Consider the following 63,076-nt stretch of genomic DNA (forward strand, 5'->3'; position numbering starts at 1 on the left):
CAAATCAGATTACCAGTTAATAAACAACCTAAGGATTCTGATGACTTGATTTTTTAATCACTACCATTTTTATTCCCATTTAGTTATCCCTTCATATTTTATGAAAATGTACTAAATTAAAAATTTGTTTTCACTAGTGCTGCTTCGTATCTGGATTTGACAAAAGATACCAACCTGAGGTAAGAGCTGACTCCTTCACAAAAGTCCAGTTCTCAAACTCCCATGCTGGAAATGTCTTTATCTTCACTTACGTCCATTCTTGGTATAACCAACCATACTAAGATATTATATTATAAAAATATACCATATATTGGACACTCACGTCAGTACATGGCAGAAAATGTGTCTATTTACTGTGTAAAGTTTATTAACATTTGAATGAAACACTCTTATTTACACAGTTAAATCTGGGGTGCTCAGGACAGCAAAGTGGCATGGGAACCACCTTCAGGAATTTGGAAATGTGCAAGGGTCCCTGGCATTCTGTCTCGGAGCCAAACCGTCCCAGGAGGACCCGGCAGCACTGGGTAAGGTGAGCCAGAGTTTACACAGTTTGACTGGCTTGCGTTTCTGTCCTCATTCTTCTTCACTTTCATTTTCAGGATCCAAATCAGAATCTCCATTTAATTCTTTTTCACTTGCCACCTCTCTGTCCTCACCATTTTCCTCATCTTTTTCCTCAGCATCCTCATCTTCCTCTTCATTATCTTCATCAACATCCTCATCTTTTTCACTTTCTTTCTCTTCCTCATCTTCATCCCAATTATCCTGGTAGAATATTAAGCAAGGAAAGCATCCATGAAGGCCTTGGTCTTACACAGCACAAGGATATAAAAACAGATTTATGCACCAGGAAACAAATTTCTCAGTTACTCACATCAGAATCCTTATCTGCTATTTCATCATCAGACTCCTCTTCAGAAGATTCTGTAAGGGGAGAAAACACCCAGCCTTAATTTTGTGATCAATTCAGAGGCACAGCCCTGAAAACTAAATGGAACCAGATTGCTGAACCTACGGGGAGAAAACACCCAGCCTTAATTTTGTGATCAATTCAGAGGCACAGCCCTGAAAACTAAATGGAACCAGATTGCTGAACCTACTTTTAGAAATATTATATTCAGCTATCATACAAGAAGAAACATTCAATTAGTATTCTTATCTGCATAAAAGCATATCTATTATTCCATCAAGATCACACTAAGCAAAACAAAGCACCAAAACCCTAACAAAATCTCAACAAAACCCAATTCTAAAAGACTAAGCCAAGGACATGGAGAAAAGGGAACCCTTGTGCACTGTTGGTGGGAATGTACTGGTTCAGCCACTATGGACAGCATGGAGACTCCTCAAGAAATTAAAAATAGAACTACCATATGATCCTCAAATTCCTCTTCCTTTATATACCAAAGAAAAACGAAATCAGGATCTTGAAGAGATACCTGCACCCCCAGGTTCACTATAGCATTATTTACATCAGCAAAGACATGGAAACAACCCAAGTGTTCACTGACAGATGAATGGATAAAGAAAATGTAACACATACACACGGAATATTATTCAGCTATTTAAAAAAAAAAAAGGAAATCCTGCCATTTGCAACAATATGGATGGACCTTGAGGGCACTGTGCTACATGCAATAAGTCAAACACAGAAAGATAAATAGTGCATGACCTCATTTATGTATGTAATCCTTAAAAAAAAGGAACTCATAGATACAGAGAACAGATTGGTGGTTGCCTGGTCGCCAGAAGTGGTGGACAGGGGGTGGGGAAAATGGGTGGCCAAAAGGTACAAACTTCCAACTGTAAAGTAAGTCCATCCTAGAGATATAAAGTACAGTATGGTGACCACAGTTAACAATGCTATACTTGAACCTGAAAGCTGCTATGAGAATAAATCCTCAAAGTTCTCACCACAAGAAAAAAACCTGCAATTATGTATGGTGATGGATTTTTAACTAAACATATTGTCGCAATCATTTTGCAAATATATATACATAAAAATCATTATATTGCACACCTAAAATGAATACAATGTTACAGATCAATTATATCTCAATAAAACCAGGGAGGGGGGACTCCACCAAAAATCTAATCAATTCAGGTAGGCTGTTATGTCCTTCAGTTATGTTTTATAACTTTCTCTTTAAGGTTTTATTTTTTTAGATGTATACCTAGGAACTTCATGGTTTTGATTGCTGCTGTGATTGACATCTTTTTCCCTTAATATATTTTCTGACTGGACGTACATCCGTGGACTATAATGCATTATCCGTGGACTAGACGACATAATGCTGCCGATTCCTTCTGCTGGCCTTGGTTTCCAGTGAACCTAATTTGCATATCTAATTAAAAATGGTATGACTTGATTCTGCTGTGTCTTCTGAGTGGGGAAGGATAACTGCCAAGTCCAATGTTCCAGAATTCATTTACTTCCTACAGTATCAGACAGGTATCAAGAAACAATAAAAAGTACAGTATTGTCCTGTTCCTTACTTTATGGGAATGCTTCTAAACTTTGTTTGATATAGATTAAGGAAATTTACTTAAATTCCTAGGTTGCTCAGATTATCAAATAATGAGATGCATGAGGACTGAATCTTAACAAATTTTTTATATATATATTAAAGTAATATATAATGTTCCCCATTAATCTGTTAATGTGATAACCATGTTAACATAATTCTTGATGCTCAATCGCCTTATAATCTTTAAATAAATTCTACTTGGAAATGATATACTATTTTACTTAAGCATTTCTATAATCAGTTTGCTAGCTAGGATATCTGAAGATAGTCTAAAATCTTTTTTTATTGGCTATCCCTGTCTAGTTTTGATGCATAAAATGAGTCAAAATTTTATATATGACAAAAATGACTTATTCTTTGAAAGAATGATAAAACTCACCTATAAGCCTGTGTCTGGCACCTTGGAAGAAATGTTTTAAGTCAATTTTAAAGTCACTAACTTATTCAAAGTTTCTATTTTTCAGCCAGTTTTGGTTATTGTTCTTTCCTTAAATATACCTGTATCATCTGGGTTTTTAAATGTGCTGGCGTATAGCTTATTCATAGCATTCTTCTATTTAAATCTCTTCTCTACCTGTCCCCTTTGTCTACCTGTCCCCTTTGTTACTGTATTATATTTGTGCCTTTCTTATTTTATCATATTTTTGCCTTTTTTGCCACAGGTTTGACATTTTATTAGATAAGGTGTGCCAAAGCATGATCTTACTTACACTGATGTTTTCACAGAAAAAAGTTAACACAACTGAGTCAAGGTGAAAAACTAAACATTTCCAATTTCAGACTCTCCCCTACCCCAAGCTTTACCTTCTTCATACACCAATTTCGCCTCCTGTGCAGGACAAGCCATTCCCTTTGTTTTTTCTGATGCTGTAACCTGAATAATAAAGTGCTATTATGAAGCAGGATATAGATTTATCTCCAGTATCAAAACCACAACTAAACCCAACCTTCCCTAACCATAGACTTGTCCTCAACCACTACAATGGACACTGTGACCTTAACATGATGTAGACTAAATACAGGGCAAACACATTCATCAAATACAGTAAGGAAAAATTACTCTGTAAAAGTTCAGAAACCTTTTAAGGTGATCAGAATTTTCTCTGTGCCCAAATTTGGATTTTTTAAATACCCTATAACTTGTCCACAGTAGCACAACCATCTTAACTGCAGTAACAATTGAAATATTATGGCGAGAACCTTTCAGTAAAAGTTGAAATGGGCAAAACTGTACTTACTTACTATCAAATACGTAAGATTTCGAAGTTAAATACTGTACCCTGACTTACCAATTGCTTCTGAAATAGGGAGCTGTCAGTGTTCAGGTGAATGATCCCTATCCCTCTCTGCATTTCTACCAGATCCATAAGTTTAGCACAAAACAATCTGATTTACTCACTTGTGTGATTAGAAGGATAAGCTTCCCATGAAGGTGGGAGAGTTTCTGAAACGTTTTTACTCTGCTTTCCATTAACTGGTAGAGTGTCCCCAGCTGAGGTACCAGGTCAGGCAACTAGAAAGAAAAACAATGATGTCTGACACTATGGTAACATCACACACAGAACGGACACATCACACTTAGATGCACCAGTGCTTGGTCACTGCACCACAACCATATGCATGGCATGCACTTCCACTGACAGTGGCTGTTTGTGACACAGACTAGAAACATCTTAAACTTTCAGAGGCTTCCAATGTCCTAACAGCAAAAGAAATACATTTTTAAACAAGATACGAGGTCAGGAGGAGAAAGTGCAGGTAGGACAAACTGCGGGGTTAGACTTCTTTGTACTGATCACATTTTTTCGAGAAGATCAATATCACGGAGACACTAAGTAAAAAATAGCCCCACCACAGATTTGTGACTTTCCTCTGAAACTTACTCCCTGGTATCATATAATCTACCTTTATCATAAAGCCCCTGCAGGCTACAGGGCACTCTCCACAGCTTCCAGAGACCAGCAGGAAACAGTTACAGAGTAAAAAGCTCACCATATAGTATTTCAAACATACTGTCTGTTAATGAATCCTCTGAACCATGCTGAAAATTAAAGCAGAAACTTTTCGTTTGTCCCTACATAAAAAGGGACACACACTTAACCCTTTAATTAGCCTTTACTTGCCCTCCTAGCTCTGACACTTGGGTATAAATGTTTCAATCAAATGTTAAACAGTAAATAGACACAAAAATGAATGAAACAAAATTCACTGTGATCGAATTTCAATTACCATCATCTCCCTTTTATTTGTCCCTATTCAGACTATAAGCTCCAGGAAGATGGGGACTACAGTGTCCTGTACATCACATCAAAGCTCCATGCTTAGCATAGTGTTTGGCTGAGAGAAGACATTTAAGATATCTGACCAGGAAGGAAAAAATAAAGGAAAGTTGGCAGGAAAAGCACTGTCTCCTGGGAGAGAGAACCATTATGGGTTGTGCAATCTTCCCTATACTATACTTCTTTGTTTTGCCATGGCCTTGAATGATACACAACTACTCCTCCAGTTGTTATATCTTAGGAGTTGACTCCAGAAGGGACCTCACTACAAGGCCACCTAGGGCTCTTCCTGTGGCCACCACCATGCCGCTCAGCCCCTCCACTCACCACTGCCAATTCATGTTCAAGTGGGAAACCCAATATTCATTCTTACTGTCTGTCTCTTCCCCAATTCTAACATACTGGCAGGGTTCTCCACAGATTTACAAAGAACTGTTGACCTCAAAACAGGTTATCCAATGGTCTTCCCTATTTCCAACTACTGAAGGCAAAAAGAGCTTGAGACAGAGAGCAAGGGACAGTGAACAGGCAGGAGCTGGTTAAACTGTGTTAAGAAAGGAAGAGCTATATAGCTTAAAGAGCAGTTAAGAATTTTCTTCAACTACCCACTGTAACCTTTTAAGAAAACCTACTGTTAAGGTGCTAAATAATCAACGAAAGAATTGTATAATTTTATTTCTAGATTAAAATGTAACTGATTTGATGATGTGGCAAAGAACCCAACTCATATGGTGACATTTGAAATTTTTTTTTCTGGTGTTGCTTCAAGATCTGATCTTATGCTCCTCTCCCTTCCCTGTGCACAGATCATCAGGAGCTGACAGGCAGCCCCAGCAAAATGTCAACTATTACTTATCTAATTTATTTAATTATTATCACAAGCTACCTTTTCTCCTCTTGGGACAAGGTAGACAGACATGTTAGCATAAATACAAACTTTAAAAATTTGCTAAGTTTTTAAAAGGGAAAGAGAGAAACACACAATGTAAAGATAATTTTGCTGAACAGGTTGTGTGTATAGAAAAACATCTGCTGGCTAATATGTCAATATATAACTTTTCTCCTTCCTGTATTTTTCAAAGTTCTCTATAGAATATCACTTTTAAAATCCAGGGCAAAAAAGAGACCAATTTGTATAAGACAACAACGGTGACATGACACTGCACCTGGGAAAAACAAAATCTTTTAAAAGAAGCAACTGATAGTTGAAGGGCAGATAGAGAAAGAATGGTTTTGTTAAGCCATCAACTTAAAACTTTCATGAAAGTCAAACTACTTAACTACAGTTGAAAAGACTTACTGTGGATAGGTAGGATGCATGAACTGTTAACACACATTTTAGCCACTGAACCATTAAAACGGCACTGAAAAAAAGAAAAAAAAACCTCAGTAAATTAATATTTACAAATTCAAAATTAAATACAACCGAGTTATAAAACTAGAAAAATCAAGAGAGGCAAACAAGGATCTATAACCTGTGCCCTATGAAAATGACTAGAATAAACCACTGTGACTTCTTGTACCAAGTCTGAAGTCTGAGATCTGTATAATATAGTTATCTCTTGGAGGAGGTGGGTAGGATGGACTGAAAAACAGGACAAATCTCTTCCTCTACAACAGTTCAAGAATAAAACCCATGCTTCACTTCATAATTAACTGATACAAAGCAGTAAACTAGTCTCAACTGACTTTGCATTTTAGTTCATGTTATTTGAGCCCATTATCTACTCAGTGTCAGGTGCAAACAGCAAAAGAATTCCATGCCAACATTAAAAGACAAATATAGACCAAAAATGTGTAAGCCAGGCCTGACTAACAAATTCTTTTAGCTTTCCTTCGTGGGCTCTGAAGGCTGATGGAGCCTCTCAGGAAAAAAAACTTAGGAAAACTGTATATTCTAGACATTGATAATACTAAACTACAAGCTTAGGATCGTTGACATATCAACTTCCTATTTAAATATTTAATCATAAACTTATTAACAGAAAGACCTACAAAATTTAGTCATATCAAATATTTCCTTAAAGCATCTTAGTAACTATCAGAGGTTGCACAAATTTTACAAATGACAATTTTACATATCATGATTAGGACTAAATTATAAACCAAGTCTAATTCATTAAATAACCTGATAATAAAGCTGAAAAACCTAGAGAGGAATTTTCTAAAAGAAAGAAAAAAATTCTAATAAGAACCATTCAACCTAACCTAAGTGGAGAGCAGTACATGACATCTGAAGAGTTTTATTAGAATTTGGGGCTATCTACTATGTAATGCTGTGCTGTTAGACATTGTTGTTTTTAATAAGCACCTCTAAAATATTTATGAACTCATAGCATTTTACACTGCCTGTAAGTCTCACCTATTAGGATGTCCTTGCAATCTCTTCGTAAGCTGAAGGGAAGAAAAACAGTATTAGCAAGAATGCTTCAGAGGCAGTCAATCTCCGTCAGTTCCTCACAATATATACACTCATAAGAACAAAGGAAAATAATTATAGTAGGAAATCAGCATTCCTAAATGATTCTTAAATTTCCTAATTCCTAAATGTTCAACTATGAATAATTCCATAGTAAGAGTAATTACCTGACTAAAATCTAGGCTATTCATACATAAATGAATGTCCACAATAGGCAAATCCAGAGACAGGAAATAGATGAGTGGTTGCCAGAAACTGGATGTAAGGAAGAATGAGGAGAAAAGAATCAGTATGGGATTTATTTATTCTGGCGTGACAACTGCACAACCTGTGAATATACTAAAGAACACTAAACTGTACACTTCAAAAGGCTGACTTCTATGGTATGTGAATTATATGTAAAAAAAAAAAAAAACCTAGGTTAGGTAAATTTGGTTTGAGTAGACCTATCTATCACCTATTATCCACACTAAATACCCTGCTTGCTTACATACTGCAAACACATTTCTCTAAATGCTGGATTGTCTCTTTGAAAAAATAGCATTAGGACCTTAAATGGAAGGAGAACCCATTTACCTCTTGCAACAATGGAATAACAGCATGCAGGGGCATCCTTAACACAGTCCTCTTTATTAGGTTTAAATTCCTAGTCTGCAGCACTTTCTGTGAGAAAATACAAGGAATATAAGGATAAGCAAATTCAGAAGCTAAGGACATGACCAGAAATTGTCAGTAAAAATTATTTAAAAAAACAAGCAATAAACTACAAACTGAATTTCAACAAATAAAGGTTGGAAGGACTGAATGGAGAATGTCACGTCTTATGGCTATCGGACAAGAACAGTCTTCAGGTGTTGGGACATTTACTTCAGTAAACAGGTTTCTTCTCTACAAATTCTAAACCTTTATAAACTGTTTTATATAAAACAGAAAACACCTCTAGACATTTAAAGATACATACCACTTGAGAAATTCCCAAACCTTCATTTTATGAAATTAGAGATGTAGCCACACAAGATTTAGCAAAACATTATTAAAATCACATTCAGCAATAAACCCAAAAGTTAAGTGTCAACTTTTGGATAAAATTTTGAGCCAATGAAAAGATCACATATGCTTGTGTGAAAACCCTTCAAGGGTGCATTAAGGCGAGAAGCCCAGTCCCTACTCTAGGGTAGAAAGGAGATATAGTAGATTAGGCCTAATCCTTGACAGGCCTTTCAACTTCTTCAAACTCCAGATGTGTTACCAATCGGAGAGAGTGGGAAATGAGAGTCCATTCAGATCTCAAAATTCTGATTCCTCCATGCTCTTGAATACTTTAAAATATTTTTTTCAAAAGGTTTTACTCCTACAGGAACTTCCCTGATAAAAGGACTAAACATTCGAAATACATATACATTGTGAAATTCTCTACTGCTCTACATATAAAGTGGTCATAAAATTTGTTGTCCAAAGTGAGACAGTTTTGAGAATGAAAGGAGTCACTATTAGTAATTATATCAAGGTAAGCAGTATAAACCAGAATAGTCACAGGCAGGTAAGATTATGTATGGCCTAGCTATTTAGAAGTTATTGCAAACTGCAGGGCAGATGAGTAATTTTAACCAACTCTCAGATAATTCTTATCCCCACTAAAGACAGAGGCTCTATGATAACAATTTTCAAATTTAAAATAAGCAAGTAAGTTATCCCAAACCAATTGAAATGGTAATACACAGAGAAGTCAGCATTAATAACTTATGCTGAGAATGTATTTAAAGCAACAACCCTACAAACCACAGCTACAACTGTTAAGAAGATGCTGCTGAAGATGGGATTTTTCTTTTACAGCTCTATTGCATTCTAACTGAAGCATAATAAATGGTACACATTTAAAGTATAGGTTTGATCAGTCTGATATAAACATTTACCCATGAAACAATACAATAAACATTCTGTCACTCTCAAGTCTCCTTGGGTCCCTTTACGCTCTCTCTATTCCTCCTCCCACCCCCATCCCTGAGCAGCCACTGAACTATATATATGGGTCTGCATTTTCTAGAACTTTCATATAAATGGTATATAGTATATATTCTTTTTTGTTGGGCTTCTTTCTCATAGCGTTAAGTTTGAGATTCATCCATGTTATTGATGTATCAATAATACATGCCTTATATTGCTAGATAAACAATTTGTTTACCCATTCGTATGCTGGGGGTCACATAGGTTCTTCCCAATTTTTGGCTATTACAAATAAAGTGGCTATGACCATTCATGTACAAGTCTTCATATGAAACATACATTTTTTATTCTAAGTAAATACCTAGGAACAGATTGGCTGGGTCTTATGGTAGGTATCTTAACTTTTAAGAAACTGCCAGACTGTTTTCCAAAGTACTTATAACCATTTTACATTCCACCAGGAAAACATGAGAGCTCGAGCTGTTATACATCCTCACCAATAGATGGTATTGTCTTTTAAACTTTAATCATGTAGTGTTATCTCATGACTTTCACTCGAATTTGTGAAGATTAATGATGTATATACCTTTACATGCACTTATTGGTCACCTGAATATTTTGTGAAGTATCTGTTCACAACTTTACTGTGTTTTGTCTGAGTTGAGTCTCATTATTGAGCTAAGAGTTCTATATATAATTCTGGATATAAATCCTTTGTCTGATGTATGAGTCGTGAATATTTTTCCCAGTCTTCAGTTTGCTTTTTCACTTCCTAAACAGGGTCATTTCAAAAGCTAAAGTTTTTAATTTTCATTAAGTCCAAATGACCAATTTCTCCTTTAGTGTTTCATGCTTTCTGTGATGCACCAAGGCTTTTCCACTGAAGTTTGCCTAGATTTTCTCCTAATTTGTTCTAGAAGCTTTGTAGGTTTGGTTTTACATTTATGTCTATCATCTACTTTGTGTTGACTTTTGTGTAAGGTGCGAGGTAAGAGTTGAAATTTTTTTTCAGTTGGTTCAGCACCAATTGTTGAAAAGGCTTTACTTTCCCCACTGACTTGACCTCATACCTTTACTGAAAACCAACTATGTGTGGTCTATTTATGGATTCTGTATTTTGGCTCCTTAATCTATATATTTTTTTGCACTAATATCAAACTTGTCTTGATTGCTATGCTTTTATCTAGAAACCAGGCAGGGTAAGTCCTCTAATTTTGCTCTTTATTTTATTAAAATAACTGTGGCTATTTCACATCCTTTGAGTTTCTAAAAGATGGCTGCTAGAATTTAGTAGGGAATGCATTGAATATATAGATTAATTTGGGCAGAATTCCTCATTTTGACAATACTAAGTCTTCCTATGAACATGGTTTGGATCTCCATTAACTCAGATATTTGTTAATTTCTCTCTAATTTTGATGCAGAGGTAGAGGCATCTTTTGTAGATTTATCTAGGTATTTTTTGGTACTACTCTAAATGTAAATTTTTTTAAATATTTAATTTAATAACTACACTTCAAATCCAGTGTTACATCCCTGCCATTGCTTACTCTCCTTTCATTCCAATTTTTAATGTCCTCCTACTATATTTCATGTATACTCACTCATAAGGTTCCTTTGGAGAATGAGGAAGATTTTTTAAGGTGAAAAATACTTGATTTTTCATATTTGACTCGTTTCCAATTACTTCTAATTAAGTAATACAACAAATCACCTCAAAATCCTTAACAATGAAAGGTCTTACCTGTACAATCCATTACAATTTAAGAAATGCTTTCATAAACATTATTTCCTTTGTCCTCCCAACAAGTCTATGACGCCTGATAAAAGTACACACAGTCACCTTTGAAGTGACAAAGATTCTATTCTGAATCTCTTCAAGCTTCTAAGATCCAACTACCAGCTTACAGAAAATATGATGAACAGATGCATATGTTAAATATAGCATTTACTGGGTTAAGTAAACCAATAAAATGGATTTCGCAGAAGGCACAGTCTAGAACTTGAGAACCTCTACTGGGCAAATAACCTAGCTTCTCCAAAAAATAAACCGCAAAGGACAGAGGAGGCATATAAACCACATACAATATGGACTTGTTGGGATCCTCTGAAAAAGGCAAAAACTAAACTTAAGAAGTTTACAAGACAATCAGGGAAATACAAACACTAAATGGATATTTGATGGTTTTTAAGGAATTACTGTTTACTTTTTTAGTTTTGATAATGGATTGTGGTTATGTTTTTAAAAGGAGTTGTTACTGTCAGAGTTGAACAGGAATGTATTTATAGATGAACGGATATATCTGAGATTTGCTTCACAGCAACCTGAGGAGGCATGTGGGCAGATAAATGAAACAATGATAGGTAGACTGGCTAGTACTAATATTCTGAAACTGAGTGATAGGTTCATAATGGCCCACTGTACTATTTTTAAATGTTTGGAAATGTTTCTTTAAAAATTTTTTTAAACCCAAGAAATTGGTAATTGATTCATTTGTACTACTGAAGGTTTCAAAGCATAGTAAGTAGGAAACAATGGCAGATATATTACATTTTAAAACCATTGCCAATTGTTTTCTATAGCTTATTTTTCATCAAATCCTCACTGAAGTTGCTATGCTATGTTCAACTAAAATCCACCTTCCAGATTACATACACTCTCAATCTATTTTAAAAGTAACTTTAGATTTTTAAATATGCTGGTTTCCCCTCTCATTTTGTAAAATCACCTTAAGACACAAATATAAGATATTCCCACTTAGATCAAAATATAAATCAGACACTATTCACAGGTTACATATTAAAGTCACCTCTATACTAAGTGGCATCATAATATCATGAGTCACTAAGAATAAATGCATCTAGTGTATGTAAATTGCTTTAATGTGATCAGGCAATGTTTAAATTCAAATTTTTAGACTTAAATTTTCTCTACAGACCCCTGTCAAATTCTAGAATTTAAGAGGACCAAATTAAGTAACTTCGTACAAGCAGTCACCAACTTACAAATACAGAAATCATAAATGACTTCCTTTATACAAAGTTTTACCTCTAAATACTTCACAACATAACCCCCAACCCTCTTGAACTTTTTGCCCAAACCTCCTACCCATTGCCAAGGTTCCACCTCACTGCCCCCTCTCACGGCCAGGGGAAAATAAGTTTCTGGAATCCAGAGTAAAAACTCAGGAACGCATTTTCCTACAGAAAAAAATATAAATCGTGATCTAGAATGCTGAGTATTATAATTCAGCTATACTATGTTTATAAAGGCTTTTGTGAACTAAAGCCTAAGAACCTAATAATAACTCAAAAACAGTATTTCTATGAGAAAATGCATTCCAGGTTCAAAATAATTCAATGCAATCCCTTTGTAGGTTGGTGACTGTCTGTATAGTGCCACCAAGTAATATATATTTGACAAAGTCACAAATATTAAATTGAAACTGGGTACATAACATGACTGTTCACTCTGCAAATGTAGTTAATTACTTTCTAAGAAAAATTAACTATCTTAACTCATTTAAAAACTGCTATAATACTTACATTTAGCATTTCAAAATCATTGCTTTCTAAGCCCTGTGCAAGAAGAACTGGAAAGCTATTTGTCTGTGGAAGGTCCTCCTTTTCCCTTTTTGTATGTATATCCAGTGCTCCCAGGCGTTCTTCAATGCTAACCTACAGAACAGAAAAGATCTGTTAATGCTAAACCAGAAGACCATAGTAGCTTGGTCAAATTACCTTGTGCATCAGGAGACAAAAAGCACTAACTGATTCACACCTCAACCCTGGAAACCACTATTCTCTTTCTCATTCCAACAGAATCTCATTACCATAAAGCCAACGTTAGAAACAAGTGTAATGACTGCAACCCACGCTTCCTGAGTCTAGTGAAAAAAACTGTCCAAGAGGCCATGATCTGAAATGTAATTCATACAAACTGCTCTATAGGATTCATAACAGGCAAGGATCTGGCATCTGGTCACAAAAGCACAAAAAAAGACCTATTAGCACAGAGGCTTCTGGAAAGAGCACAGAAATGAATAAAATTTTACTATATTGATATCAAAACTGTAATCCCACAATATTTAAGATGATAAAGAGAATATTAAGCATCTTGCCTTCATCCAAGTCTGCAGGAAACAAATATTATCTGAACAGCATAAAGTTACATTCCCAAAGCAATTTATTAAATGTGTCCCTACTTTTCTCTTTTAAGACATGCCACACTACAACCAACTTCCTTGATAAAATATCTGAAATTCAAGTGTAAACAAACATGATGCAATCTGCTGTACAAAAACTCAACTGTAGAGAACTGATGCCTTATTAAAGCAACTCTAACAACCACGTTCTGCTATCCCCTTGGTAAGTAAATCAAAATACACATGTTCTATGACACCAAAGCAAACAAATACGTGTTGATAAAGCCTCCTGTCTCAGTTAACTTAAGAAAAACGTAAAACAGGCATGAGGAAATTAAAGGGTTGGATCTATCTAGGACAAGCTAAAGAAGGGGGACACATTATTTTTAAATGTAGATATCCTGTTACTGAAGAATTTTTAATGAAAAGCAATGTTAACTCCAACCCCTTACCCAATAAAGGAAGACATTCAGGTAAAGAAACATCATGGTCTTTCTCTAATGACAAAACAGTTAAAATTCTAGGTTACTGAGGAGTGCACATGTGAATGGAAGGTGAAAGAGGACTCTGCATAGAAAATACAGGAACCAGAGGAGGGTCTGGGGGAGTTGGGACGGCACTCTAAGAGGTTATTAAAATGATGATTGCTTTCAAAGACCAACTAGCACTAACCCAGCCAGGACTGCTCAGACAGCCAAGAGAAGAGGTACCACTGGAACTCAGCAACATGCAAAACCCAATGGAAATCATCACAGAAGTCCTAGCTTCACTTATGTTGTCCTGGTATTCAATTATTTTATCCAGTTAACTGAACAAATGGCCAAAACGGCACCCTTTTTAGTGAGTGTGAGTTCTGTCTTCTCTATTAACAGTGGCAAAAAAAGACTTACAAAGCTCACAGTGGAATTTCAGAACCTACACTGCTTGGGAGGAGAGAGAGTAACAGTAGCAACCTCTGAAAGTTTCTGATGTTTCAGCTTCGGCTCTATCCAACATTTTGGTTAGAATCTTCCAAGTAATCTTTAACTTCGGACTCAAAAATAGTCAGAATGGTTGTATTACCTCCTTTTCCCCTAACTTCCTCTTGCTTTCTACTTCCTCGGCAGAAGGAGGGGGAGGCTTGATGGCTGCACGATGACCAGGTATCCCAGGAACCAGAACCTTTGCCTCAGAATTCATCACTGGTGTTCTCACCTGTTCCCGGGAAACAGCAAGGATGTACCAAAGGAAATTATGCCTTAGTCCTTGCCAGATTATCCCCAATGAGAAAACGAATGGCTTTTAAAAAGTTTTTCTACTGGAAAACTTAATATAAGTTTTATGACATGAATTAAAGACAGATTCTCAAAGTTCAGTTTTAAAACTTCCAATTCACTTAAGAGTAAAAACCAGGAAAACAAAATCTACAGATTACACACAAAAACACTGACTTAGGAATGTTAAAGATGAAGCTGTACATGTTACGACCACCTCCAGTAACTAGTTGATCTTTGCCAGAAATGCTCAGACAGCCAAGAGAAAGGTGTCATCTCTGAAACTCAGCCAGAAGCGAAACCATATGTATGTCATCATAGCATGTCTTGGCTTTTCTTTTCTCATTAAACTGTTAAACACATGATATCACATATAGGTATGTTATATTCAAAATAAGGCATCACGATTATGCCGTTATGTATTCGTATTAAATTTCAGCCCCATTATAGTTTTAGGTTTTATTTTACCCTGAAATTACAGCATTCCTCCCAACAAAGTTTAAGTATTTACTAAGTTTAATAAATAATAAATTTATTTATTGATGAATTTGATATTGATATTCATTCAATAATGAGGTATGAGGGTCAGGAAGAACAAAATCCAAGGTCTTTAACTTCTAGTCAAGACTCATTGCACAAGTCAAGAGCACAGAAATGAATAAAATTTTACTATATTGATATCAAAACTGCAATCCAAGAATATTTAAGATGATAAAGAGAATATTAAGCATCTGAACATATTACATAACAGTTCAATTCACTCAAATCTCTTTTTTCTCAACTTCTGATAGATCATGTTGCACTCACCTTTTTTACAGCTGTTTCTACTTTGGGGGCCCAGCAGTTTGGAACATCTCTCACTAAACACATATGAGGTTCTTTGGAACTTAAAGCCTGGGAATACAATTTTAAAGGGCGCAGGGTGAGGAGGGGGGAAAAAGTGTCAAACAAGGCAACTGGGAGTAAGAATAAAATGAAAAACAAATACTTAACTTGCGAATTTTTATAAATATACAAAGTGTGGAAAGCTTCCACACAAAACTATTTGCCACTCAGACTGCTCACCACGGCAGCTGAGGAAACCAGCAAATGAAGCTACTGTAAGGCAGGTTCACTTTCCTCAGTTTTGAACTGCTCCCATTTTTTCACATATACAGTTTTAAAAGATCAATTATCGTTTAAATATAACAGATCTTAAAGAAACCATACTGGTTCATCACCCTTATACATGTAAAAAAAAAAAGGAACAATCGTACCCTAAAAATTTCCTACTGCTATCCTCCAACAAGCAGGTCAAAGTCAAAACTGCTGATTAACAAAATGTTCCAAGAAGGAAATAGTGGCTCCGTCTGGAGAGGGGGATTGGGGGCCCCCTTATGGGACTTAAGGGTCCACAAGGAGTCTTACATTTATAGTAATACTTTTCTCCTCTTTTTATTAAACCATATCTGCACATTAAACTTTAAAAAAGTAAGTGTTTTTAAATAAATTCAGTAAGAGCTTGCTTGGGCATGTAATATTCCACCCAGTCTCCCTGAAGATCTTACTGAAAACAGTATTATAAATGAAACCTTAAGAAATTTCCTAACATGATCTTAATAACTCAACAAGTCTCCCAAGAAACTTCTGTAATCAGAAAGTGAAATCATTGCACCGCCCACTACATTCCCACTTAGAAAATTTAATGGATGCTATTACTAAAGGTTCTTTTATCAAGATTCACCTTTTGGGTAGCTGGACAAAATTCACTCATCCCTGTGCTGACCAAAACGATAGCCACTAGGAATGAGTGGCTACTGAGGACTTGAAATGCAGCTCATCCAAACTGAGAGGTATTTGTAATAGAAAAATAAACACCAGATTTCAAACATACCAAATAAAGGAGAAGGGGGAATAAAGGAATAAAGTATCTAAATAATGTCTTTAACTTGATTAAACATTAAAATATCTTGGATATACTAGATTAAGTAAACTTTATATAGAGAGTTCTCATAAATTAAACCAACCAGTAAAATGTCCTTCAGTTAAGGGAAAATATACGACTTCTTTTTAAATATTCTCATAAGCAGATCATGTATCATTTAAAAATCATTCTTTTCCATGGACATGTTAATGCTATACTGCTTTACTCCAGACGGGCATCTACGTACCACTCGCTCAATGGTGGGCTGAAACCAATTGCCATATACAAGCAACAATGACATTTTGTCTGAGCAAAAACCAGCTGCTAGAATAGGGATGGGTTTTGGTGTTGATTTCTTGCCTTTCCCAGATGTGGCTATCTGAATTGTGCAGTTTGAAGTCAACGGCTTTTTGCAATATCTAGAAAAGGAAAAAAAAAAATCAGATTAGAAATTTTGAAATAACATACTAATTAAGCTGGCCATCAAGTCATGAAATGTGACCCTCCTCTGGCCTCCACACTACCACCCAGAATGTCCTGTCAAGACTTCATCTATTCCCACCCTGCCAACATTCAAGACCTCACCACAAAACTCTGCCTTGAGACCCATATGCCTCTCCATCCCACCTTGTCAGCCACTGCTGGAGGCACCAAGCTCTCGTTGCACTCTCCCCACCCTGAGCTTAAGCCCAGATGGCTCTGTACATGCCCTATTCTAATCAGCCCTGTCTCTGCTTCCAGCCCCCGAAGACCCACCATGCCTTGTGCAAAACAGTTCCAGGAGTAAAATTATCAGCAAAATATAATCAACAAAATTAAACCCTCAATTTCTTCCCCAAGGACTCTATTTATCTCCCAAGTTGTAGCTGTTTTCTCTCCAACACACTTTGTGCTGGGGGCCGTGGACATGATGTGCTCCTTGTTCTCCAGTAACACTTCAAGACATGTAGTCTCTCCTTCCTTCAATTCTAAAACCTTTGAAACTGTTGTCACCAGATCCCAGCTATTTCCCCATCCTGCCATCACCCAGTGACCTCTGGTCACTCCTCCACGTTTCTTAAAGATTTTAGTGGCTCATGCCATTCTAGCCAACACCAGTCCTGAGGAACTCCTCTCTTGGTGGCTTCCATGCCCAGCCCGACACCCTGTCCTCTCAGTTTCTCACCCTTCCTATTCCCAGCAACCCAGCCCTTCCCGCTACCTCGGCCACTCACTCCTCCTTGCCGGCCATCTCACCACCAAGCACACGCCCTCCATCCTCTCAGCTGTAAGCACCCACTCTCCCTACCCCTTACTCACTCCTGCTAGTATGACTTCACAGCCACATCTACTCCAGGCTTTTGGCCTCTGCGTTAGCCTTCATTCCTCTGTGAGTATTTCCAACACATCAGACAGAATGACCTAAAATTTAAGTCAAACTTCACCCATCCTCTGCTTAGAATCCTTCAATGGCTTTACTATTACCCAGGGGAAAATGTCCAAGTCCCCACCGTGGCCCAGTACTTCAGGGCCCTCAATTATACATTCCACATACACATATGACTATGTAAATAGAGGCCACAAGTGTTATACACTAAACTGCTAAAAGTTACCTCTAAGGAGCAAAACTCAATGAGACTTGGGTTTTATAAGCAACTGTCTATGCATCATCCTGAATGCTTTAAAATGAGTGCATACTGCTTTCATAATTAACTTACATTTAAATTAATTTCTGTACTAGGATTGTAAAAGGAAGGCAACTGACAATAAAAGTTGAAACCATTTTAAAGTTTAGCATTAACTACACACGACTGAGTCGCACACCATGTTTATAGTGTACGGCTAAGGTTGGTAAAGGGCCAGAGAGTAAATATTTTAGTTTTTTGGGGCCATGTATGATCTCTACTGGATTTGGCCTGCAGGCTATAACATTCTGACCCCTGGTCTATGTCACTGCCCTCTGCCCACCAAAATATATTGCCAGGCGTCACTGACCCATAGTGCACCAAGGGGAGGCACCGCCAAAGGCAGAAATGCAGGCTTCACCAAAGTTCATAGAAACTATTGGTTGAACTTCCTTTTAAAATTTATCATTAGAATTTCCAACATTTACTAAGCAAACATCATAAAAAGTCACTCTCCTAGCCACAATTATGAAGAACGGGGTCCACAACTCCAAAGACCTGAGTTCTCAATGAGAATGTATATAATCATAAGGGTAAAGAATTAAGAATGCTTTTAGAACAATCTGACAAGTAATACAATGGAAAGAATACCCAGGTGTTAATATATAGAAATAACAAGTCAGAAGAAAACAAATTTCTGACTTGGAAACTTCTTACTTACCCATTTAATATGTGTTCAAAAAGATGAACTTGACCATCACTGCATACAACAGCTAACTTGACAGGCTAAAAGAAAAATGTAACTGGTTACTCTAATGGGTAGCATTCTTTAGTCTACTCTAATAGATAATTACTTCTGCAATACATTTAGGAAAATTCAACTCTCCTTCCCACCCCTTTAAATAACCAGAGAAAACAGCAAGAATGCACAACTCTTGCATTTAAAAATAATCAGTGCCATCAAAATAGTAATTTGAGTTTTATTGTCAAGCTTGTAAATAGAAGTTTAGGTAGGCCAAGAAGATAACACAGTCAAGGAGAGAGTGGCGTGGAAGTTAGAGGAACAAAGTCACTACCAAGGGCAGGGGCGACAAGGCCCTGTAGGTCACAGCACTCAGGGTTGCTGAGAATGCCACCATGCACTGTCCCTTCCCTCCTAAGAGCACACCACCGTGGTCTATCTAATGGTTACTTCCAACAGTTTAAGATTTTCACTCTATTTCGTTCTTCCTCCCTCACGTACCCGCTTTCCCAAATCAATAAATCATCAAAGCCTTGATTTTAAAAATAGCTGTGAATCAAAATCAAGTTCTCAACAATCGAGCTATTTACCTCTTCTTTGTTTTCTGACAAAGTCAAGTCAATATAGACAGGTTCATCTGTAACTGTAAAAGACATCACTGCATTCTTTTCTTTGTTTTCTGATCGGACCTGCCTAGATAACAACAACACCAATGATTAGGTGGTAAGACAGACTGAAAAAAAAAAAAGACAAACACCTAAAGGGATCACAGATTTAGATTCCCAATAGCTTTTTCATCTTTTGAAAGGTAAATAAGGTGACTAAAAATCAAAATAAGGAAAGCATTCACGTCACTTAACATGGTTACACAGAAAAAGAAAAAACATTAATGCATTTCTGGCAGTTTAAGCAATGAGTAACACTCTCTATTCTTCTTCATTCATCTATTTGTCTATCTTGATGCCACTATCTTGATTACTGTGGCTTGACAAGTCTTGAAATCAGACAAATTGAGTCCTCCAACTTTTTTCCGTCTTTCTCAAAGTCACTTTGGCTATTGCATTGCACTGCATTTGGATTTTAAAATCAGACTGTCAGAAGAGTCTGCCGGTATTTGATGGGTTTGCATTGAATGTACAGATTAACTGGAGAAGAATTAGTATCATAGAAACACTGAGAAAAGATCTAGAAATATATATATGAGGATCATTATTCATTGATTCCTTATTTGAGAATTTGCCTAATTGCTAAAATTCATCTGGAAAGCTGCAAATCATTGTTTGTAGTGCTTTCTTGGTCTTTAACAGATACGCACAAAACAGAAGAAAATATGAGGTGCCTCAATACAGACGAGGTTAAACAAGGCCATGTTCTGCTTCCTTAACTCAGTTCTCATAATACAAGTATTCTCTGCACGGTCTATTTAGTGCCACATTTTTAGCTTCTGTGCTTCTTGTTAGTTATTTCCCTGTTTAAAATGACCCTTAAATGTAGTGCTGAAGTGCTATCTTGTGTTCCTAAAAGCAAAAAAGCTGTGCTATGCCTTTTGGAGAAATATCTGTGCTACATAAACTCTGCTCTAAGAGTCAATCAACTCTCTCTCTCTATAAAAAAAGGAAAACAAACATAAAACAAGGTTATGTATTGATTAGATGATGAAAATTGTGACCAGAGAGGCTTGTATTTCCCCAAGGAGTGATAATTCAGTATCTGATAAATCAGCACTTTATACAATGTAGGACTTTATACAATGTAACTACTTTGAATAATGAGAATTGGCTGTATATGTATATACATTTATACATGCAAAACCAGTTCACTGAAGAGAGTCTTTTCAACAGATGGTACTAGGAGCATTAGATATCCATAATGCAAAATATAAACTCCAATCCATTCCTCACACCATATACACAAATCAACTCAAAATAGATCACAGAACCAAATGTAAGATGTAAAGCTAAAACTCCTAGGCAAAACCTTTGTAACCTTAATTAAGCAAAGATTTCCAAACATGATCTAGACTTACCAAATTAAAAACTTCTCTTCAAAAAAAGAAAGTACAGACCAGGAGAAAAATATTTGCAAAACATATACTGAGAATGGATTTATTATAGTCAGAATATACAAAGAACTCTCAAAACTCAGTAAGAAAACAACCCAGTAAAAAACAGGCCACAATATTTGAATAGATATTTTCAGAGAACATATCCAGATAGCAAATATACATATGAAAGACTGTCAACATCAACAGCCACTAGGGAAATGTAGATTAAAACCACACTGAGATACCACTACACACCTATTAAAATGGCTAAAATTAAATGACATATCAAGTATTGGTGAGGATGTGAAGGAATTAGCACCTTTATACACAGCTGGCAGGAATGTAAAATGGTACAATCACTCTGAAAAAATGTTTTCTTTAAAAATTAAATATATACCTATCATATGATTCCGCCATTGCACTCCAAGTTATTTACCCAAGAGAAATGAATCATATGTTCATACAAAAGACAAATGTCCATAAGAACTTTTATTTGTAATGCCCCAAATGTGTCAAAAAGCAGGGAGACTGGGGAGGGGAGGGTATTACAAAGGGATATGAGCAAATTCTTGGGAGCAATACACATGGTTACTGTCTTGACTGTGGTAAGGACTTCACATATATACATATGTCAGCACTTAAATCAATCTGTAAAACTTAAATATGTACAGTTTATTATGTGTCAATTATACCTCAAAAAAGCTGTTTAAAAATATTTAGGCACAAATTTAAAAAAATAAAGACTGAATAAAAAAGTAACAAACATGATTTACAAATAGGATTCAAAAACAGTCTCTTTTCAACTTATGAGACTTTATACATTTACCAGTAAACAATCTTTCAACATTTTTATGTCTAGAAGAAAACTGAGAGCTGATTTGATAAATTCTAAATAGTTCATGCACAATACATTCTTAGTGAAACAAGATTCATTCTAACATGAGGTCATTTATATAAAGGAAACTGCTATCTTAGCCCATCAATAGTAAAGTTATCTCCTTAAAGTAATATAAAAGGCATTTTAAAAAATACTCATCCAGTGACAAGAGATATTCAAATGTTATTTCCTTACAGAAATGTGTCTTCCAAAGGTAATTATCAGGAAACCTTTAGCTTACTCTACCTACCAAAACACAGTTTTTATAAATGGCCTTTTGGGGCAGCCTTTCAATATGGGTTTTTAACTTAATTGTCTTTTAAGTTTACTCCTCTGCTACAAGGAAGCCCCCAGGTATTCCTTACTATTTTTACAACCTTAAGACAACCTTAAGGAATTTAATGTCCTCAGTTAACCATCAGTAAACAAGACATTACACTACCAAAGACAACAGAAATGAACTTCTCTATTACAGAAGAAATTCTATAGCTGAAGAAGCCTAGATATGGGGAGGCAAAGAGGTAAAAAAAACATTTGAAGTCCAAACACCTCAAGTAATATTCAAGAGATTTGGGTGGTAGATTTTTAATTCTGGGCCTTACTAATGTTTTATGTAAGTGTTAAACCTTTGACAACTAAAATTATCCCAACAGGTGCTCTTCAAAAATCAGACAAGGACAGAAAACCAGTGCAGTTTGATGAATAGGAGGCATAATTAGGGACTACAGTTTAGCTAATGGCTTGAAGGTGAAGAGAGGTTCACATTAGGCCTCATGAACCTTCCTCCACAACTGCTTTAAGGAATACCTATTTGGTAAGTCCTATACTTCTGAACAGTATTTCGTATAAATTTATAACCTTTCATGATCAAGAGCATGCTCAGCTAAATGATTACTAGGATGAGAAACTACTCCCATTTTTAAAAATCTCTACTTATTTTGTCCATGACCAGTAGATAATGTAATAAAATCCAATAAATTTTTTGTATTTCTTAAATTTAAAAACTTTTTTTTGGTATTAAAAAGTTAAAACCAAATAAACTTTTACTTTTAAAAGTAGTTTCAAAGGGAATTAGTAACAAGTACTACTACAAAAAGAGGCTGCTGGGAATTCTGACACAGCTAAGGAATTAACTGTCCTCAGTTAACCATCAGTAAACAAGACATTACACTACCAAAGCAGTCATCTACTTAATAAAATCAGAGACTTTCCTAAAAATTTTGCCCAGTCAAAAAAATATTCAGCCCACAGCACCTCTAAACAAGATGGTGGAGGTTCTATTATGTAATGCTTTTAAATCCTTCTCATAAAGATTTGTTTTTTAGGCAGGTGCAATTCTTCATTACAAGTTCAATGTAAAATATAACATTAATTACAATAAAACAAGCCTCATACTCATCATTTATATTAACCATATAAGCGGAGACAGTTTCTTTCAAGGCAATGTTCCCTCCCAAATCCAAAAGACTACATACCAGACATTAAGTAACCGGTCATGTACTGCTCCAGATAAGAAATAAAGACCTGTAATTCCATCAAAGGGTTGGCTTTCATTAGGAGGTCTGATAGTAGTGAACGTAAGTGATGAAACCGGCGTCGAATGTCCCGTGAAGTGCTAGAGAAAGTTAAATCTCATTTAAGAGAGGATGGATACAAAGCAGCAAACATAAATTAAAGAGTCCCTATGTATCATAAATAATATATATGATACATTAACTGATCAGAGCTCCAGACTAACAGTTACAGTTACATTTAATTCTAAACACTGTGCTTACTTGTGCTATATTCCTCTCCCTTTTAAAAACTCCATCTGAAAAAACTGAACATTAAGATAACCCTTCTAACTCCCATGACCCTACCCCACAATCATTATTTCTTCCATTTTTGAATTGAAGATTCACTTAATTCTATCCACTTCTGAAGGGGTGTTTGGGTGCTCAGACACAGCCAAGGAATTGTAGGTCCTCATTTTACTCTCAGCGAGTCGAAACCACAATTTTAAGGCATCATCACAGCACCAAAAGTTAACCCCTGAGCACACTCAAAATGTAATACTAAATCTCCAGTCCACTACTATTAAGTGTACCAAATGCTGGAAATCAAAATTATAATCATTGCATAGTAGAGTAAGAGATCCAAATTCCACTTCCTTGTTCTATCCATTCTTCCAATGCATGTACAGGGGACATGTCTAGCCTATTTAAGATCAACAAACCAGATCTGGAGGCTAATCCTTGTCTACTAATTCTACTGTATTTTGATAAGCTTGAAAATAACCACTGTGCATTCTTAAAACAATATACTAGAACTCAAGACTTCTGCCTTCCTCCTTGGGTGACTGTTATGCTTACAACTGATTTGATTTACTCACTCTGTAGACTTCTTTGGTCTCCAAAACCCATAGTTTGATTGTTCGACCAGCTGAAAGCAACATCTTTCCATCTGGACTGATACACAGGGAACTGACACTGCTATTGTCACCTTTCCATTTGCTGTATTAGGAACAGAAACAAAAACTTCTCAATGAATGGGGAAAAACTTTACTCAGGGCAAAAAGAAGACAAAATACACATCTGGCATTAAAAATACCACTTAAGGTTCAATTATGCCAAACTGAATTCCCTAAAAGTTTGTGTCAGTTAAGTAACCTTCAACATATCACTATGATAAAGCCTCCCCAAAATGACAGAGATTCTCACAAGGCACCAGGAAATGGTAAGAGGTATAAGAATGTAACGGGTAGCTGTGTATCCTGTGATCCATGATTTAGCTAATGCCAAGGAAACTACCATGCTGGCGGTAGTTTCACAAGTCTAGCCTATCCCAACCATGATTCCTGCATTCTCTGGCAGGTTGGCCTTTAATTTACTTAGCAATATAATGATTTCTTAAGAGACAGTCCAAAAAGGTTATTTCTACACCAAATCCACAAAGATGCACTCCCCACTTTAGGGTAAAATAAGATACAGATGATCCCTTTAAAATATTTCAAATATGATCATTAGCATTGAAGGGCCCCCACCCATAAGACGGCGAACTTCCTGCTTCTCTTCCGGGTCCTCGGTTCCTGCTGGCGCCACCTGAAGCCCAATCACCCCTCACCCCCGCTAATCCCAGCACCTAGCCAATAGCCACCAGCCCTGTAGAAGTGACACCTCAATCAGCTCATGCCCCTTCCTATATAACCCAACACCTTTCCCTAATAAAGTGGAATTCTCCGGTGAATTGCTGCTGTGTGTCACTCCTTTCCTTTCATTGGTGCCGAAACCCGGGAGACGGGACACCCCAACTGGGCCCCGTCTTCCCCCGACACCAGCAGCAGCTTGCCCTCGTCCTCTTTTTCCAGCACTGGCTCATCACACTCACCACTCCTCTCTGGCCTTTAGGTAAGTTTTCCCCCAGAGTGGGCCGCTCTTCCCCGAGCTATCGCAGCGCCATTGACCGTGATCGTCCAGCAAGGCCCTGACACTCGGGGACGAGGAGGGAACTCTCCCCGCCTCAGGCCTTCACGGCTGCGGGGGACCCTCAGGCCCCCCTCCAACAGCCATAAACGAGGTGACTCCTTTGCGGATGAGAACGCTCCCTTCCCCCCCCCCTTACGTTCCTTCCGCCGAAAATTCCTAGTGCTAGGCACCTCGGACTCCGGCACTCTGCCTTCTTAGAGAAGTCTGGGTGACGACCCGCACTTCCTAAGAAACCGACTCGTATACGAGTTTCCGCAGACCCCCAAGGATCATCGGGGACGCCCTTTGTCTCCTTGCGGTCTGCTCCCAGTCCGGGGGTCCCCTTTCGTCTTCCCCTGTTTGTCTCCTTCTCTGTCCTTCAGCCATGGGAGCCTCCTCATCCCTCCCTGGAAGCTCACCTCTTGAATGCCTGCTCAAGCATCTAGCCACCCTCTCCCTGACGCCTGATATAAAACCAAAACTTCTCTGCAAATACTGCTCCCAAGATTGGCCGACATGCCCCCTAGACAATCACAACCAACGGCCCGCAGGGGGAGCTCTTGATCCTAACATCACTCGCGATCTTTTAACTACTGCCAGCACCTGAAAAAATGGAAGGAGATTCCCTATATCGAAGCTTTTCGCCTCCTAGCTCAAAATCCCAGCCTCTGCACCACCTGTTCCCCGCCCCAAGTTCTCCTAGCCTGCAAACCGTCTCCCTCCCCTCCACACACTCCCAGTCCCTCCTCGATTACCTTTGACCCAGCCAACTAACCTCCGCCATACAGGCTTCCCCCTTCAGCCCCTCCCCCTCCTACAACCCCTCCGCCCTCTTCCGCAGTAGCCACAGCCTCCACCCCCTCCCCCGCAGAAGCCGACCACCCACTTCCTTCCCCCCTCTCTCCTACAACAGCCCCTCCCCCTTCCTCCACCACCATCTCCTCCCCCACCTCACCCCCTCCGCCTTCATCCCCCTCACCATCCCCCCCACCCCAGCAGATCGAGCCTGAGCCTTTCAGCTCCCCTCTAACTAAGTCCCAGGAGCCTCCTCCGTCTTTGCCCCCATCACCTGTTTCTCCCCCACAGACTGAGCCAGAACCCTTCAGTCCCCCTCAGACTCGGTCCCAAGGGCCTCCCAAAATTATCGACCCCCCTCCGGGAGGTAGCAGGATCCAAAGGCATCGTGTGCGTTCACATCCCTTTCTCCTTAGGAGATTTAGCCCAACTTGAGAAACGCCTAGGTTCCTTTTCCACTGATCCCACAACATATATCAGGGAGTTTCAATGGACCCTCCAGTCATACAGCCTCACACATCATGACATTTTCATGCTCCTGGCTAATACCCTCCTTCCTGAAGAGCGTAGGTGAGTTTGGGACTTCGCCCAAACGCACGCCACCGAAACCCACAGGACTGACCCCACCTATCCCCCTGGCCCCACCGCTGTTCCCGAACAAGACCCACACTGGGATTATAACACCGCCGTGGGTCTCCGCTCTCGAGATATCTTCGCCTGCTGCTTAATAGCACGTCTGAAAAAGGCAGCTCGTAAAGTAGTCAATTTTCAAAAGCTCCAAGACGTAATTCAAAGGAGGGAGGAAACTCCCTCCGAGTTCTTAGACTCACTCAAGCCCTATTACAGTTATCAGCCTAGACCCAGAAACGCCTGACAGAAGACATGTCCTTATGACATACTTCCTAGCTCAAAGCTACCCCGACATTAAAGCTAAACTCAAAAAGTTAGAACACGGCCCTGCTACCCCACAGACTGAGATCCTAACAGTGGCCTTTGAAGTCTTCCATAACCGGGAGGAGAAGAAAGAACGCCGTAAACAAAAGGCTGATCAGGCCAATTTCCAAATGTTGGCCCAGCTGATAAAGCCACAACCTGGGCGCCCCTCTACAAACAAGCCCCCCCCCCCCCAGGAGCTTGTTTCAAGTGCGGAAAAGAAGGACATTGGTCAAGGGCGTGCCCCTCCCCCAGATCTCCTACCACCCCATGCCCCAGATGCCACAAAAAGGGCCACTGGGGGTCTGATTGCCCAACCACCAGAAGGGGAGGCTGGACGAACAACCACCATCCTAAGCCCTCCGTAGTGGGGCTGGCAGAAGAAGACTGACAGGGCCCGGGGGCTTCTCACCCAACCATTTCCATCACCAAACAGGAGCCCAGGGTTACTCTAATAGTAGACGGTCGCCCCATCTCCTTCCTCCTAGATACAGGAGCCACCTTCTCAGTCTTGCTAGAATACCGGGGCCCTACCATGCCTGCCATTACTCCTATAGTCGGGGTAGGAGGTAAACAGATTTTCCCATTAAACCCCCCCCTTTTATGCACAATCCAGGACAATCCCATACCTTTCTCCCACTCCTTCCTGGTTATGCCCCAGTGTCCCATCCCTTTACTAGGACAGGACATCCTTTCTCTCCTCCATGTTTCCATAACTATATCCACTCCCACAGCCCCCAGTACTCCCTTTCTGATGGCCCTCATAGCCGACGACCCCCCTCTAGCCAATGAAAGCTCCAGTTCCGCCCTCATACACCCTGTAAATCCCAAAGTTTGGGACATTACAAGCCCCTCCGTGGCTCTATGTCCTCCTGCCTCTATCAAATTACGTGACCCCTCTCAGTATATCTGTCAGGCCCAATACCCCCTAACCACTTCAGCCCTCATAGGCCTCCGACCCATCATTCAAGATCTTCTAAACAAAAATTACCTCAGACCCACTCACTGCCCGTTTAATACCCCCATATTAGCTGTTAAGAAAACCAACAGATCTTTCCGCCTAGTCCAAGATCTCCGCCTCATTAACATGGCCATTGTCCCTATCCATCCCTTAGTCCCAAATCCATACACCCTTTTATCGCAGATCCCTGCCTCGGCCTCCCACTTCTCAGTCCTAGATCTCAAGGACGCATTTTTTTCTATCCCTCTGGACCCCTCCTCCCAAGATTTTTCACCTTCACCTGGATGGACCCATACACAAGATATTCTGAACAACTCACTTGGACAGTTTTGCCACAAGGCTTCTGAGATAGTCCCCATATTTTTGGACAGGTCCTAGCTCAGGACCTCAAACAGTTTCATCATGATCACTCCAAGTCCACCTTATTACAATACGTGGACGATCTTCTACTCTGCAGTCCCTCGTGGGAACAGTCTCAACTTGACACTGCCTCCCTACTTAACCTTCTAGCTTCCAGAGGTTACTGGGTATCCCCCGTCAAGGCTCAAATCTCTTCCCCTTCTGTCACTTACCTCGGATTCCTTCTATCTCAACAAAGAAAGTCCATTACCTTAGACAGAAAATGGCTCCTCTCTGACCTGCCCGTTCCCAAAACCAAGACAGAAATCCTTTCCTTTCTAGGCCTGGCTGGGTATTTTAGAGCGTGGATCCCTAACTTCTCCCTGTTGGCAAGACCCCTATATGACCTCAGCAAGGGCCCCCCTGAAGAACCATTATCCTCCTCACCCCGACACTCCTTCATTAAGCTCCGTCGAGCCCTTGTGGAAGCCCCAGCTCTCCATCTTCCTGATTTGTCAAAGCCCTTCTCATTATACATTCATGAGAGGTCCAGTCAAGCTCTAGGAGTCCTAGGCCAATATTATGGCCCATCCTTTGCCCCAGTAGCTTATCTTTCCAAGCAATTAGACCCCACAGTTCGGGGATGGGCCCCCTGCCTACGGGCATTAGCCGCTGGACAGCTCTTGCAGAAGGAAGCTCATAAACTGACATTCGGGGCGCCCCTTACCATTCTGTCCCCACATCACCTAAAGGATCTCTTAACCTACAAAAGTTTACAGACTCTCCCTCCCTCCACACTCCTGACCTTACTGTCCTCTTTCCTCCAAAATTCAGACATTTCTTTCCTCCCCTGCCCGCCCCTGAATCCGGCCACTCTTCTTCCTCTACCCTACTCTCCTCATACTCCCTCGCATGATTGCCTGGAAGCCCTTCACAACTTCCTTCCGTGCCACTCCACGATCTCCGAAGGAGCCCTCTCACACTCCGACCTCATCTGGTTTACTGATGGGTCCTCCTTTAAACATGAGGGCACCCATTACGCAGGATATGCAGTAGTCTCCCTCGAAGACGTCATCGAGGCACGAGCCCTACCCCCCGGTACAACCAATCAACAGGCCGAACTCATTGCAGCCACCAGAGCTTGCACTCTAGCCCGGGACACGTCTCTCACACTGTACACTGACTCCAAATACGTATTCCACATTCTCTTGTCTCACGCGGCAGTATGGAAAGAACGAGGCCTCCTCACCACAAAAGGGAATTCCATCACTAATTCAGCCTTAATTACTAAACTTCTAGAGGTTTCACAACTTCCACACCGACTGGGCATAGTCCACTGCAAATTACATCAAAAGGACGACTCCCCCATTACAAGAGGTAACAACAAAGCTGACAGAGTACCCCGGTCGATTGCCCTATCAGAAGAAGCACCAGACAGCGATCCGTCTGCCCTTGCGGTTTTAGCCTTATCACAAGACACCCTCTGTTCCCAGGACAAAGAGTCCCTCTTCCGCTTCTTACACGATCTGTTCCATCCTAGCCCCCAATCCTTGATCCATTTTTTACAATCCTTTTTCTCTCTCCTGCAGACAAAACCCTACTTAACCAAATCACCCACAGGTGCACCATCTGCCAACGCACTAACCCTAATACTCCCCTCAAGGCCCGACCCTTCCCGGCTCATCAAGCAAGGGATAATGTCCCCGCCGCAGATTGGCAAACAGACTTCACTAACATGCCCCCCGTACGGCGTACCAGATACCTACTCGTGTTGGTATATACATTTTCAGGATGGGTCGAAGCTTTCCCCACCACTAACAAACGAGCTTCCGCGGTTGCCTCTATCCTCCTCACCCAGATCTTTCCTAGGTTTGGGATGCCCACTTCCCTCCAATCAGATAACGGCCCTGAGTTCACTGCCCAAATCATTCAGAACCTCTCCAAGTCGCTCTCACTCCCCTGGCATCTACACTGTCCTTATCGACCACAGGCTTCGGGAAAAGTAGAAAGAGCCAATAGGACTCTAAAAGACATCCTGACCAAACTATCTCTAGAACTACACCTTGACTGGGTTCGCTTACTTCCCTTAGCTCTACTCCGCATTCGGGCCCTCCCAAAGAAACCTTCCTTCTTGTCACCCTTTGAGATCATGTACGGCCGCCCAATTCTACCCCCAGGGCTCCCTTTCCACAAAGGACCGATTCCTCCCAATATGGCCCTTCCGCTACTCTCTCTCCTCCGCACCGAATTGTGGAAATATCAGGATTGGCTCCTTCCTGATCCATCCGCCTCCCAAAACCCTCCCGTCTTACAGCCCGGCCAACTAGTGTTTTATAAGCCACCAGAGGATCGGCCCTCTCTCACCCCAAAATGGGAAGGTCCACACCGTTATTCTCTGCACTCCCTCGGCCGCCAAACTCTTACTGCCTGATAACTTTGTCACCCCTTGGATTCACATCTCCAGGTTGAAACCAAACACCCAGGACCCACCTTCTCTGGACACTCAAGACCCATCGGTCACAATCCAGAGTCCTTCGGATACAGCCCAAGACGCTGTCTACTCTACCACACCTCATCCCTCTGATCCCTTGAAACTCCGCATCTCCCGTTCACCCCCTTTGCCATCCATACCCGAATCATGACCTTTTCTTCCTTTACTGCTCTCTCGCTCTTGTTCCTCATTTCTGTTGTCTTCCCCGTCACCTCAGCCTCCTTTGTATGGCGATTCAAGGTCAGACAGACTTACACACAGCATCAAACAAAAAACACTGCCCTCATTACCACATCAGACTGCCCTCTAAAAGGCTGCTCCGAGCCTTTGTACCTTCACTTTCCTCCCTCCACCGAAGTGTTCACTAGCAGCCCCCTTTTCACTCCCTACCTCTGCTTCCTCTACGACCAAAAACAAGCCTCATGCAGGCAGTGGGCAGACACCTATGGGGGATGTCCCTACTGGTCTTGCGCCATTCACTACATGGGTGACTCTCGGTACCCACAGTATTACTCCTCCAACCATTTCATAAAATATCCCAACAGCTCATTCTCCTTATCAATCCCTGATCCCTGAGACCCTCGATGGGACGCCGGAGTCACAGCCTCAGTTTACTACGGGGGGTCCTTGACCCCCCACGGTACCCTTCATATCTCTCGAGAGTATGTTCCTTCTCTCAAGTTGCATCAGATATCGGACATTCCGAAAAAAGTCATTATTCAAACATTTGACGGCGCCTCTTCATCTTCCTATCCCTGCCCCTCTTCTAATTTCTCCTACCCTTGGTTACAGCTCATTCAAGACACCACCATCTTTCTCAACCACACCCTCAACACCGCCAATTGTTTCTTGTGCGCATCACTACAGCGCCCACTGCTGGCCGCCGTGCCCCTTAATATTTCCAACTACCCCTTCCACGAAGAAGGACAACCCCTCCGCCCTCTGGCAGACATACCCCTATGGGAACCAGAATACGCAGATAATCTCACCATCCACGACTGTGTAGGCCCAACTCCACCCCCCTCCAGCGCACTTCACTGCCTCTCTACACCCCCACCTCCGACTCGAAAACTTTTACACAACCAGGACACTTCTTTTGGGGTAATGGCAGTCTTTTCAACTCACTGCCTCCCAACTAAAATATCCCCTGCATTCTCGTCACCCTAATCCCACAGCTTACACTTTACAGCATGGCAGAATTTCTTGAGCTCCAACCTCCCTTGCCCTCGCGCACAAAAAGGGCTGCTTTCCTTCCCATCATGGTTGGTATCTCTTTGACCACCTCAGCCATTGGGGCAGGGTTTTCGGGAGGGGCCTTGGGTCACCCTCTGTGGGCAATTAGAGATCTCAACGCCAAACTTGAGGGAGCCCTGACATCCACTGCCGATTCCCTGGCCTCCCTCCAAAGACAGGTCACTTCGCTAGCTAAGGTCACCCTTCAGAACCGGCGGGCCTTAGATCTGCTTACAGCCGAAAAGGGCGGCACCTGTGTCTTCCTTTGGGAAGAGTGCTGCTATTACATCAATGAATCCGGCATTGTAGAAACTGACATTACCAAACTCACCGACCTTGCCTCCAGCCTCCACTCTGCTTCCAATTCCAACCCATTCTCTTCAATACTAACAAACCCCCTCCTTACCTGGCTCTGGCCCATTGCAGGCCCCATAATAATCATTCTTCTCGCCTGTCTCTTCTTACCTTGTATAATAAAGTTCATCAAATCCCAAGTCGGAAAAATCTCTAATCAAACTTTCAACCAGCTTTTACTCAGGAACTATCAGCTTCTGGCCACAGAAGATCCCTCACCCTCACGTGACCTCCTCACCACACGCTGAGATGGACCCCTCTCTCCGCTGGAAACTGTTCCTGGAAACAATGGCCGCAGACGCCTGGCTCCTGACACCCATATCCTCTTGGCACCTTTGGAATCAACAAGTCCTCGACCTATGGTTACAGGGAACCTTCACTGATTTCCAACCTGAAGAAGTCCACATCTACTGGTCCTTACTATGGGGAGTCCTATCAACCCTTTCCTCCCAGTCCTCAAGCCCTCACTCCCTTCTCCGCCCCCGTTCAGCAGGAAGCAGTCAGAGAGAAAGCAACGTCCACAACCCCATAGAGGAGAAAGGGGGGAATGAAGGGCCCCCACCCATAAGATGGCGAACTTCCTGCTTCTCTTCCTGGTCCTCGGTTCCCGCCGGCGCCACCTGAAGCCCAATCACCCCTCACCCCCCTCCCAATCCCAGCACCCAGCCAATAGCCACCAGCCCCGTAGAAGTGACGCCTCAATCAGCTCATGCCCCTTCCTATATAACCCAGCACCTTTCCCTAATAAAGCGGAATTCTCCGGTGAATTGCTGCTGTGTGTCGCTCCTTCCTTTCAAGCATGAGTCTTTGAAGTTTGTTGCACACATTAATGCTTCTATAAAAAAGGTGCCTGGCTACTCATAAGATCAAGAAATAACAGTAACAATCTTCTTACCAAAACCACATTGGAATATGTCCAATTACACATTTGGAAAAGCAAAATTAGATTCCCATCTTATACTATACACACATAAAATTTAACTGATTAAACTACAACTACCTGACTAAAAGTAACTAATAAAAATCTTAAAACTGTGCAACAAGTCATAATATTAAGAATAAAAGGCTAGGAAAAGAATGCACTATAAGCAAAGGATTAATACTCAGAATATATAAGTAGCTCTTTATATTCTACAAATACATCCCTGAGTTCAAAACAAGAACTCATAATAAAAACAAAGGACATGTGTGTGTGTGTGTGTGTGTGTGTGTGTATACACACACACACATATATATATATGAGCAATTCACAGAAGATACACAAATTGTCTATAAACATGAAAACATTCAAACTCACTAGTTTAATCAGAGAAATGCAGCAATAAAGATAACTTTTTATCCTCACCGGTTCCTAACATGTTTAACATGTTAACTCATTAATTCCCACAGTTTCAACACTCACTTATATTCATTATTCAACATCTATTTACTGAACTGATACACATTAAAAAAACATATGATCACCACCTTCCTTACTCAGCACTGAAATTGCCAGCACAGAGCTAATACTACCACCACCACCACATCTGCCATCCCCTCCCGCATCAAGAGCTTGCAACTCCAAGTGTAACCGTCCCACATCAGCATCACCAGGGAACCTGACAGAATTACAGATTCCCAGGCCCCAACCTAGACCTTACTATCTGTCTGATCAAGTAACATATATGCACACTGAAGCCTGAAAAGCACTAGATCAGAAGTCTAGAAAACTGGTTCCAGAGGACTGACCTACACATACTGACATCTAAAGGCCTCCCACTGACTCTACAAATCAAGCTCAGCCACTGAGCCACAGCCACCACACACTTCCAATCCACTTTTTCATGTTTCATTTCCAATAGTGACAGGCAGTCAAGGATTCCCAGTCATTTCGAGAATGCCTTTAACGTGAAAAACAGAGACCAAAACCAAACAAAAATCAAAACACATCCTCAAGAGGGAGATGATGTAAGGAAGAAAAGAAAACTTAAATTGTATAGTATCTTCAGAGTTAAATATATGCAAGAAATAATGCAGCAAAAAAGAAATATTGAGAGAAAAATAGGCCCTGGAAGTTAAAATTATGGTTAGAGAAATTTAAAAACTCAGTACAAGATCTGGAAGACGAAATTGAGGCAATTTCCCAGGTAACTAAAGAAAGACACACAGGAAAGTAAGAAACTTAAAGGATTAGTCCAAGAGATGCAACATCTAAGAGTACATACAACCAGAGAATGATCAAAGAAAACAGAGGGGATCAACCTGTCAAATATACAGTACAAGGAAAATGAAGAACACAAACCCCCAGGTTAAATGGTCCCTCGAGTGCCAATTCACTGACTAAGAAAAAAAAAAGCAAGGGTATTTTAGAATATAAGGATAATTAACACTGAAAACTACACAATCAGCCAATGCTTCAAAATCCTGAGGGAAATTAATTCCTAACCCAAATTCAGTATCTTCAAAATATCAATCAACTGAGAGAATAAAAACACTGGTGGACAAGCAAAATCTCAATAAACGCACAATCCACTCACTGTTTCTCAGGAAGCTACCAATTCATGTGCTTCACCAAGAAGAGGGAGTAAACCAACAAAGAGAAAAAAGGGATCGAGGAGATAGAAGCTCCATCTGACAAGAGAATTTTCATGAAAATGATGAAATCCCAAGATAACTACTGCTAAGAAGACCCCAGAAGAAGACAGAGAAGTCCTCCAAACTGGAGGGAAGCCTCCAATAAACAAACAAAGTTGACTGAGTAACTCATGTGTCCAAAAATAATGAAGATTTACACTACTGTAGAAGTGAGAATGAACTAATGACGGCATGTACAAAACTAAGCAAATAAGGCAATTTTAAGCCCCAAGAAATGCAAAATGTTGTGGCAGAAAGATAATATAAACCTAATACAGTCCAAGGCTCATCTGTAACAATACTGGACAGGGAAAGGAAAGAGACGTGAGTTTCCTATGTTCCATAGTAGGAAATCAACAGATTGTACCTAAAATGGAAAGCGAAACTCATTATTAACAACAGCATTAAGAATGCCAAGAATGAAAATGGAAACAATATAGAGAGCACAGCTTGGATGGGAGCTCAAGCTCTGTCTGACTCAACCTATTTTCTCAACTGTAAAAGAGGGATTAGAGCCCACCTCACAGTGTTATGACTAAATACAATGCGCTGAACACACTGCCTTAACCAGTGTTAATTACCAGTCCCATGTGGAGGACCTGACTTTGTGAACTCTCATCCAGACATTTAAAAGCTAGTTGCACAGGCCCCACCCCACACCTAGTGGATGAGAATCTGTACAGGTGTTTCTGTCATGAAACTACTATATATGACAGTGTGGAAACTACTGCCACAGGTAGACAGAGTGCCAACACTTACTGGACCTCTAGGCAGATGACACACTCATCTTCATATCCAACCCCAAACCCTCCTTTAAATCTAAGCCTCATGCACCACCCCATCAGCTGGGTCTCACCTTCCTCATGTTATTTCAAATTCAACTTGTCTAAAAACTACAAAACCATTTATTTCCCTCTTCTGATCGTAAGTTCTATTAACTGCACCACTATTTGCCTAATAAGTTCACAAAGCTGAAAATTCAGTAGTTATACTTGACTTAGTCACATCTATCTCCTTTCCGGCACTTTCTGTCACCCCTCCTCCCAACTCAAAAGCGCTGATGCTTCTTGGCTGGTTATCTTTTCCATTGTTATTTCCCACTCCTACCACCCTACACCTTGACCATTACAAACACCACTTGGGATCTGGCCTCTCTGCATTTGAACCAGTTCCTTCCCGTATATTCCACATAATGCTGGCAGATTACTTTGTCCTAAAGCATGGTTTTGTTACTTTATTCCCAAGACACTGACCTTCAGTGGCTCTCTCTTTCTTACTAAGACAGAATCTAAAACTCCAATAAAGTCATTTTAGTATACTACAAAAACACTGTACAAGAATTCAAGACAGCAGAATTAGAACTCCCTCTCTGCCACTATTAGCTATTAGCTGTGAGACCATGGGCTTCATTATCCTCCTTAGAGTCCTCATCTACATAAATAAGGTGAACTGCATTCATCAGTCCAATAGCTCTTATACAGCCAAATCACAAGATTAGGTGCCTGAACTAGAAGAGTTGTCTGATATTTTTATCTATGACACCTACAGCTAGATTCTTAAGATACTGTGGCCCATGTCCTCTACCATCATTATTCCCTAATACACCCCTCCTCTAAATTACCTGCCCGGTTCCATGTAAAACTTTCACTTTCCCTCCTAGCCTCTGTTCTTGCCATCTCCCCACCTTCCTTTCCCTACCTTCAAAAGGATTCTCCCACCCTCTTCTAGCCAAATCTTACCTGTCCTAAAGGGCCCAAATGAAATCCATTCCCTCCCACTAGGGTTTCCCACACTAGCCCTCATTTGACCAGTAGTTGCACACTACCTTATGGCACCTCTTGTGCCATTATTGAATTTTTATGTATTAAAAGTTTGCATGCACAATTCAAAGTTTCTTGAGAACATCTATAACCTTCTTAGTGTCTACATTCTCCACTGCAGCCAACATAAAACTTTACTTTGATAAAGCAACAATGCAGCCTTGATTTGTCAAACTCTAACGCACTTCCAAAGAGTAAGTTACCCCTCCAATCCCATAAAACCATCAGTGTTACTCACCACTTTACTTTGCATGTCTGTGTATTCCATTCCACAATATATTTATCATCTGAACAACTATACAAACAGCCATTATCTTGATGCCACTGTATGCAATTGACTTTGTTGTCATGTCCACCACTCTGCAGATAAAAAAAAAAAAAAAGACTTAAGAAAAAAAACTCATCTGATATGATCATGTGCACTCTGGAATCATTACTAAACATTTAACTAAAATGTTAGGCCTTGAACTCCCTTTACGATCATTTTGATGATACCTTATAGAATTATACATAAATCTGTAACACGGAATTTCCGAGTTTATTAAAAAGGAACCAAGAGCGCCAGGGTTAGGAGTGTAGGGATGATGTGGTGAAGTAGAAAGGGGCCAGGCTTTGACACTAGTCTGTCCTGAGATTGAATCCTTCTAGTTACGTGATCATGGATAAGTAATTTAACTAACTGAAAAAGCCTTAACCTACAACTATCCACTTCCAACAGCAAAAACGGTAATAAATCGGCTGTTACTTCATCTAATGTTAATTTTTCCTTCCTCTCTTCTGGAAAAACGTTGCTTCCACATTGTAAGTCAAATGATACTAGTCCTAAATGTCACTTGCTTTTGACAGGAATGCCAGCACTAAGCATGATAAAATACTTCATGTACAGTGGCAATGTTTGTGACACTTGAGTAAACTAGCAAAATCAAACCTTACAGAGTTTAAAGTCAACAGTTAAGGTAAAAACCATGTCTAGTCAAATCTATCCTTGAAAACCCCTTTTTAAAAAGTACCAAAACTCAGTAAAGAAATCACTGTTTCTTCAAGTAAACACTAAATGTTTCCTTGTGCTATAGATCACACCACAGGAATGATACTTTCAACACACTCAGCATAGTGAGATGCTCACTCAGAGGCACACAGGAATGCAGACATGGACTAGAAAGAGCAAATTCAAGTCTCCCATCTCACATATATTCCAGGATGAACTCATTTCAGTAGAATAAGGTGTTATATCACCTACAATGTAAGCAGTTATTGTTTTTACTCTTTCTACCTGAGTTTTCATAGATTAAATGTATATACAATGAATCACCACTGAGCACCTATCTAAGTTAAGGATGAAAGTTACAACTCAAAACCACTTCTACCATATAGATTGCTCCCACCTCAAAAGAAAAACATTTTTCAATGTTAAGTGCAGTTACTTCTTTTTCCTATCAGCTGTTTTGTATTAGACATACACACAATGAAGTGAACAAAGGATATGAACAGATAAATTTATAGAAAGAATTCAATAGGAAAATAAAGATTTTCAAAGTTAGAAATCCAAGAGATACAAAGCAAAACAAAATAATATTTCAGTCTGTTCATTCAGCAATTTGTTTAGCATTGTAATTCCCATGCTGCTAAGGCTATAGTAAAAGTGGCACTATTGCACATTGTTAGGGGGTGTCTATCAGCTGTCCAATCATTCATTCATTTACTCATTCAACATTTACTCAATACCAATTACATGCCAGGCACTATACTAGGCACTTTCGATATATTATTATATCTAAATCACAATAAAATCATGCAAGATAAATTATACAATATACAATTTAAGAGATGAGAAGTTAAATTACTTATCCATGATCATGTAACTAGAAGGATTCAATCTCAGGACAGACTAGTGTCAAAGCCTGGCCCCTTTCTACTTCACCACATCATCCCTACACTCCTAACCCTGGCGCTCTTGGATCCTTTTTAATAAACTCGGAAATTCCGTGTTACAGATTTATGCATAATTCTATGAGGTACCATCAAAATGATCATAAAGGGAGTTTGAGGCTCCATCGGCATCATGTTTGTGGCCAAAGAAAGCAGCTATGACACCGAACAGGATGCTATGTACCTGCTGACCACAAACGACTGACCAAAATAAAGGGGGAAAAGGATCACACTCAACTCAGAGGAGAGGAGGAAGAAAAAAAGGGAGATTCCTTCTTGCTTTTTTATACACCTCAAAGCACTTTTTCTTACAGTTGTACATTATTTTAAATATGAAAACAAGTAATATATATTTGAAAGCAGATTTTAAATCAGATAAAATTTTTCACCTATCAAATCAGCTGGTTTTTTGTTAGTGTTATTGTCATTTTAATGGGAATATTCAATGGTGGCAGTAACACTACTGAAATACAGGTACTCTCCTTCCATTACTGACTCAAGTACAAATTACAAAAACTCTTCCAGAAAGTACTTTTAACTATGTATGAAAAGCCTTATCACTCAAATTGTTTGAGCTATTATTTACAGGCAAGTAATTCTGGGAATCCACATAAGAAAAAAAAAATTTAGAACAACAAAAAAACTTGGAAACCACCTACCTAATGGTCAACAGAAAAGACATTTCTGCTTTGCCAGATGGATTGCCAGCAGGCTCCACCAATAAGGGGTGCAAGAGGGAGAGAGGGCTGGAGGAGGAGCAAGGGACTTGTTCCTTCCTGTCTCCCAGTCTGCATCAGCCCCGCACTGCTCCACCCCAGCAGCGGGGAGCCTTTCAACAGCAGCTGAACCCAATATGCAATGTTCCAACACTTGCAGAACCAGTCTCCTTCCTGCAGACACACCAGTCATCAGCTAAAGCCCCTCCTCGGTGGTCTGGACCCAAGCCCATGGGGCCACTTCTCAAGGGACAGCAGCACTGAGAGCAATACCTGCTCCTTAAAGGTCTGAGTTTCAACAATAATCCCAAGAATCTTCTTTGTTCCCCAGCCCTACAGGTGGCGAGCTCCTTCTTGCAAGTGCTGTCTCTGATACTTAAGAATTTTTTTTACCCATATTTATTTTAAACCTATTCAACAATTCTTCGTATTTGATTATGTTACCTATGTTACATAGGTAGAACTATGTCACCTATCATAGCTCTTATCAAATATTACTCTTCAGAATTTTAAATGTGGGAAGGGCAGACAAATAACCCTATAGTGCAGATCCTACAACATATCCTGAACTGTCTTGTTTTTAATAAGCCTGTAATAATCAGAGTCCCTGTCATATCTCTTTTATATAAAATATACATACACCACACACACATATATACTTACTGTCAATTTACTGTGTAATTCTCCTTTGACTGTACTGTATAATAAAATGCTACCAACTGATGTACCAAGAGCCACCAAGTCAACCTGGTTACTCAGTTCTATAGCTTCTGATTTCCTTTTTTTCCTTTGGGGGCTTTCCTGGAAAAAAAAAGAAAAAAGAAAACAATGTTTTATTTTGTATTTCAAACACAAACATTATTAATGCATAAATGCAAATGCCCACTAGCCTATAAATGAAACATGACTGTTAGTAAGAAACACTTAAAAAAAAAAGTGGAAGTGAGATTTGCTCCCAGATGATTTTTTTACCTCCTACTTAGAACAAAAATCACTCCAAATGGTAAGAGGAGCTCATAATTCCCTGTCCCAGTCTCCAACCTCTCTGTTAGGAAGGCAGCAAACAAGACAACTTGGTACACTTTCAGTATAGTATTAATGGGTCCAAGCAGTCTCCCTGCTGCTTCCGATTCTCACAAACTAACCACTCCTAACAGGTCTGAGTGAAACCTCCATTCCGCAAGCAAAGAGATTTTAGACCCGCACCTGCGCAGCCAATGCTTCCCTGCCCTCCAAATCTCCTGCATTCTAGTGTTGTTTTCAGGAAAAGGGACTCAAATTGTTTTTATTTGCAAACATGCATTTACCTCAATTTGAGTCAAAAAACTGTTGTTAACCAGTAGACCAGCACAGGGCACACACACCACAAAAGTTGCTCCAGCAACCGATAAAGGGCTAGCCTGGAAGTTCCATGGTGTCTTGGTGATTCTAATGACTTAAAAGGCACAAATTTCAATCCAGTGTCAAATGCTACAAGACTTCTTTCATTTATTTCAAAAAATGGTACTAACAGCTTCTGTCTATCATCAAAAAGACAATGAATGATCACAACTTCAGAGTACTACTTCAGAGTTTATAATTATATAAACTTTTGAATGCCAGAGAGTTGTTTATATTGACTTACTCTTCTTGAGGGAGTCATTTAAGTTTCTGATCACAGGAATAACAGGTTCAGATAGAAACAGGTTCAGAAAAATCATAATTTCAGAACTTCTCTTCCATATGTCAATGTTTTTAAAATTGAACCCTACTAGCCTGTATTTTATAGCATAAAGCTCTGATAAATTCATTTTTTTGGTGTAAAACACCCCAATACCACAGGAAAGAGAACATCTCTACAGCTGAACTTTGCTTTAAAGCACAAAGCAGACCAAGATAGAATATCAGAGGAGAAGATTTATAAAATAGTTTCCTTTTTTTTCCTTCCAGATATCTTATGGGGATGCTAAATTTGAAGAATTTGATTCATTGGATACACTTAGGTCAACATAAAGTAAAAAGATTTACAGAAAAATGAAAGTAACTTTTTAAATACAGAAAAAAGAATGTGCATTTGACAAGTATTGAGAAATGCATCTAATTAATAAATCCAGAAGAGAATTTATAATTAAAAGCCAAAATATAAAAAAGTCTGATAATCTCATCAGTAACATTTAATTTGCTCGAAACATTGAACCTTTCGCACAAGATCCCATCCTCAGAATGATCTGAGAGTAAATGTCATTTCTACATAAGGTTATGAACACAAACACGCATTTCAGGCCAAGACAGTGGGACAAAGTATGCCAACCCACTACTACATCAGAAGAGAAAACTTCTCTGAAAGATTTGAGAAATTGTTTCTTCTACTCTTGGTTTTCCCAAACCAAATTAAAAATTCTACATTTAAGTTTCTAATGTGTGAAACATAGGCTGGCACAAATACGTGTATGTTTTTCTACATATGTGAACTTGCATTAAATAGCATAAAGAAGTTTTAGAAATTAAGCATGAACATACTCAAAGTCCTAATTCCTCTCTCAGCAAAATCCTTTTTGAAAGAAGCAGGAGTAAATAGGAGGAGTATGCACATAATCTATGACCAATTTTGAGGATCATGGTCTAAACATAGATAATAATCCAATTAATCTAAAAAAAAATTACTGACCAGTGTAGGTTTTCTAAGAGCTGATGATCTTTTTAAAAGTAACTTCCCATTCAGCAGAATGAGCATGTCCAGACAGGATATACATCAACCAAGTAACAAGTCTACATAAACAATGTGTACTCTAGTGAAATTTATTATTTTAAATACTACCCCATTACTAGATATTTCTGAAACCAAGAGTTTAGTACTACTGATGATCATAGCTTATAACAGACCTTTTCTATCTGAACCTATTATTTCTGTGATCAAAAAGTTCAATAACTCCCCCAAGAGCAAATCAATATAAGCAACTCTCTGGCATTCAAAAGTACCTACAGTTTACCTACAACCCACCATTCCAGCCTTATTCCAATTCCACCTTTACATTACACTCCCTAATCACAAATATACTTTCCTGTTTTGCTTTTCCCTACACTTGGGGGGGAGGGCTTTTCCTTATCACCTCAATTTTCATTTGGTTAAAAATCTACCTATGTTTCAAGGTCCACCTCAAATATCATCTCTCCAGAAAAATCTCTTCTTTCTCTTAAGGCACAAGTCATACTCTGCTTTGCATTACTAGACACAGATATATATATCTGAATTGTCTTTATTTTTTCCGTGATGTATTAGTCAAACTCAGGTTTGTTTCCTCTAAAGTGTCTAGTACAATGTCACGTGCACATTAACTATACATGTAAATATATAGTCATGGAAAGGGTAAGCTAACAATTTAGTTCACATTATTTGTGACCAGAAAATCTGAGTTCCTGAAGGTACCAGGAGTGAAGACCAAAACAATGTCATTTCTTATACTAAATAGTCTTTTCCAATGTGACGATGTGACTGAGCTAAGCAATAGTAATACCAGTCAGAAGAAAGCTTCTCAGCATTTGACACGGAAGGCAATCGGAAAGCGGACTGCGAGTCTATGAATGACACATGTGCACGATTTATAAAAGCAAGGCATAGGACAGACATGGGGAGAACAAAGAGCAAAAAGCACATCCAAGTGATAAGAAGTCTGAATTTGATGAATTAGCAGTAACATTTAGAATGAGATCCCAGAGTCAGAGTTTACAGAGCCAGTACACTCATAAAAACACATGTATCTATAACTGAAACAACTTTCACAAAGAAACCTCTCTGTTCCCATGCAAAATCCACTGTGCTATTGTTTTGCATTTTTTTAATGCTGTCGTAACCCACTAAATCTATTTCACAACCCAGTAATGGATCAAAACCTAGTTTTGAAAATAACTGACCCCTAGACATTGAAAATTATGCCAATGTTTCAAGTGTCATCCAGCAGCTAGTCTAGTATCTTACACCTTTTTCCGGCCTATCATACTGTCATTCTGGCAGATGTTTGTTTCATGGATAGCTGAATAAAATGTATGCATTTTACATACAATCACATCAGTATTTATATCAAAAACAAATTCTGTCGAACTCTTCTACAAAGCCACAGTAATCAAGACAATTTGGTACTGGCACAAGAACAGACCCATAGACCAATGGAACAGAATAGAGAGTCCAGATATTAACCCAAACATAAAATGTCAATTAATATACGATAAAGGAGCCATGCACATACAATGGGGAAATGACAGCCTCAACAGCTGGTGTTGGCGAAACTGGACAGCTACATGTAAGACAATGCAACTGGATCAATGTCTAACCCCATACATGATAGTAAATTTGAAATGGATCAAAGACCTGAATATAAGTTATGAAACCATAAAACTCTTAGAAAATATATAGGCAAAAATCTCTTGGACATAAACATGAAAGACTTCTTCATGAACATATCTCCCCAGGCAAGGGAAACAAAAGCAAAAATGAACAAGTGGGACTATATCAAGCTGAGAAGCTTCTGTACAGCAAAGGACACCAACAATAGAACAGAAAGACACCCTACAGTATAGGAGAATATATTCATAAATGACAGATCCGATAAAGGGTTGACATCCAAAATATATAAAGAGCTCACGCACCTCAACAAACAAAAAGCAAATAATCCAATAAAAAAATGGTCAGAGGAGATGAGCAGACAGTTCTCCAAAGAGGAAATTCAGATGGCCAACAGGCACATGAAAAGATGTTCCACATCACTAGTCATCAAAGAAATGCAAATTAAAACCACAATGAGATATCACCTCACACCAGTAAGGATTGCACCATTCAAAAGACAAACAATAACAAATGTTGGCAAGTTTGTGGAAAAGGGGAACCCTCCTAAACTGCTGGTGGGAATGTAAATTAATTCAACCATTGTGGAAAGCAGTATGGAGGTTCATTAAAAAAACTCAAAATAGAAATAGCATTTGACCCAGAAATTCCACTCCTAGGAATTTACCCTAAGAATGCAGCAGCCCAGTTTGAAAAAGACAGATGCACCCCTATGTTTATTGCAGCACTATTTACAATAGCCAAGAATTGGAAGCAACCTAAATGTCCATCAGTAGATGAATGGATAAAGAAGATGTCGTACATATACACAATGGAATATTATTTGGCCATAAGAAGAAAACAAATCCTACCATTTGCAACAACATGGATGGAGCTAGAGGGTATTATGCTCAGTGAAATAATCCAGGTGGAGAAAGACAAGTATCAAATGATTTCACTCATCTGTGGAGTTTAAGAACAAAGCAAAAACTGAAGGAACAGAACAGCAGCAGACTCACAGAACCCAAGAATGGACTAACAGTTACCAAAGAGAAAGGGACTGGGGAGGATGGGTGGGAACGGAGGGTTAAGGGGTGGGGGGAAGAAATGGGGCATTATGATTAGCATGTATAATGTGGGTGGGGGGCATGGGGAGGGCTGTACAACACAGAGAAGACAAGTAGTGACTCTACAGCATCTTACTATGCTGATGTACAGAGACTGTAATGGGGTATGTGGAGGGGACTTGGTGATGGGGGGGGTCTAGTAAACAATGTTCCTCATGTAATTGTAGATTAATGTTACCAAAAAAATAAATAAATAAATAAATAAATAAAAACAAATGCACAGGAGCTTCTATTTTGTCAATGGGATCTAATCTGCAAATGTTATCTTCTTTTGAAGTATAAACTACAAGTAGAGACCTCAAGACACAGCATTGCACAGGAATACAACTGGATTGCACTACATCTCTAAGGGATGTGCATAGGGATACTCAGCTTTTTCCTAGGAACACCCTTAATAATACTGTGCTTGTCCTGTCCAACATCTCAAATGCCATGTGCTTTGTTCAGTAAGCACTAAGCTGTGGGGGGTCATGTTAACTGCAGTGACAGCAAAGCAGGATGAATATATTTACTGTGGGCTCTACAGCAGTTAGGGAAGAAAAAGTAGGAGAGTTTCAGATTTAAGAGAGCAATGAAATAGCAGGGTCAGTTCCCAGGTGGCACAGCCACTTATTGTATAGCTTTGACATACCTTTTAACAACTCAGCCTCAATTTATACACATAAACCTGAGAAGCTTTAAAAATAGCATTCCATCTATAGTCCATTAATCTAACTCCTTACACTTTCCTTATTATCATTAGAGGTTCTTTTCCCCCAGGCTCCATCAACCAAGGAATGCTCAGCTATATAAAACACACAAAAATCCTCTACAAACTGTGGAACTAAATGCAAAGTACTGTAGAATTCTGTGACCAAGAACTAGCAGCAGCAGCCTAATTTTTTCAAATTATTTATGAACCATTACTTTAATTCCTGTTACCCAAGAAACCCAGCACGAACTCATTTTTCTCCATTGCTAATAGTAGTGTCACCAAAATTTGTCCTTGGGTGGCAAATTGCCAATTATTGAACCAGATGCAGGATATTCCTGCAAAATGATTTACATTGAGAAATGTAGCAGTAAATGATAAACTGAGCCCTTACAGAACACTCACTGATCCATTCAACAACCAACATTTATTGAGCACATATTACATGCCAGGCCATACTGCACCAGTCATACATACAGCCTCATTCAAACCTCTCAGGACCCTGAAAGAGGGGTGGCATTACTGGGAACATGAGCTTAAGAATAACATCTTTTTCATGCCTCATATTCTTGTCTCAATGATGAGATCATCTTAAAACTTAAATAGCTAGGGTTAACCCAAGGATCTGGAAGCAGAGGCTGAAGCAATTGCTACAAATCACTCCTCATGTTTTATTTTTAAAAATCACTTATTTTCACACCATATGTGTGCAATTTTGTTTTAATACAAGAAAACTACTCCTCTCCCTCATCTTCAAGCAAAAACGTTGCTACAAGAGATACAATCCCCCTGCCCCAAGATGATAAAGACTGGATTTCCACATTCCTCCCAGCTCTCAATTTTGTGACTCAAGATCTAGGGTTACAGCATAGGAGGCACGGGACCAGGTGTCAGAGTTCCTCCACTCCAACTACTTTATTGATTAAGGCTTTGGTGAAGTCATTTAAACTTCTTTAGGTCTGATTCTGTTTTTAAAAATGTAATAATTTCAGGGCACTTCATAGAGTTGTGTGGCTAAAACAAGAGCATAAAATAAAAGGATATTTGTATAAGAACTTCTTTCAAATGTAGCCCAACTCTCATTTTTCAGTGAGGCCCTCAAAATTAAAAGTGCCCTGCACAATGTGCCAAAAGCAAGTTTGAGTTGAGTCCTGGTTATGAAACCAAATCCAGATATTTTTCTATTGTATCTGGTATGGCTTTAAACAGGATATTAAAGATAAGCAGAAGTTTTATTCCGGAGGCATGCAAACGGTTTGTAAGTGAACAGAAAAACAAACTGACGACAAACTTTTGCCAGCCTAATATTAACTAATTGTTGAAGACAAGAACTAAGCTCTAAATACCTGAGTTCTAGTTCTGGTTCCATTTTTGGCTTTTTGCAAGTTCCTTAATTTTCCAGATCCTCAGTTTCTTCTTCCCAAACAAGGCAAAAAATTAGTCTTTATCTACCTTGTGGGTATTAACCATACCACTGTGAGATACTAATAACAATAGCAACACTTAACACTTGTAGCACTTGCACACCAAGAACTGGTCTAAATGCTTGCACATTATTGAATATGTTGGCTTTCACAAATACTCTGTGAGGTGGGTACTATAATCCTTGCTTTACAAATGGGGAACTAGAGGCACAATTACTACCATGAAGCCAAAACTAGATTCAAAAGTAGGAAGGAAGTATAACTTGGGTCCATTCACCAAATCTTTGCTCTGTATTTCCCCTCAACATTAGTATTATCACCACTTTACAGGGCTGCTAAAATACAAACACAGAAAAGAACTTTGAAGAGGAAAATACGCAGAATGGTGTACTTTTAATGAGAACTGTGATTTTTTTTTAAGTCCGAGTTTTGTGCTTAGTCCCGACAAGATTTATCAACAGATGTCACTTCATCCAGAAACTATAAAAATCTAGCTTAAATCTGAAAAATACATAAACATACTCATCCAAAGTATAACAAGTAATAGATGTATATCTACTTTCAACCTACTTAACAAAAAGTTCCCCAGGCTAGTCACAGAGTTAAGAGCTGTCCCAAATGCTAGCTTTTGAGCTTTATAAATAAAGTCAACTAAACACCACCCCTCAAAACACCTGATGCTTCCAAATCACATTGGACTGGTTCGATTTGGCAACCCTAGAACTGCAGCTCCCACGTGCGTGAGAGAACAGATGTAGTGGAGTGACTCAACAGTGAATGGCATCTTATCTGAGATGCGTCCCTAACAGTGAAAGACTTTCCCTATCTCGGCAGTGACCCATTCAACGTCACGCGGGCTCATTCGCCAAGTTAAACTACAACTTCACTTTACCTCCATATCCTAATACAGACTTCAGACTTGGGGGAAAGGTGTGTGTACAAAAGGGTAGCCGAACAGATGTCAAAAATTAAAAAGCAACAAGGTACAAACGGCTGAGAATAGAAGCGAGCCTGGGAAAGTCAAGAATTTTAAGACTGCGCCCCATATCCTGGACTTGGAAGAGAACACGTGGTGGGTTGGCACCCAAGTGAGGAGGGTTATCTGGAAACAAGCAAAGAGACTAATTCATTACAACCACCCAGGCAAATCCGGTGAGCTGGGTAGAGGGTGGGAGAAGAGTACAGACCAAAGAAGGGTCTCAAAGGCCGTAACTCTAAAAAGCGCGTGCCGATGAGCGAGGCCCAGCAGAAAGAAGTCGCCCCTGAGGGGCCGAGGGCCTAGGCGAAAATGGCGGCCTGGAGAACTACGAAACTCAGACCGCATGGAGCTCGCCTGTAGGGCTCAGATCCACGGCCAGTCAGATCGGGCCGCGCCCTCCCTCGCTGCCCCACAGACAGGCCCCACACGGGGCTGGCAGCGTGGGCCCAGTCCGCGCTCCGCCGAGCTCCGCCACGTTCCGGGCCGAGGAGGGGCAATCGCGATGCCTGGCCACGCGCCGCAGGGTCTAGAGGGGCGCAGAGACCGAGCCCCGACGGGCGCCCGCCCCCAGCAGTCCCGCCTGCTCTACCTTGGCCTGCAGCCGCGCTGGCGCCCAGGCCAGGCAGGTGCAAGTACTGCTGAGGTGCGCGGAAGGCACGTATTCCTGGTGCAGCCGGTTGTTGGCTGTCTCCCACACTCGCAGCTGACCGTCTGTAGACGCCAAAGCGAAGTAGGCCTGGTTCTGCGGAGAGAAGGCGCAGGGGATCCCCGACGGGGACAGAGAGTCGGCAACTTTGACGCGGCCCGCCGCCATTGCTGCTCTGGCTCCGCGGCAGCCACGTGTTCGCCCGTGCGCAGGCGCACCGGCGCGGGGCGGGGCCTGGAGGGAGGAAGTGAGGGCGGAGGGAGGGCAGGGAGTCGAAGGAGAGGCTCTGCGCAACGCAAGAGGGCGTTGGGCTGCCCACCCTGTGGACGGTGGCCCGCTGGGCCCAATGTTAACTTGTACTAGGAAGGGAGAGGAAATGTGGAGGAACGTGATTGTAAGACGGGCGAACAGGGCACGTTCCTTAAAAAAAAAGAAGAAAGAAGATTTGGGTCGGTTTTTTTAAAATAACATGTTAAATAAAATGTTTAAAATAAATATGCACCTATAACTTCATGATTGTAACAAGTGTTTCCATTTTTTCCTACCACTTACAGGCTACAATCACGTATATACATAATTTATTCAACCGTAGTAGTGTAAAAGTAATGGTGGGAGCGGCTATTCCCTCTTACTCTCTCAGGATTTATACCATATTACTACATCAAATAGACAGTTTTCAATGTATCCATAATTTTTCACCAAAGCTATGCATTCTGATTCAAGAAATGCCACGACCTGTTCAGCCAATACCGAGCCTTTGTCTAGCAGGAAAGAGCAAAAAACACCACCTTCAGGACTATAGGGAGACTGAAATTTTTATAGCCAAGGAGTACCGTGGTAAGATTTTCATTTTAGATAATATAGAATGACAAATTGACTATATCATTAAAAGACCTCCTGATACTCAACTGTAGGTGGTATGACGGCAAACAGACAAAATAGGAAAACAGTGGGTCAGATTCCAAGTATAATATGAAGTTAGAGCCAATAGGACTCACAAAATGGATTGATAGTGAAGGGTGAGAAGAGGCATGAGACAAGAATGACTCTAAGGCCTAAGCAAAAAGGTGAATGGTGATACCATTGCTGAATTGTGGAAATCAGTTTGGGTAGAGTGGAAATCAGAGTTCTGTTTTAGTTAAGTATGATGTGCCTATTAGACATCCAAATAGAGTTGTTCAAGAGAAAGTTTGATATTGAGATCACAGGGATAGAAATTTTGAATGATGCTTGCCATGCTGATGGGTTTCAGCCCAGACAGGTTTACTATAAATTCAGTGTGACCAAAGAAATGACAGCAGAACGTTCTTGGGGTGAAAGGGTTATACCCAACTTTATTTCCATGGTGGCAGGTCAATCACTAGAATCCTTTCCACTCAGAGCGACTCTGCATGCAACAAGCTGGTCTCTGCCTCTGGGTCTCTCTACCCGCGCAGCCACCTCAGTCTCTGTCCTCGGTGCTGCCACCACTCTAGTCTTGTCTCTGCTCTCCTGCAGCCTTGCAACCCTGCCACCGTATCTTCCAGAGCACTGGGCGGAGTTCTTTATATGGAGTCAATAACAACGTCTTGCCCACACATGTGTAGTGAGCTAGCTGACCAGTGCCAGGTGAGAATCCTGGCAATAGGAACCTTCACTTTATCCATAATGCTATTTGAAACTATGGGACTGGTCAGATCATGCTGGGTGTTAAGCATAGAGAAGAAAATTTAATCCCAAACTATATCAATCTTTACAGGTCGGGAAGAGAAAGAAGATCCAGCAAAGGCTACTGAGAAAAGGTAACAGTGACTCAGGATGAAAGTTCAGAAGAATGAGATGCCCTGGAAACCAAATTTTTGTAAAGATTTCATAAGCGAGATGTGATCAAAGCCACATCAAATGCTGTAAGATAAAGACTGAGAATTAGCCTGTCACTCCATGCCTCCTTGCCCCAGGCTGCTTGATACATATGGATTTTAAGAATCTATAACTTGGTTCCTGTCAACCTCCCCAACATCATTACTCACTCATAGATTGCCTCAAACATCACACCCCAGATCTGACCTGCTTCACGTTTTTTTCCCTTGTGTCCTTGTTCAGGGTTCTGCTTTTTTGCTCATACCTATAATTTAGGCTCTTTCCACTCTCTCTCTGCCCCAATTTCAGCCCTTCATACAATTTATTAAACTTTAATTCCTATCATCCTGAAGAGTGATAGATCCTATCAATCTTAAATCCTTAACAAAATATTAGCAAATCAAGCATAGCAATATATAAAAGTGATTATATGCCACGATCAACTTGGATTTATGTCAGGAATGCAAGGCTGGTTCAACATTCAAAAACCAATCAATGTAATATGCCATATTAATAGAAAAGGATAAAAAAAGTATGATAATCTCAAAAATACAGAAAAAGAACAAAATCAAACACCCATTCATGATTTTGAAAAAAGAAAATAAGAACTTTCAGCAAACTAGAAATATAAGAGATCATCCTCAACATGATAAAGGGAGTCTCCAAAAACCCAAATTCACTTCATACTTAATAGGGAAAGACTGATACTTTACCCATTGAGATTGAGAACAAATCAATGCTGCCCACTCTTACCAATTCTATTCAATAAATTACTGAAGGTTCTAGAGAATGCAATAAAGTAAATAATAATAACAATAATAGTAATAATAGTGATGGCACCCAAGTTGGAAAGGAAGGAGTAAATGTAGCTTTATTCACCAATGACTTGTAGAAAATGTCAAGGAATTCACCAAAAAAATTCTAAAACTAATAAATGAATATAGCAATGTAACAAGATACAAAATCAATATAAAGAAAAACCAATTGTATTTCTACATACTATCAATGGACAATCTGAAAATTAAATTGTGAAAATTACTCCATTTCTAATAGCATCAGAAGGAGTACAATACTTGAAAATAAGTTTAACAAAAGAAGTTCAAGACTTGTGCTCTGAAAAGTACAAAACATTGCTGAAAGAACTTAAAGGAAACCCAAATAAGTATGCAGACATGGCATACTCAAGAATTGGTAAAAGTAAACTCAATATCATCAAGATAACAATTCTCAGTTTGGTCTACACACTCAATGTGATCCCCAGTAAGATCTTAGCAGGACTTTCTGTAGAAATTGATAAGTTGATCCTCAAAGTTATATGGAAATGCCAAGGATCTAAAATAGTGAAAACAGTTTTTTTACAAGAAAAACTAAGTCAGTGCACTCACACTACATGATTTCAAAACAAACTATAAAGCTACAGTATGAAACTATAACCACGACAGTGTGATAATGGTGCAAATATGGACAGTAAAGCAACGGAACAAAAATCATGAGTACAGAAATAAACTTTTACATTTGAAGTCAATTAATATAGATAAGGAGCCAAGACAATTCAATGGGCAAAGACTATTATTTTTAAAAGATAGTACTGGGCCAGTTGGATAGCCACAAGCAAAAAACATAAGAAGACAAACAATTAATTTGAAAATCAAAAAAGAATAGACATTTCACCAAAGATATATGAATGGCTGAAAAGAATATGAAAAGATGGTCAACATCATTAGCCATTAAGAAAATACAAATCAAAACAACAATGAGATACCAGTTCATGCCCATTAGTATGGTTACAATAAAAAAGACAGACAATAAATAATGTTGGTGAGGATGAGGAGAAATTGGAACCCTTATCTATTTTTCATGGAAATAGAATACAGCTACTTTAGAAAATAATTTGACAGTTTAAAAAAAATTAACATGAACTTCCTGTACAACTTAGTAATTCCACTCCTAGATATCTTACCAATAGAAATGAAAACATATGCCCACACATATGTTTCATAGCTATATTATTCACATAGCTAAAAACTGTAAACTATTCAAATGTTTAGCAACTAGTAATGGATAAAATACATTATACCCAAACAATGGAATGTTATTTAGCAATAAAAATGAAGTATTGATATATGCTACAAAATGGTTGAGCCTCAAAAACAAGCTAAGTAAAAGAAGCTGGACACAAAAGATTACATGTTATATAATTCCATCTATATGAAATATTCAGAAAAGACATATTTACAGAGACAGAAAACCGATCAGTGGTTCCCTGGGGCTAGGGTAGGAAACACAACTTAAATGCAAGTGACTATGAGGAAACTTTTCAGGTTGATAGAAATGTTCAAAAATTAGGTTGTGGTAATGGTTGCACAACTCTATAAACTCACTAAAAATCATTGAGTTGTTCACCTACAATGGATGAATTTTATGATATGCAAATTATGTACCAATGAAACCTTTTTTATAAAGGCTTTCCTGAACTCTTCTTGGGTGTTTGTTTGTTTGTTTTTTATTTTGGTATCGTTAATGTACAATTACTTGAACAATATTACAGTTACTAGACTCCCCCTATTATCAAGTCCCCCCCTACATATCCCATTACAGTCATTGTCCATCAGCATAGTAAGATACTATAGAGTCATTACTTGTCTTCTCTGTATATACTGCCTTTCCCGTGTTCCCCCCCACTACATAATGTGTGCTAATCATAATGCCCTCTTTTCCCCCTTATCCTTCCCTTCCCACCCATCCTCCCCAGTCCCTTTCCCTTTGGTAACTGTTAGTCCTTTCTTGGGTTCTGTGAGTCTGCTGCTGTTTTGTTCCTTCAGTTTTTGCTTTGTTCTTAAACACCACAGATGAGTGAAATCATTTGATACTTGTCTTTCTCTGCCTGGTTTATTTCACTGAGCATAATACCCTCTAGCTCCATACATGTTGTTGTAAATGGTAGGATTTGTTTTCTTCTTATGGCTGAATAATATTCCATTGTGTATATGTACCACATCTTCTTTATCCATTCATCTACTGATGGACACTTAGGTTGCTTCTATTTCTTGGCTATTGTAAATCGTGCTGTGATAAACATAGGGGTGCATCTGTCTTTTTCAAACTGGGCTGCTGCATTCTTAGGGTAAATTCCTAGGAGTGGAATTCCTGGGTCAAATGCTATTTCTATTTTGAGGTTTTTGACGAACGTCCATACTGCTTTTCACAATCGTTGAACTAGTTTACATTCCCACCAGCAGTGTAGGAGGGTTCCCCTTTCTCCACAAACTCGCCAATATTTGTTGTCATTTGACTTTTGGACATGGGCCATCCTAACTGGTGTGAGGTGATATCTCATTATGGTTTAAATTTGCATTTCTCTGATGATTAGTGATGTGGAGCATCTTTTCATGTGTCTGTTGGCCATCTGAATTTCTTCTTTGGAGAAGTGTCTGTTCAGCTACTCTGCCCATTTTTTAATTGGCTTATTTGCTTTTTGTTTGTTGGGGTGCATGAGTTCTTTATATAATTTGGACGTCAACCCCTTATTGGATATGTCATTTATGAATATATTCTCCCATACTGTAGAATGTCTTTTTGTTCTACTGATGGTGTCCTTTGCTGTACAGAAGTTTTTAGTTTGATACAGTTCCACTTGTTCATTTTTGCTTTTGTTTCCCTTGCCCAGGGAGATATGTTCATGAAGAAGTTTATGTCCAAGACATTTTGCCTATATATTTTTTAAGAGTTTTATGGTTTCATGACTTACATTCAGGTCTTTGATTCATTTACAGTTTACTTTTGTGTGTGGGGTTAGACAGTAATCCAGTTTCATTCTCTTACAAGTAGCTGTCCTGTTTTGCCAACACCAGCTGATGAAGAGGCTGTCATTTCTCCATTGTATATCCATGGCTCCTTTATCGTATATTAATTGACCATATATGTTTGGGTTTATATCTGAGCTCTCTATTCTGTTCCACTGGTCTATGGGTCTGTTCTTGTGCCAATACCAAATTGTCTTGATTACTGTGGCTTTGTAGTAGAGCTTGAAGTCAGGGAGCATAATTCCTCCTGCTTTATTCTTCCTTCTCAGCATTGCTTTGGCTTATCAGGCTTTCGGGGTCTTTTGTCGTTCCATATGAATATTAGAACTATTTGCTCTAGTTCATTGAAGAATGCTGTAGGTATTTTGATAGGGACTGCATTGAATCTGTAGATTGCTTAAGGCAGGATGGCCATTTTGACAATATTAATTCTTCCTACCCAAGAGCATGGGATGAATTTTCATTTAGTAGTGTCCTCTTTAATTTCTCTTAAGAGTGTCTTGTAGTTTTCAGGGTATAGATCTTTCACTTCCTTGGTTAGGTTTATTCCTAGGTATTTTATTCTTTTTGATGTAATTGTGAATGGAATTGTTTCCCTGATTTCTCTCTCTGCTAGTTCATCATTAGTGTATAGGAATGCAACAGATTTCTGTGTATTAATTTTGTATCCTGCAACTTTACTGAATTCAGATATTAGATCTAGTAGTTTTGGAGTGGATTCTTTAGGGTTTTTTATGTACAATATCATGTCATCTGCAAACAGGGACAGTTTAACTTCTTCCTTGCCAATCTGGATGCCTTTTATTTCTTTGTGTTGTCTGATTGTTGTGGCTATGACGTCCAGTACTATGTTGAATAAAAGTGGGGAGAGTGGGCATCCTTGTGTTGTTTCCGATCTTAAAGGAAAAGCTTTCAGCTTCTTGCTGTTAAGAATGTTGGCAGTGGCTTTGTAATATATTGCCTTTATTATGTTGAGGTACTTACCCTCTATACCCATTTTGTTGAGATTTTTTATCATGAATGCATGTTGAATTTTGTCAAATGCTTTTTCAGCATCTGTGGAGATGATCATGTGGTTTCTGTCCTTTTTGTTGATGTAGTGGATGATGTTGATGGATTTTTGAATGTTGTACCATCCTTGTATCCCTGAGATGAATCCAACTTGATCATGATGGATGATCTTTTTAATGTATTTTTGAATTTGGTTTGCTAATATTTTGTTGAGTATTTTTGTATCTATGTTCATCAGGTATATTGGTCTGTAATTTTCTTTTTTGTGGTGTCTTTGCCTTGTTTTAGTATTAGAGTGATGTTGGCCTCATAGAATGAGTTTGGGAGTATTCCCTCCTCTTCTACTTTTTGGAAAACTTTAAGGAGGATGGATATTAGGTCTTCATTAAATATTTGATAAAATTCAGCAGTGAAACCATCTGGTTCAGGGATTTTGTTCTTAGGTAGGTTTTTGATTACCAATTCAATTTCTTTGCTGGTAATTGGTCTATTCAGATTTTCTGTTTCTTCCTGGGTCAGCCTTGGAAGGTTGTATTTTTCTAGAAAGTTGTCCATTTCCTCTAGGTTATCCAGATTGTTACCATATAATTTTTCATAATATTCTCTCATAATTCTTTGTATTCCTGTGGTGTCCATAGTGATTTTCCCTTTCTCATTTCTGATTCTGTTTATGTGTATAGACTCTCTTTTTTTCTTGATAAGTCTGGCTAAGGGTTTATCTATTTTGTTTATTTTCTCAAAGAACCAGCTCCTGCTTTCATTGATTCTTTCTATTGTTTTATTCTTCTCAATTTTATTTATTTCTTCTTTAATCTTTATTATGACCTTCCTTCTACTGACTTTGGGCCTCATTTGTTCTTACTTTTCTAGTTTCATTAATTGTGAGTTTAGGCTGTTCATTTGGGGTTGTTCTTCCTTCCTGTGGTTGGCCTGTATTGCAATATATTTCCCTCTTAGCACGACCTTTGCTGCATCCCACAGATTTTGTGTTGTTGAATTATTGTTGTCATTTGTCTCCATATATTGCTTGATCTCTGTTTTTATTTGGTCATTGATGCATTGAATATTTGGGAGCATGTTATTAAGCACCCATGTGTTTGTGGGCTTTTTCATTTTCTTTGTGTAATTTATTTCTAGTTTCATACCTTTGTGATCTGAGAAGCTGTTTGGTACAATTTCAATCTTTTTTAATTTACTGAGGCTCTTTTTCTGGTCCAGTATATGATCTATTCTTGAAAATGTTCCATGTGCACTTGAGAAGAATATGTACCCTGTTGCTTTTGGATGGAGTTTTCTGTAGATGTCCGTTAGGTCCATCTGTTCTAATATGTTGTTCAGTGCCTCTGTCTCACTTATTTTCCATATGGTTGATCTGTCCTTTGGAGTCGGTGGTGTGTTGAAGTCTCCTAAAATGAATGCATTGCATTCTATTTCCCCCTTTAATTCTGTTAGTATTTGTTTCACATATGTAGGTGATCATTTGTTGGGTACATAGATATTTATAATAGTTATATCCTCTTGTTGGGCTGACCCTTTTATCATTACGTAATGTCCTTCTTTGTCTTGAAGTCTATTTTGTCTGATACAAGGACCGCAACTTCTGCTTTTTTTCTCACTATTAGTTGCATGAAATCTTTTTCCATCCCTTTACTTTCAGTCTGTGTATGTCTTTGGGTTTGAAGTGAGTCTCTTGTAGGCAGCACATAGATGGATCCTGTTTTTTTTTATCAATTCAGTAACTTTATGTCTTTTGATTGGTCCATTCAGACCATTTACATTTAGAGTGATTATCGATAGGTATGCACTTATTGCCATTGCAGGCTTTAGATTTGTGGTTACCAAAGGTCCCTGAACTCTTTTTTTTATAGTAGAGTACCAACAGTTGATATGTAGCATTAAGCAAAACCTCATTTCAGTAGTATTTCTGCAAAAAATTCATATTCCAAGTATAAGCAGGAAGAAACATGAGACAAACCCAAAGTGAATGGCATTCTATAAAACATCTGGCCTATACTCCTAAAAAATGTCAAGGTCAAAAAATAGAGGTTGAGGAGCTATTTGTTTCAGATTAAAGAAGGCTGAAGAGACAAGGCAACTTAGTGAGTGTGTGACCCTGGATTGAATCTTGAACTGGACAAAAACTGTAAATGGTATTATTGGGCTAAGTGATAAAATTTGAATGTGATCTGTAGATAATACTATTATGGGAATGTTAAATGTCCTTAATGTGATAATCTGTACTGTGGTTAGGTAGAAGAATGTCTTTGTTCTTAGGAAATACTCACTGAAGTGTTTTGGGGTAAAGGGGCACAATAGCTCCATCCTACTTTCAACTGGGTTCAGAAAAATATGTGTGTGTGTGTGTGTGTGTGTGTGTGTGTGTCTACATGTGTCTGCGTGCTGTGCACAGAAACGGAGGCAGAAAGAGAGGGGTAGAGAATGAAAAAGCAAAGGGGTTACATGTAAGCCGTTGGTAAATCTGAACAAGTACAGGTGATCATTGTGCAACTTTTGAAATTATATCAACATAAAAGTTACCCAAAAAAAGTCTCTCTAAATCCCCAAGCTCAAACACCCACTGCTTAGGCAATCCATGTCTGAGTTTCTGGGATGATGATTTCTATCATTTCATTTAAAATAATAAAATAGTTAAAATAATCTGTCCCAGAATCAATCATCTCAGTGGAACCCCTGGCACACTCAACTCCCAGAGGAGATGATTTTTTAAAACACAACTCCCTTCTCTATATGACAAAATTATTTTTAGTAGTAATCATGAAATTAAACAAATAACAATGAAGGCCATGAAAGAACCATGATAGTTTTCTCTGATTGAACTTCATATATATAATCCTGCCAGTTCAAAAAAATAAATGAATAACTAAATATTGTGATAAATATTATAGTACAAAAAGGAGGAAAAGTTGGATATTTATATTTTTAATGACATTTAAATCATTTTTTTCAAGAGGGAGCTTATACCTACATATTGGTATTATAAATTAATAACACTGGTTTCATTTTCAAGCGTTTAACTTCTACAGATTTGTTTGTCAATGACTTCAGCAAAATAGATTTTCTTCACATAGCCATGTTCAACTCAGTGCTCTTAGATTGTCGATCTGTATTTGCTTTCAGATGCTGGGCAATACTTTGTAGTAATTTTAATTTTAAGCAGCCTCTTTTACATGAAACAACACATACACAAATAGTTAAGAAAAGGCTTGACAATAAGGATAAGTTTGAGAGAGACTCATAAAAATCCTGTTTTCATAATAGATTTCAGATATTGTAATACTATCCATGTCTTTATTTTCTTTGGTAGCTAAGTAGCTTTCAGATGTCTCTACAGTTAAAATATTTTAAGCACAAATAAAAATCCCAATAGCCACAGAAATGACAGGATTGAAGTAACTCAAGTTATGCATCTTCATCTTTATAATTGTAATACTATCACTGTTTATTTTAAGTCTCCTATTTGAATACAGGAATATACCACAGGGGTTGGGAACAAGAATTGTGCCCATTGCAAGCTTGAATGATTCTGAAACTTTAAGAAGTGAAAGAGAACTCTTATAACTGAACCCACATGTATTGGGACCAACTATACAATTAAGACTTCTTGGAATTAGCTTTCTTATGCATTGTAAAATTTATTAAAGGATAATAAAATGTGCTAATATGAAGCATATGTACATACAAAGATACATATATAATAAGCAAAACTCAATAGTAACTACAGCACTTATAGAATCTGAGCCAACAAAAGATTTTTTAAGAGAAAAAAGCATTTTACCATTGACTTTGCTTAGAATGTGTTACCTGGTGATAATAGGAAGCTAACTGGCTTTTAGTTGGTTTTGGTATCGTTTTTGAAATCTGTGCAGAGAGTGTAGCTCTTCATTACTGGGCTGAGACCTCCTGCCACTTTGACCTGGTTATGCCACTCTGTCTCCCTGAATGTGGGATTGTGATTTTTTTTGAGGGCAGTAACTACTCCTACTCCCCTGCCCTCCAATCTCTGTACCCTGAGCCTAGCAAAACACACAGCACACAATAGATACTCAACACGTTTACTGAATAACTAAATGAAAAAATATAAGATAGGAGTAGGGAGGTTTTGGATGAAGGTAGTCCAGTCTGATGATTATTGAAATAGTGTATTTCAAGAGCTGTGCTTAGGTGGTGGCTAATAGAAATGGAAAGGAAATACACAGGACTTGACTCCTGATCAGCGGTTGTAAGTGTGGTCTGTCAGAAGACAGCATTGCAGAGAGAAGAATCAGAGACAACTTGGAACTTTCTAGCCTAGAAATAGTAAGAAATCATGAGATTTTAACTGATAAAGGGACTATAAGAGGACCAAGCTTCCAGGGAACTGGAAGAATGGAAAAATGGAGGAAAGGTGGAAATGATGAGTGAGTTCAGCCTGGTTCATGCTGAGTTTGAGGACCAGCAAGCAAACCAGAGATGATGACTAGGAGACAGTTGAAAATAAGGATTTTATATTTAATTTTTTGTTTAAAAGATACAAGCAGCTTGTTTATAGTTTTCCACTGCCTTTTTCAATAGTATGCTGCTTCAGCTATTTTGTGCCTAAATAGGATTTTAAGCAGACCTGGGAACATAACTACTCCTTATACCAGATTACAAATATCCTATTTACAAATTCTAGGAATGCAACACATTTATTAAACCGGGATTGTCAAAGTTGCTAACATGCATCTGTGAGAGAAAATTCCAGTTGCCTCTAAATCCATTCCCTCCTTCTTTAATATTAACAGAATTTCAGATTTTTAACTAGGGCTATGTTTGGTTGTAATAAAGACTAGTTTTCTCAGCTTCCTTTGCAGCTAGATCTGACCATGTGATTAAGTCGTGGTCCAGGAAGTGTAAAAAGAGACAGGCACATTTTTAGGGAACTGTTTTTAAGGGAAAAGGACATGGCATTCTTCCCTCTTCCCCCTTCTTATTGACTGGAATTCAATGTAATGGCTGGAGCTTGAATAGCCATGGTGAACTATAAAGTAAGCTTTGGAATAAAGACCACATGCAGGAGTACCTGACATATCGGAATGCCATCTTGACCCTGAATTCTACCTTCACTTACAGCCACACTGTATCCTAACTAATATACCTTATCAAATTATTTGAATTTAAAAGCACAAACCAGAGTCCTTTAATTAGGCAGGATTTCTTATAGTACGAGAGCTTAGAACAAGTCATTTGTACATGGTCTTGCTAAGGTTTTACTGCTGTTTATGCTCATTCATAATCTATAATACAAAGAGTCAATGTCAGTCAAAGATTAGAGTATGACTACAATTTTACAAAATGAAATAAAAAGCAATGCACAGAAGCAAAATTAGTTCAGGGAAGTCTTTTCAAGGTGAGGTATGCATGATTAGGAGCCAATTATGTAAAGTAAATGAATGACAGAGTGATGACTGAATATTCCCAAGGTTTTACATTTTCAAAAGGTTTTAAGTTTAGAGAAGCTTGATTATTTTACATGTGTTCATAAACAGAGAACATAAACACAAAGCTTAAATGCTTCATAATTAACTTTAAATATCAGAGGACTGGTTGTTAAGTTCTGCAGGGTGAGTTGGTAGCACCTGAGAAAGAAATGGAGGGCAGAAGTGTGGAGGTTCCCTGAGGCCCAGACTAACACCAGACCCTGAGCAGAAGTCGGAGTGGTGGGGAGGAAGTGAGAGTCTGTCCATTCTCCAGAAGAAGGACCCTGTGGAGGAGGAAAGAGAATCTAAGATCCTCCCTAGGAGAGAAATCTCAAGGATGGCCGATCGGTTCTTAACATTCTAAAATGATGGCTCACAATGTGCTATCAAACTGGTTCTGGATCATCCTGTATAGTATCATCTAATTTGGGAACAAAAAAGGTATCTAATGAGTGGTGGTGGGTGATGATAAGTAAAAGATCCTCTAATTCTAAATATCAGACAATTTTTCTTTAAAACCTATAAACATACTTGAGAAGTTTTTAAACTTCTCTGAATTTAGATTTACAATTTCTTTTTTAAATTGAGGTATAATTGACATATTATATTAGTTTCAGGTGTACAACTTAATGATTTGATATTTGTATATACTGTGAAATGATCACCACAATAAGTCTAGTTAACATTGGTCACTGGTCACCATACATAGTTAACAAAATTTTTCTTGTGATGAGAACTTATAAGATCTACTCTTGTAGCAACTTTCAAATATGCAATACAGTGTTACTAACTATAGTAACCATGATGTACATTATATCCCCATGTCTTACTTATTTTATAACTGGAAATTTGTACCTTTTGACCCCCTTTAATTGACCCCTTAGGTTTCTAATACCCAACAGTAAATCCTAGGGTAGAAGTTCTACACAATCTGGATTGAAGTTCAGCAGCTACTGGGGAAAAAAAATGAAAAAGGAAGGGAAAGCAGTTGTACACTTAGACTTACATGCTTTATATTTCACTAAAAATCAGTGAGAAAAAAATATGTGAACCTCAACAGTTCTAGTAACAGCTAAATACATGTACAGATACAGAACAAAATACACAACTATTAAATATAATTGGACCATATTTACATGCTGAATTATTTATTGTAGGCACATAGATATCAGGGCTTTTAGGTTTCTCATTTCCTTTCTTCATTTATTCATTCAACAAATATTTATTGAAGGCACATTGTACACTAGGCACTATGACAGGCACTAGAATTATAATGATGAACAAGATACAGCCTTCTCCACAATCTTAACCTCTAACCTGGGAAATGGTAAATAAATGGCGATTTTCATATATGACATGTGCCATAATAAGTCTAAAGACAGGACACCCCAGGAATACAAAAGAGGCACTTCTCCTAGTCTTTTGGAGTCATTATAAGCCACCATTCTGATAATGTGAGGTTGATACCAGAAGGAGGGGGGAAAGCTATACAAAGTAAGACATGGGCAAAGATCTACAGGACAATATTTGTGTAACTAGAACCGCTGGTCTACACTGAGTGGAGATTGTAAAATGTCAGCCATCAGCCATAGTATTTCTTGACAGCCATCTGGACTGAAATAATCACTTCACTAAGGCCACTAGATGACAGTGTCTGTCTGGCTGTATATCATAATGGAAACATGATGAGTTGATGCCTTGTATTAGCAGAGAATAGTTGCAGAGTGTAGGATGACACTTTCATAAGGAAGACAGAAGAGAAGGTAAAGTACAGCCAAAACCAGAAAAGCACACAGGGACTTTTTTTTTTAAGAGCTTAAACACCTTGAAAGATCATGACTAAATAAGAAATAATTACATTTTCCAAAATGTGTTAATGTATTTCATTAGCTGTATGGAGAAAATATTTATAACATTGTGTCTGTTATTCAAACAATAGAAATAAAGGAATGCCCCTTATTGTTTACATATCATCTCAGAAATCAAAGACAAGTAAATGTACCTCCTATATTTTAGCAGTATACTTTCTTTTCAATTCCTACTCCTTCCCAACAACCAGATATCATTTAATCATATTTAAGACATAATAAAGTAGGAATGATAAATTTAAAAAATTTTACAGGGCTTAGGATTCAGAAGGTTCCAACTCAGGGCTATATTTGGCAGTGATAATAAAAAGTTTGGTCATAAAAACATTTCTTAAAAAAAAAATCAAAACCGAAAGTGAGAAGTGCTGTTGGGGTGGGAGGAGACTGCGCTATATTGATATTGAGGATTAGGAGAAATCCTGCTGATGGTTTTATGGTGGCTGATGTTTTAGGAAGCACAGCTCAGAAAGTACTTCAAAAGTAGTAACAAAACTTATTTCCTCAAGTTTAAACTGAATTCATAGCCTTTGAACCTATTTTGACTTTAACTCTGACTTGTACTGT

The 63,076-nt window shown here is 38.9% G+C and overlaps 1 protein-coding gene and 3 non-coding genes across 4 annotated transcripts; all 4 read right to left on the minus strand.

Moving 5' to 3' along the window:
- Positions 1-345: 345 nt before the first annotated feature.
- On the minus strand, positions 346-48,745 carry WDR43 (WD repeat domain 43). Its single transcript, XM_036903592.2, has 18 exons — positions 48,476-48,745; positions 40,032-40,169; positions 36,962-37,083; positions 24,113-24,233; positions 23,217-23,356; positions 19,411-19,513; positions 18,800-18,864; positions 16,722-16,893; positions 15,379-15,465; positions 14,381-14,512; positions 12,720-12,851; positions 7,806-7,892; positions 7,173-7,204; positions 6,111-6,174; positions 3,931-4,044; positions 3,336-3,405; positions 878-927; positions 346-768 (listed from the first exon to the last, which is right to left on the minus strand). Exons 1-18 carry the CDS (start codon positions 48,698-48,700, stop codon positions 577-579), a joined length of 2,046 nt encoding a protein of 681 aa, XP_036759487.1. The 5' UTR covers positions 48,701-48,745; the 3' UTR covers positions 346-576.
- On the minus strand, positions 14,001-14,076 carry LOC118921665 (small nucleolar RNA SNORD53/SNORD92). Its single transcript, XR_005028455.1, has one exon. It is a non-coding gene; the product is annotated as a small nucleolar RNA SNORD53/SNORD92 (small nucleolar RNA).
- LOC118921671 (small nucleolar RNA SNORD53/SNORD92) lies at positions 14,818-14,895 on the minus strand. Its single transcript, XR_005028460.1, has one exon. It is a non-coding gene; the product is annotated as a small nucleolar RNA SNORD53/SNORD92 (small nucleolar RNA).
- Positions 23,675-23,759, minus strand: LOC118921666 (small nucleolar RNA SNORD53/SNORD92). Its single transcript, XR_005028456.1, has one exon. It is a non-coding gene; the product is annotated as a small nucleolar RNA SNORD53/SNORD92 (small nucleolar RNA).
- Positions 48,746-63,076: the final 14,331 nt, after the last annotated feature.

This window comes from Manis pentadactyla, chromosome 2 (genome assembly GCF_030020395.1).
Source record: "Manis pentadactyla isolate mManPen7 chromosome 2, mManPen7.hap1, whole genome shotgun sequence".
Lineage (NCBI taxonomy): Eukaryota > Metazoa > Chordata > Mammalia > Pholidota > Manidae > Manis > Manis pentadactyla.

Excerpts from the sequence above, each read along its gene's own strand:
- WDR43 (XM_036903592.2), bottom strand. The coding sequence starts at position 48,700 with ATGGCGGCGGGCCGCGTCAAAGTTGCCGACTCTCTGTCCCCGTCGGGG. Across the intron at positions 18,865-19,410 it reads TGTCAGAAAACAAAGAAGAG|CCTGTCAAGTTAGCTGTTGT; the intron begins GTAAATAGCTCG and ends TTTTTCTTTTAG. Across the intron at positions 16,894-18,799 it reads TTTGAACACATATTAAATGG|ATATTGCAAAAAGCCGTTGA; the intron begins GTAAGTAAGAAG and ends TTCCTTTTCTAG.